The 72,089-nt window shown below is 38.0% G+C and overlaps 1 pseudogene; it reads left to right on the plus strand.

The window, feature by feature from the left end:
* Positions 1–4,336: 4,336 nt before the first annotated feature.
* Positions 4,337–58,887, plus strand: LOC129640171 (40S ribosomal protein SA-like; annotated as a pseudogene).
* Positions 58,888–72,089: the final 13,202 nt, after the last annotated feature.

Raw genomic sequence — 72,089 nt, forward strand, 5'->3', positions numbered from 1 at the left:
GGAATCAAAATAAATTCTGACATAAGAACATATCACTTTTAAGTTCTTTTTTGGCTGTGCCTACTCATAAACAACTGTTGGAAAATCAAGCATGAACTAAATTGCTCAATCAATGGTTAGTTGTAAAACAATATGTGAGTAATCGATTGACTGTATTCTACTATTGATTCAAAGTGACTTGTATACATTGGCCTAGACTTTAATAATAATACATAGAAAACGGAGAGGATTACTGAGCATTTAGCATAGGTAGTTGTTAAACGAATTTTTAAAAACCATGAAATTTCCCATAATAACTTTCATCCAGATATTTCTTCACAAGTGAATCTCTTAATCTCTTTCTTTCCCTCTGTCTCTCTTTTGAAGGGTTTGTACAGCTATGCTTTTGTTCCTGACAATTTTTATGTTTAAATTCAGGTAGCTATCTCCAAAGAATTTAAAATTAAAGTTTTTCTTTATTGCCTCATCTAAGCATGTAGCCCTAACAAATTACATCAGGTAAAGTGTTACTATAGAGAGTACATATGCAGTGTTTTCAAATGGAAAATGTCAGTATATTATAAGACATTCAGGCTGTTGGATGTTTTGGTGATATGCAACATAACCTATTTTCCCTTAAAGTAACTTCTTTTTTACCCCCACTCCATTCTCTCAGCCCATACACAATCATGATGGGAGACAGAAAAATCTACTTCACATTCCAGTTATAGCAATGCATATTTTCATTTTGACACATCTCTAGAGTAGATGGTGTAGGGATCGTTTTCACTTTTATTTTGAATAAACTGTAGGTCTCAAATAAATATTTGTACTTAGAAAATTAAAGTCATGTTTCATTTGGATTTGTGTACAAAGACTTACTTGAATTTTTCTAGAGATATTTAACTAATTATATTTTCATAAATTTATTTCACATATTTAGGTTAGAGTTTAATGTGAAACCATGACCAATATCAAGCTTGGAAATGGTGCACATTTACACTGAAAACTTTATTTTTAAATTCATTGGTAAGATGAAGTGAGGGAAAGCAAGAGATGATCAGGATAAATACATGTCATATTAAAATCAGTTTAAAAATACTGGCACACACTATAGATAGTGATCACTTTTCCTTTTATAAAGTCATAATGCAGGACTTTTTCCAACTATTCACAAAAATGTTTGTGTTCAAAATTTTACTATTTTATTACCAATGTTGAGAAAAGTAACTATTGAGATTGAATTTTTATTTTTAATATTTTAGTAACACCTCACTTTATAACTTGTCTTTCTTTTTCCTTCTTTTTGAATGGTACATTCATCCTTTGACTAGCAGAACTCTACAATTTTCTATTATTGCAAGCTTTAATATTTGAAATGTTAGTAAACATTTGTAATTCTAAAATTTTCTATTACTATAAGCTGTTTTATATATGCAATCTATTAATAACTGATTCTTATTTAGGTCATACTCAGTTGTAAGCAACAAATGTTCATTTTAAAATAGGGGCAAAACAATGACATTGGTTAATATTACCTACTAAGTTACCTACATCGGGAAAGGAGTACGTCAAGGCTGTATATTGTCACCCTGCTTATTTAACTTATATGCAGAGTACATCATGCAAAATGCCAGGCTGGATGAAGCACAAGCTGGAATCAAGATGATTGGGAGAAATATCAATATGCAGATGACACCACCCTTATGACAGAAAGCAAAGAAGAACTTAAGAGCCCCTTGTTGAAAGTGAAAGAGGAGAGTGAAAAAGTTGGCTTAAAACTCAACATTCAGAAAACTAAGATCATGGGATCTGGTCCCATCACTTCATGGCAAATAGATGGGGAAACAGTGGAAACAGTGACAGACTTTATTTTGGGGAGCTCCAAAATCACTGCAGATGGTGATTGCAGCCATGAAATTAAGACACTTGCTCCTTGGAAGAAAAGCTATGACCAACCTAGACAGCATATTAAAAAGCAGAAACATTACTTTGCCAACAAAGGTCCGTCTAGTCAAAGTATGGTTTTTCCAGTAATCATATATGGATGTGAGAGTTGGACTATAAAGAAAGCTGAGTGCCAAAGAATTGATGCTTTTGAACTGTGGTGTTGGAGAAGACTCTTGAGAATCCCTTGGACAGCAAGGAGATCCAACCAGTCCATCCTAAAGGAAATCAGTCCTGAATATTCATTGGAAGGACTGATGCTGAAGCTGAAACTCCAATACTTTGGCCACCTGATGTGAAGAACTGACTCATTAGAAAAGACCCTCATGCTGGGAAAGATTGAAGGCGGGAGAAGGGGACGACAGAGGATGAGATGGTTGGATGGCTTCACCACTGTGATGGACATGAGTTTGAGTAGGCTTCGGGAGTTGGTGATGGACAGGGAGGTCTGGCATGTTGCAGTCCATGGGGTCGCAAAGAGTTGGACACGACTGAGTGACTTAACTGAACTGAAGTTACCTACTAAGAGATAATAGCACTCACTAAACAAGCACTGTTCTAAAAACTTTGACCTAATTCAGATATTGGAAAATAAGGACAAATACTTTGTCAACTATAGTGAGAGTTCACTATATATTACCAAGGATGTGGGGTACAGGCAAACAGGTAAACTGATACTTTAATAAAGTGCTGCATAGCAAGATTCGACTGTTCTGAAAAAAAAAAAAAATGCTTAGAAGCAAGTCCTGACAATGCACATCTACTGCTTCAGAAAAGCAAAGAACATGCAGATGTGTTATATTCTCAGAAATGCTTTGCTTATCTATTATTTAGCACGTTTCAGCTAACATGTCAATACTTGCTAATTCAGTAAGCTATAGATAGGTAAAGACTTATAAATTCTTTCCTCTTCTGATTTTAGGTGTGCCTGTGCTCTTTTACTATCTGTTATATCATGAGAAATATTATTAAGTTGTTTATTTATTTGCAAGGTGGAAAAAGGGAGGAAATTTATACCAAATGTTCTTTAGGGTTTTATTTATTTTTTTGGTTTGGTTTTAGGTTGCTAATTTCTTTCTCCTCCTTTCTTCCTGTCCTCTTCCTCCTCCTCCTCTATCTCTTCTTAAGAGTATATGTATAACAAGCTGTGGATTTTAGTGGTTTTTCTTTCTTTTGAATTAACAGTGTATGAAGTTTTATCTAATACAAAACCAATAGAATTTTAGCACAAACTTTGGCACCTTTTCCATATCAAGCATGCTGCAGTCCATGGGGTCACGAGGAGTTGGACTTTGTGACTTAATAACAACAACAGTGATCTTGAAAAGCCAAAAGTTGAGTCTTTGGAATAACTAATACAACCAAAAAAATTCAGTGAAACTAATAAGGAGAAGGAGCAAGGTCTAGTCCTTCAAAGGGGAAGAAGGCAATTCACATGGAGACAGAAAGGCAAATATTTGGTAAACAAAGTTCTGCCATGCCTTTAGGGGAATCTTTCTTATATAAGGCAAAGTTACCTTTGGTGATAGCTCTCTTTTTGGTGCAGAATCCATATCCAAATTCTTTTAAACAATTAAGGGGGAGGTAAAAAGAAAATGACACGAATTTGAGCAAGTTCTGGGAGTTGGTGATGGACAGGGAGACCTGGCATACTGCAGCCCATGGGGCCGCAAAGAGTAGGACATGATTGAACTGAACTGAAAAAGAAAAACTTCCTGAATCTTATGTTTCTTTAAAATAATCAAACTAAAATGAACTGCAAGCCAAAGAGACACATTTTGGGGTGGCAAGTAATGCCAAAAAACCTGAAAAAAATATAGCAAAACTTTGATTTAAATATAAGACTTGCATTTGTATAAGAACAAATCTAAAGAAAAGATATCTCATAAGTCTACATGTAAAACTATACAATTTAAAAACTCTTTAAGGGAATATACAGAAATGGAGGCATATACTGTTTATGAATTGGAATATTCAGTAATGTAGAGATGCCAATTATCTTTCAATTTAATTATAGATTCAACGTAATTCCAGATGGTACGGGGAGGGAAGAGGGAGGAGGGTTCAGGATGGGGAACACGTGTATACCTGTGGCGGATTCATTTTGATATATGGCAAAACCAATACAATATTGTAAAGTTAAAAAATAAAATAAAATAAAAAAAAGAAAAAAATCACTATAGAATTTTTATGAAATTTGATAAGCTGTTTCTCCATTGGTCTTGGAACAAAAAGGAACACATATAGATAAGTAATTTTTGAAATATAGTTAAGTATTGTTACTATATGGTTATTAAGCTTTTTGGACATAATGATAGAATAACAGACAAAAAGAATAGAATAGAAAACCCCAAAATAACTCATGTGCATGGCCACTTGATTCATGACAGACATAGTGAAACAGGAGGGAATGGGGGGAGAGCACAACCTTCAAAAGAATGATACCGTCATTGAGGATATGACACAAACTGATCAGAACCAATTAGGTCCAACATGTGGAAGATTTGACTTCCAGTGGACCTTGAGTCCAGGACTGTGGGTTCAAGTCCAATCACATACTTGGGTCCAAGAACTTAATGAAGCTCAGCTTCTTTATGTTTCAGCACAGAAAGAATTCAGTGAGAGGCAAAGTAATAGATAAGCAGATTAATTTAGAGAGATATACCTTCCATAGACAAAATGTGGTCTTTCTCAAAAGGCGAGAACTGCCCCAGAATATGGAGTCATTTCAGAAAGTGAGAGAGGCCCCAGAAGAAACATACTCCACAGAGTGTGGGCCATTTCAGTAGGCAAAAGGCCTTCATGGCAAATAGATGGGGAAACAATGGAAACAGTAACAGACTTTATAGTCTTGGGTTCCAAAACCACTGCAGATGGTGACTGCAGCCATGAAATTAAAAGATGCTTGTTCCCTGGAAGGAAAGCTAAGACCAACCTAGATGCATATTAAAAAGCAGAGACATTACTTTGCTGACAAACATCTGTCTAGTCAAAGCTATGGTCTTTCCAGTAGTCATGTATGGATGTGAGAGTTGGACCATAAAGAAAAGCTGAGTGCAGAAGAATTGATGCTTTTGAACTGTGGTGTTGGATAAGACTCTTGAGAGTCCCTTGGATGGCAAGGAGATCAACCCAGTCAATCCTTTTTTTTTTTTTAACTTAAAAAAATTATTTATTTAAATTGGAGGCAAATTACTTTACAATATTGTGGTGATTTTGCCATACATTGACATGGCATATGGAATCAGCCATGGGTGTACATGTGTCTCCCCATTCCAAACCCCCCTTCAACCTCCCTCCCCATCCCATCCCTCTGGGTTGTCCCAGTATACCAGCTTTGAATGTCTGTTTCATACATTGAACTTGGACTGGTCGTCTATTTCACATATGGTAATATGCAAGTTTAAATGCTATTCTCTCAAATCACCCCACCCTCACCTTCTCCCACAGAGCCCAAAGACTTCTCCCACAGTCTCCCACAGTCTTTATATCTCTGTCTCTTTTTCTGTCTCACAGGTTGGGTCATTGTTACTGTCTTTCTAAATTCCATTCATATGCATTAATATACTGTATTGGTGTTTTCCTTTCTGGCTTACTTCACTCTGTATAATAGGCTCCAGTTTCATCCACCTCATTAGAACTGACTCAAATGTGTTCTTTTTAATAGATGAGTAAACATCCGCTGGATCATGGAAAAAGGAAGAGAGTTCCAGAAAAAAAATCTATTTCTGCTTTATTGACTATGCCAAAGCCTTTGACTCTGGATCACAATAAACTGGGAAATTCTGAAAGAGATGGGAATACCAGACCACCTGACCTGCCTCTTGAGAAACCTATATGCAGATCAGGAAGCAACAATTAGAACTGAACATGGAACAACAGACTGGTTCCATATAGGAAAAGGAGTACGTCAAGGCTGTATATTGTCACCCTGCTTATTTAACATATGCAGAGTACATCATGAGAAACGCTAGGCTGGAAGAAGCACAAGCTGGAATCAAGATTGTCGGGAGAAATATCAATAACCTCAGATATGCAGATGACACCACCCTTATGGCAGAAAGTGAAGAGGAACTAAAAAGCCTCTTGATGAAAGTGAAAGAGGAGACTGAAAAAGTTGGCTTAAAGCTCAACACTCAGAAAACTAGGATCGTGGCATCTGGTCTCATCACTTCATGGGAAATAGATGGGGAAACAGTGGAAACAGTGTCAGACTTTATTTTTTTGGGCTCCAAAATCACTGCTGATGGTGACTGCAGCCATGAAATTAAAAGACGCTCACTCCTTGGAAGGAAAGTTATGACCAACCTAGATAGCATATTCAAAAGCAGAGACATCACTTTGCCAAGAAAGGTCCGTCTAGTCAAAGCTATGGTTTTTGCAGTGGTCACATATGGATGTGAAAGTTAGACTGTGAAGAAAGCTGAGCGCTGAAGAATTGATGCTTTTGAACTGTGGTGTTGGAGAAGACTCTTGAGAGTCCCTTGGACTTCAAGGAGATCCAACCAGTCCATTCTAAAGGAGATCAGTCCTGGGTGTTCTTTGGAAGGACTGATGCTAAAGCTGAAACTCCAGTACTTTGGCCACCTCATGAGAAGAGTTGACTAATTGGAAAAGACTCTGATGCTGGGAGAGATTGGGGGCAGGAGGAGAAGGGGACGACAGAGGATGAAATGGCTGGATGGCATCACCGATGCAATGGACATGAGTTTGGCTGAACTCTGGGAGTTGGTGATGGACAGGAAGGCCTGGCATGCTGCAATTCATGGGGTCACAAACAGTCAGACATGACTGAGCAACTGAACTGGACTGAATCTTCCATTGTGTATTCCATTGTGTATCCAATATGCTAGTGGAGATCAGTGGAGAAATAACTCCAGAAAAAATGAAGGGATGGAGCCAAAGCAAAAACAATACCCAGCTATGGATGTGACTGGTGATAGAAGCAAGGTCCGATGCTGTAAAGAGCAATATTGCATAGGAACCTGGAATGTCAGGTCCATGAATCAAGGCAAATTGGAAGTGGTCAAACAAGAGATGGCAAGAGTGAATGTCGACATTCTAGGAATCAGCGAACTCAAATGGACTGGAATGGGTGAATTTAACTCAGATGACCATTATATCTACTACTGCAGGCAGGAATCCCTCAGAAGAAATGGAGTAGCCATCATGGTCAACAAAAGAGTTCAAAATGCAGTACTTGGATGCAATCTCAAAAATGACAGAATGATCTCTGTTCATTTCCAAGGCAAACCATTCAATATCACAGTAATCCAAGTCTATGCCCCAACCAGTAACACTGAAGAAGCTGAAGTTGAACGGTTCTATGAAGACCTACAAGACCGTTCAGAGCTAACACCCAAAAAAGATGCCCATTGTGTATGTACCACAACTTTCTTATCCATTTGTCTGCTGATGGACATCTAGGTTGCTTCCATGTCCTGGCTATTGCAAACAGTGCTGCAATGAACATTGGAGTACACGTGTCTCTTTCAATTCTGGTTTCTTCGGTGTGTATGCCCACTAGTGGAATTGCTAGGTCTAATGGCAGTTCTATTTCCAGTTTTTTAAAGGAATCTCCACACTCCACAGTCCTCCATAGTGGCTGTACTAGTTTGCATTCCCACCAACATTGTAAGAGGGTTCCCTTTTCTCCACACCCTCTCCAGCATTTATTGCTTGTAAACTTTTTGATAGCAGCCATTCTGACCAGTGTGCGATGGTACCTCATTGTGCAAACCAGTCAAGGAAATCAACCCTGAATATTCATTGGAAGGACTGATGCTGAAGCCGAAGCTTCAAACCTTTAGCCACCTGATGCGAAGAGCCGACTCATTGGAAAAAAAACCCTTGATGCTGGGAAAGATCAAAGGCAAAAGGAGAAGAGTGTGACAGAGGATGAGATGATTAGATAGCATCACCAACTCAATGGACCTGAATCTGAGCAAACTCTGGGAGATACTGAAGGATGGGGAATTCTGACCTGTTGCAGTCCATAGGGTCACAAAGAGTCAGACAGGACTTAGCCACTGAACAACAACAACTCTGTGCCTCAGTTTTTCCATCTATCAAGCTATTCATCTAACAATATAATCTGCTTCCTAGGATTTTTGTGAGATTAAATCAGTTAACATACATAAACTTCTTAGAACAGTATCTGGATAGGGAATTTTATACAAACACTTGACATCATTAATACTAAGGAGAATATATTAGAAGAGCAGATGGCTGAGATACAAAATTCAGGTTACAGAGAAAAATTTTTGAAAGAACAGAGAGCAGTTAACTTGGACCAAAGACTAAGAAACTACATTATAAGTGTCTTTATAATGTGTTGCTCCTGAAAATAATGTTAGGAACAAAGAGAAGTCACAGAAGGTAATCTTTGCTTCAACATGAGTATATGTCATTTGTTAAAGTATATATCAGAAATTAAAACATTGAAAGAGATTAAACTCAATGATAATATGTTTTAGATATAGCATGATTAATGATTGCTGCTTCCAACCTCTCTCTTTTGTTAATAGCCTGTCCTTAAATCTTCTTGTATTGGGAATTGGGGGAGTGAGAGGATTAACACGTGATAGTTACCTGATTCTTTGGGAATTTCTGAGTTCAGTGTACAGTCAGTTATGTATGACTTTCTTCTCTTTACTTTAGCTCTTTTGACAATTTAGGCTGTTTGAAAAACATATATATATATATATATATATATATATATTTAATTTTGGATACTGTGATACCACATTTTATGTGATTAAATTCTTGGATATTGCATAGCATGCTCTAGTGGAGTTTTAAGGGTATCCTACTAGGTTAGCAAAGAGTCTCTGTTTTAAGCTCCCTGAATGGACCTCTGCTGCCCAGACTCTTCAACTTCATGTCTGGGCCCCTCAAACCATTCCATGATCAAGAAACTGCCCAGCAGGTCATATCAGAGATGCTGCTTTAAAACCAAATCTGTCATCCATTTGTCTAATCTGATTTTTCAGTTAGTTGAAGATATTGAATGACACCCAGATTCCCATGGAGAAGGCAATGGCAACCCACTCCAGTACTCTTGCCTGGAAAATCCCATGGGAGGAGCCTGGTGGGCTGCAGTCCATGGGGTCGCTAGGAGTTGGACACGACTGAGTGACTTCACATTTACTTTTCACTTTCATGCATTGGAGAAGAAAATGGCAACCCACTCCAGTGTTCTTGCCTGGAGAATCCCAGGGAGGGGGGGAGCCTCATGGGCTGCCGTCTATGGGGTAGCACAGAGTAGGACATGACTGAAGTGACTTAGCAGAGCTGAGCAGATTCCCATGCATTTCTTGTGTTTTCTTTATGGCACTTAACCAAAAGATAAGTATTTGTTTATTTATTTGTTCATTGTCAAAAGGGCATGATCTTATTCTGTTTGATTAATCACCACAAATCCAATACCAAGAAGAGATCCTAGCACAAAGAAGTATACTAAGTAGGTGACCAATTAATGGATGAGTGAATACATGAATATACATATCTCCTAAGTACAGATGATCATTTTGTGAATAATGTGTTACATGTAAAGTCCATCTGGGAATTATCAACAAAATTGAATATATACAAAAAATTGAGTGTTGGAAACACTTAATAAATACCATAAACTTAAGATATTAATATCTATATTTCATTGATATTAAAATTCATGTTGTATTGCTCATAATAGCTGAAAAAGCTCACTCCTCACTTTATTGATGCTAATTACAATATAAAACACATTTTAATAGCACCATAATGGATATAATTAATCTCTGCAATGTGGTGAATCCATTATTTAAATTACTAATTGGATTTCAATAAGCATTTAGTAGATTTTAAGTCTGTGTAATGAGTGATTGGAAGTCTTATAGAATATGACACATTAATACCAAAGAATGTAAATAGCAAAAAAAATGTCAGAAGTATAATATCTTAGGAATCTCTTAAAAAGATATTCAAAATTTAAGGACATGGAACTCATGTAAAACAAATGGAGTCTACTAATCTAACATGTACTTAAGCATTTGATTATAATAATAATTTTGTAGGAAGTATAGACTTCCAGAAACCTAAGGAAAATTGTAACTCAAGGGAGAGGGTGCAAGAGAAGGAATAATTTGCTGTGGAAATTATACTGGTGATAGAAATTCTAGACGCAGGATGGTTTATTAACTTTGGCATCAGACCTGAATTCAGATTTTGACTCTACCACTGACAATTTGGGAGACTTAGGGAAATTATAAAAACTTTCTAAACTTTTCTAAGTTAATTTTTAACTTTAAAAATTTAAATATTTAAAAAATATTTCTCTTTTTTTCCCTATATTTTTTCTTCCTCTTTTCCTTCTTTCCTGGCTTCTCTCTCTCTTACTCTATCTCTCTCTATGGGTACACACAGATGTATTTGAGAACCTTGGATTTCTTTCTTTATAAATGTAGTACATTTTTAGCAATATTATTACCATAGGCGTTTATAGCTTAATCCATATATAAGACATATTTTCCTCTCTGGGGGACATATTCTCTATGCAAAAGGCTGGTAAACATTAGAACAGATATAGTGAAAACTAAGTTTATTGTACAGAGAAATATTTTACTCATCTGCTTCCACTGATGTCTTCTGTGCCTGTTTTTGAAATAATCTAGTTCAGAAATTTTATTCATCAGATTCAATATTTCTTGATGTGTTCAACTCATAGCAACATCATTCTGACTTGATGGACATATTTCATTTTTCTCTGCCAGTCTCTTTTGTTTCCTAGATTTGAAGAGCAGATTAAGTCTATAAGTTTAGAATAAATAGTTGATCAGGATCTGTAAGGAAAATATATATGAAGATAGTTTCTCATTCTAGTTTACCATTTATTTCAATAATTGTAATCTTTTGGCTGAAAATATTATCATGAAACAAAAGGGCATTCAAATATTTGTATTTTAGATATTATATGAAAGCATATGAAATATTTGTATTTAGAGTAAATGTGAGCATGCTTATGTGATCTGCAGTGATGACAAAAAATCTAAAATTGGCCTTTTATAAGGTAGCACGACTGCATTTCTTGGAGGAGAGCATGGCAACCCACTCTAGTATTCTTGCCTGGGAAACCCCATGGACAGAGGAGCCTGGCTGGCTAGGGTCCATAGGGTTGCAAAGAGTCAGACACAACTGCAGCAACTTAGCACGCATGCACATGCTACTGTATTTGAAGGAAAAACTGAAATAATGGATGTAAATATTTTAATTTTTAAATAATGGAATGAAGTATATTGGAGTTCAGCAACAAAGACTTCCATATCCTTGACTGACAAGGCTATCATACTATCTGTTTGATATTAAGTCTTCTTTAATAATAGTCATGGTAATTCTCTTTGTATATGAGGAGAGTTTGGGTTCATCAAGTATATATTGTTTACTTTGTTATCCTAAATTTGTGGTTAATCTACTTTCATCTCTGCTCAAGTATCATCATAATTTTCAGTTTTTTAAATTTTCCATTGCTTTTTCATCATTTTCAAGGTTCAGGCTACTACCAATGATCCTCTGGGTTTGCCCACAAGCAGGAGAGTGCCAGGAAGAAAAGCAGGATGAGCACAAGCATCCAGGACTGAAGCCAAGGTAAAAAAGGTAATGGACATACCTACATATAAAGATTTTCAGTGAAGATTAAATTAGGTGGTATTTGGAAATTTCCTACAGAAAATGAACATTACAGAAGTCTTCTACACTAGTATGGTAGTAAGACATATGTCAATAAATGAAAGCTTTTTGGTAATCAACTTCCTCTAATTTGAATTTTAGACACTTAGACATCACCACATTATTTTTTAATATCTACTCAAGAAATCATTTCCCACTTTTAGACATGAATAAAGAACACTGAATTTGGAGTTAAAATAACTCTGTTTCAGAAATGGCTGCATCTCAAAACAGGCCTGTGATGTAAATTTAAGACAATTAACTTCTCTTGTGGTGATCCATACAGTCAAAGGCTTTGACACAGTCAATAAAGCAGAAATAGATGTTTTTCTGGAACTCTCTTGCTTCTTCCATAATCCAGAAGATGTTGGCAATTTGATCTCTGGTTCCCCTGCCTTTTCTAAATCCAGTTTGAACATTTGGAAGTTCACGGTTCACTTACTGTTAAAGCCTGGCTTGGAGAATTTTGAGGATTACTTTACTAGCGTGTGAGATGAGTGCAATTGTTCAGTAGTTTGAGCATTCTTGGGCATTGCCTTTCTTTGTGATTGGAATGAAAAATGACCTTTTCCAGTCCTGTGGCCACTGCTGAGTTTTCCAAATTTGCTGGCATATTGAGTGCACCATTTTTTAGAATTTGAAATAGCTCAACTGAAATTCTATCACCTCCTTAGCTTTGTTCATAGTGATGCTTCCTAAGGCCCACTTGACTTCACATTCCAGGATGTCTGGCTCTAGGTCAGTGATCACACCATCGTGATCATCTGGATCATGAAGATCTTTTTTTGTGTAGTTCTTCTGTGTATTCTTGCCACCTCTTCTTAATATCTTCTGCTTCTGTTAGGTCCATACCATTTCTGTCCTTTATTGAACCCATCTTTGCATGAAATGTTCCCTTAGTATCTCTGATTTTCTTGAAGAGATCTCTAGTCTTTCCCATTCTATTGTTTCCTTCTATTTCTTTGCACTGATCACTGAGGAAGGCTTTCTTATCTCTTCTTGGTATTCTTTGGAACTCTGCATCCAAATGGGTATATCTTTCCTTTTCTCCTTTGCTTTTCACTTCTCTTCTTTTCACAGCTATTTGTAAGGCCTCCTCAGACAGCCATTTTGCTTTTTTGCATTTCTTATTCTTGGGGATGGCCTTGATCCCTGTCTCCTGTACAATGTCATGAACCTCCATCCATAGTTCATCAGGCACTCTGTCTATCAGATGTAATCCCTTGAATCTATTTCTCACTTCCACTGTATAATCATAAGGGATTTGACTTAGGTCATGCCTGAATGGTCTAGTAGTTTTCCCTACTTTTTTCAATTTAAGTCTGAATTTGGCAATAAGGAGTTCATGATCTGAGCCACAGACCACTATTGTTTTTTTTTTTTTTTTTGTTTGTTTGTTTGTTTGTTTTTGCTGACTTTATAGAGCTTCTCCATCTTTGGCTGCAAAGAATATAATCAAACTGATATTGGTATTGACCATCTGGTGATGTCCATGTGTAGAGTCTTCTCCTGTGTTGCTGGAAGAGGGAGTTTGCTATGACCAGCATGTTCTATTGGCAAAACTCTGTTAGGCTTTGACCTGCTTCATTGTGTACTCCAAGGCCAAATTTGCCTGTTCCTCCTGGTGTTTCTTGACTTCCTACTTTTGCATTCCAGTCCCCTGTAATGAAAAGGACATCTTTTTGGGGTGTTAGTTCTAGAAAGTCTTGGAGGTCTTCATTGAACTGTTCAACTTCAGCTTCTTCAGCATTATTCTTTGGGGCATAGACTTGGATTATTGTGATATTAAATGATATTAAATGGTTTGCCTTGGAAACGAACAGAGATCATTCTGTCGTTTTTGAGATTGCATCAAAGTACTGAATTTTGGACTCTTTTGTTGACTATGATGGCTACTCCATTTCTTCTAAGGGATTCTTGCCCACAGTAGTAGATATAATGGTGATCTGAGTTAAATTCACCCATTCCAGTCCATTTTAGTTTGCTGATTCCTAAAATGTCAATGTTCACTCTTGCCATCTCCTGTTTGACCACTTCCAATTTGCCTTGATTCATGGACCTAACATTCCAGGTTCTTATGCAGTATTGCTCTTTACAGTATTGGACTTTGCTTCTATCACCAGTCACATCCACAACTGGGTGTTGTTTTTGCTTTGGCTCCATCCCTTCATTCTTTCTGGAGTTAATTCCCCACTGATCTCCAGTAGCATACTGGGCACCTACTGACCTGGGGAGTTCATCTTTCAGTGTCCTATCTTTTTGCCTTTTCATATACCAGACCACCTGACCTGCCTCTTGAGAAATCTGTATGAAGGTCAGGAAGCAAGAGTTAGAACTGTCATGGAACAACAGACTGGTTCCAAAGGAAAAGGAGTACGTTAAGGCTGTATATTGTCACCCTGCTTATTTAACTTATACAGAGTACATCATGAAAAATGCTGGGTTGGATGAAGCCCAAGCTGGAATCAAGATTGCTGGGAGAAATAGCAATAACCTCAGATATGCAGATGACACCACCCTTATGACAGAAAGTGAAAAAGAACTAAAGAGCCTCTTGATGAAAGTGGAAGAGGAGAGTTAAAAAGTTGGCTTAAAGCTCAACATTCAGAAAATGAAGATTATGGCATCTGGTCCCATCACTTCATGGGAAATAGATGGGGAAACAGTGGAAACAGTGACAGACTTTAATTTTGCGGGGCTCCAGAATCATTGCAGATGGTGACAGCAGCCATGAAATTAAAAAGACACTTACTCCTTGGAAGGAAAGTTATGACCAACCTAGATAGCATATTGAAAAGCAGAAACATTACTTTGCCAACAAAAGTCCATCTAGTCAAGGCTATGGTTTTTCCAGTGGTCGTGTATGGATGTGAGAGTTGGACTGTGAAGAAAGCTGAGCACTGAAGAATTGACACTTTAACTGTGGTGTTGGAGAAGACTCTTGACAGTCCTTTGGACTGCAAGAAGATCCAACCAGTCCATCATAAAGGAAATCAGTCCTGAATATCCATTGGAAGGACTGATCCTGAAGCTGAAACTCCAGTATTTTGGCCACCTGATACAAAGAACTGACTCACTGGAATAGACCCTGATGCTGGAAAGGATTGAAGGTAGGAGGAGAAGGGGATGACAGAGGATGAGATGGTTGGATGGCATCACCGACTCAATGGACATGAATTTGAGTAAACTCCGGGAGTTGGTGATGGACAGGGAGGCCTGGCTGCAGGGGTCGCAAAGAGTCAGGCGTGACTGAGAGACTGAACTGACCTGAGTTAACTTCTCTAAATCATTCTCATTTATAGTATCAGAATAATAGTTTACAATTGTAATGAAATGAACTGAGATCATGAGTAATGAATATAAATACAATTTACAAGATGTAAGACATCTCAAGTTATAATTTAATTACACAAATATTGAACTCATCCAGGATATTTACATAGCCTTCTTCAGAGAATGTTATGGGAGTTTCCAAAGAAGATTTATTCAAGTAACCTCCCTTCCTACTCCATCTCCTATCCCATATGTTTTGTTGTTGTTTAGTCTGCTAAGTTCTGCCCAACTCTTTGCAACCCCATAGACTGCAATAATCCAGGCTCACTGTCCTCCACTATTCTTCCAGAGTTTGCTTAGTTCATGTCAATTGAGTTGGAGATGGTACCCAACCATCTCATCCTCGGCTGCCCTCTTCTCCTTTCAATTCAGTTCAATTCAGTTCAGTCGCTCAGCCATGTCCAACTCTTTGTGACCCCATGAATTGCAGCATGCAAGGCCTTCCTGTCCATCACCAACTCCTGGAGTTCACCCATGCTCATGTCCATCAAGTTGGTGATACCATCCAGCCATCTCATCCTCTGTTGTCCCCTTCTCCTCCTGCCCCCAATCCCTCCCAGCATCAGAGTCTTTTCCAATGACTCAACTGTTCTCATGAGGTGGCCAAAGTACTGGAGTTTCAGCTTTAGCATCAGTCCTTCCAATGAACACCCAGGACTGATTTCCTTTAGAATGGACTGGTTGGATCTCCTTGCAGTCCAAAAGACTTTCAAGAGTCTTCTCCAACACTACAGTTCAAAAGCATCAATTCTTCAGTGCTCAGCTTTCTTCACAGTCCAACTCTCCCATCCATACATGACCACTGGAAAAACCTTGACTACATGGACCTTTGTTGGCAAAAGAATGTCTCTGCTTTTGAATATGCTACCTAGGTTGGTCATAACTTTCCTTCCAAGGAGTAAGCGTCTTTTAATTTCATGGCTGCAATCACCATCTGCAGTGATTTTGGAGCCCCAAAAAACAAAGTCTGACACTGTTTCCCCATCTATTTCCTATGAAGTGATGGGACCGGATACCATGATCTTCATTTTCTGAATGTTGAGCTTTAAACCAACTTTTTCACTCTCCTCTTTCACTTTCTTCAAGAGGCTTTTTAGTTCCTCTTCACTTTCTGCCATAAAGGTGGTGTCATCTGCATATCTGAGGTTATTGATATTTCTCCTGGCAATCTTGATTCCAGCTTGTGCTTCTTCCAGCCCAGCTTTTCTCATGATGTACTCTGCATATAAGTTAAATAAGCAGGGTGACAATATACAGCCTTGACGAACTCCTTTTCCTATTTGGAACCAGTCTGTTGTTCCATGTCCAGTTCTAACTGTTGCTTCCTGACCTGCATATAGGTTTCTCAAGAGGCAGGTCAGGTGGTCTGGCATTCCCCTCTCTTTCAGAATTTTCCACAGTTTATTGTGATCCACACAGTCAAAGGCTTTGGCATAGTCAATAAAGCGGAATCAGATGTTTTTCTGGAACTCTCTTGCTTTTTCCATGATCCAGAGGATGTTGGCAATTTGATCTCTGGTTCCTCTGCCTTTTCTAAAACCAGCTTGAACATCAGGAAGTTCATGGTTCCCATATTGCTGAAGCCTGGCTTGGAGAATTTTGAGCATTACTTAACTAGCGTGTGAGATGAGTGCAATTGGACGGTAGTTTGAGCATTCTTTGGCATTGCCTTTCTTTGGGATTTGAAGGAAAACTGACCTTTTCCAGTCCTGTGGCCACTGCTGGGTTTTCCAAATTTTCTGGCATACTGAGTGCAGCACTTTCACAGCATCATCTTTCAGGATTTGAAATAGCTCAACTGGAGTTTCATCACCTCCACTAGCTTTGTTGGTAGTGATGCTTCCTAAGGCCCACTTGACTTCACATTCCAGGATGTTTGGCCCTAGGTGCATGGTCACACCATATTCTCCTTTAGCCAGATATTTTTCTTTTCTTTTTTTTGGCAAGGAGAGGGACAAAAACAGCCTCAAGGAGCTTCAGTGCTTTAAAACAAGCATTAATTTCTTTAGAATACTATCACACCAGTTAGAGTCACACTTAGTTGTATTTTAAAGCAGCTATTTAGTTCACTTATTCTGTGTAGGATAAGCCACAGGAAGAATTTCAAAACTAAACTTGAGGTCTGGTTATCCTTTCTAGTGTTGGGGCAAATTATCATCAGTATAGGTGAGAAGGTTATCTTTTTTTTTTTTTTTAATCACTCTGATCATATTAGCTGTGTTTTGAAGTATTCCTGTGAGGCTAGACTATTTCTGGAACCATAGTGAAAATTCATGGACTCAGGCTTCAAATGTAAACTTACCCTAGGGAGATTTGACTAGTTGGTTGAAACTTAATAGTAATGAGATTAAATTATCTGTTATGGAACAATGGAATATGTTCTGTTCTATGGTCTCAGGCTACATTGGAAATTTAGCTAATCATCTCAGCATGGTAAGCCAGACTGAACTGGATGAATCAGCAGAAATAAATCTCCATGACTACAAAAATTATATGCCCTACTTGTCTAAATTAGTATCATTATGTTTTGATTTTGAGAAAAGCAAATGGTTTTTGTTTGATAAACTGATAAACTTCAAGCTGACCAAATTTCCCAAACTTCCTCTGATATCTGGTCAGTTATTTCTAAGTTCTAAATATACCTCTAAGTCAGAGTCATGTCTGTAATAATAATAATAAAAAAGCAGAATAACACTTGATTAATAAGATCCCCATGTTTGGAAATGATTGATTCTAGGATGTACCTCATATGAGATTGAGAGATATTTATGATCAAGATTTTCAAATCCCACTAGCATCCCTAGCATATGCCAGGCACAAAACAAACATTTCTTCAGTGACTGGTAACATGTCAGAAGATTTTGGTTGAGCATTCCATCAAGGATCAACTCAAAAAACCACCACAAATACCTGTTGTTCAAGCAAGTCTAAATGTATTACATTTACTGCAGCGAAGGAGAACATCTTGTCAGAGGGTTAGTGATGTCTCAAAATGGGGGAAATTAGGAAAATATAACTTACAGGGTTTTATGGCTTGGGATGGATGACTTTAAGGTAGGCTTTGTAATGTGGAGAACTGGCTCAGAGTGGGCAGAATTTATAATATAATAGCTTTCAATTGATAGGTACAGTGAAGCAAGGGCTTGAAATACTCTTGATAAGTAAGCTTAGTCTTGATTTTAAAAAAAGGTTTTTAGTTGAGTCATAGTTTTACCTTTGAGGAGTGGGTATTTCTTGGTGCAAGAGCTAAGGTACTTTTCCTTGGTGTCAGTGCAATTTTACATAGGGCAAGAAAGTATGCCTCGTTTCAGTATTGTTTAACACAGGGGCAAGAACTAATATTGGTTTTAGTTAATTAAAAATGAAACGAAGAGTAAGTAAATCTTTACAGAACCATCTAATGACAAGAATTATCTTAATGAGATTGTTGCATCTACCTCATATCAAAGAAATTACTCTCCTCAGTTGTATTATTCTTAGCTAATTCTTTCTATGTCTACTCTATGCCTTTTTGAATGTAACTGAATGGACTGAGAGAGCAATTACTCCTTTTCTGAGGTAGTCAATACTCTATATCAATTTCAATTCACTACTTTTGGTACTCAAGAGCTTTTGTATGTGTATATCTGCCTAACTTATTTTTCCATACTCCATATCAGAGGCTGAAAGCAGTAAAAGAAGACTGAATGTTTTCATCTTTCTGTTAATTGATATTTTTGGCATTTCAAATGTTGATACTGTATCATGTATAGGTTAAAAAAAACTTTCACTTTTTGAAGTTTATTATTTAAAGTTTTGATTGGGAGATCAAATTTCTTTTTGGCTACACCATCTTCCATGCAATATTATAGACTTTTGCTCCCTCTACCTTGCTTCATTAGCCCAAGATAGAAGGCATTCTATCTTGAAGTAAACTCATAGAAGTCCCTTTTATTCCATTTGCTCTGTTGCTTTGGTTTTTAAAATAGTTTTTCATTCCTTTGCTGTCATTTTATTGCGTTTTAGGAAGAAAAGGAGAAAAGGTCTATCATCTTGACTGAAAGATGTTTTGTTAATTTTACACATCAATTGGGATATTCTGTTTATTTTTAACTGATTATTAAGTAATGAAACCTCTACTATCCTAAAATATATTGTACATCTTAATGGAAAGTAATACAGAATGGTGGAAAAAAAAACCCTCTAGATTTAGAGTTAATTCAGTTCTAGTTCTAGTTTTGATGTTTCTAGCTATATGAAGTTGAACAAGTTACTTAACCATTTCAATTTCAGTACCTCATCTGTGAAACAGTCATGTTACTTTATACATGGAAAATCCCATGGATGGAGGAGCCTGGGAGGCTGCAGTCCATCGGGTCGCTAAGAGTCGGACACAACTGAGTGACTTCACTTTCCCTTTTCACTTTCATGCATTGGAGAAGAAAATGGCAACCCACTCCAGTGTTCTTGCCTGGAGAATCCCAGGGTTGGTGGAGCCTGGTGGGCTGCCATCTCTGGGCTCGCACAGAGTCGGACACGACTGAAGCGACTTAGCAGCAGCAGCAGCAGGAACCTTCCAGTGCTAATGTTCTGATTCTGTTTCATCCCAAGACAAGGCATCTTGATTAGCTACATTTGAGTACAGAACAATTTGATGATTTTAGTATAAATTTTAGGAACCTGTCTGTGAAATTTGCTCAGTCGTGTCTGACTCTTTGCAACGCCATAAACTATATAGTCCATGGAATTCTCTAGGCCAGAATACTGGAGTGGGTAGTCTTTCCCTTTTCCAGGGGATCTTCTCAACCCAGGGATCAAACCCAGGTCTCCCATATTGCAGGTGGATTCTTTACCAGCTGAGCCACAAGGGAAGCCCAATTTTAGGAACATTAAATCTCAAATCCAAACTTTTGAGTTGTAAGTTATAGGTCTACATGCTTTAAAATCTTTTAATGCTTTTATGGATATAGGTAGATATAGATATAGAACAACCAGATGATGAGAATTCAATTCTGACACTGACTAACTGGTGTTAGTATCAAACTCCATAGGTAAGGGCTCAGTCCCACAAGACTGCCCTCACTTAAGATTCCAGTCACAAGTATCCAAGTTATCCACTCTTGTCCAACTTGGCTCCTAAAGCTGGGGTTTTTTCACAACTCCCCTCAAGTTTGAAAATTTGGTAGAATGTTTCACATAACTCAAGAAAAATTATACTTACCATTATAGTTTGTTATAAAGGATACAAATAACAGTCAGATGAGAGGTACATTGGGCAAGGCTAGGAAGAGTCCTGAGTACAGGAACCTCTGTTCCACGGAGTTGGAGTGTGCCATTTCCTAGCATGTGGATGTGTTCTTCGTTTCCTAAGTTTTCAGAACTGTTATTTAGGGGGTTCATGGAGGATTCACTACATAAGAATCAGTGATTAGCTCAATATCTAGCCCTTCTCCACTCTCTGGAAGGTGGGGAGTGAGAGTGAAAATTCCAAGTTTTTAATCAGGGTTCAATCTTTCTGGGACCATTTCCACCCTAAAACTATTTAGGGGCCTGCCAGGAATCACCTGACTAGAACAAAATATATTCCTATCACTCTTATCAGTTAGAAAACTCTAAGGGTTGTGGGAGCTCTGCCAGGAAATGGAGACAAAGACAAAATATTTTTCTTCTTTATAATATATTATATACTTTCATATATATGTATATTGCTTTCCCATTTTAAAAATCGGTAGAAATGTCTCATTTTACTTTAATGTCATGAATTTTAATTCACTTCTTTATTAAAGAAAGTTTTACAAGAAACTGATTAGACTACATAAGCAAACAGTATCTAGAATTTTATACACTTACTCAAATTGATTTCATCAGGGTAATAAAATACTCCCTTGTGGTATATTAGATACTTTGGGAAGCTATGTTGACTCGTCAAGTCACCAGGGTACCATTTAGTAAATTGCAACTTCAATGGATTATTAACTTTTTACATAATATATTTCAATTAAAACAAAATTGGATCTCAATAAAATCAAATGGCTGATGCTGAGTTTAGTCTATGAGCAGGAAAGTAAGCACTGGAAATGTTGCTTAAAGGCATATTACCTACAAGAAATTAAATCACTTCAGAAGTGAGCTAATCATACATAGAAGGAATGGATACATATCCTAACACTTCATCTTCCTTAGAAATTCTCCCAGATCTTACCTTTAAAAAATACAGCTTAACAAAGTAATCCTCACCTGAATACTATAAACAAAATAGCTTTAAAAAATTTAGCATGGAAGGTATTAGTATTAGTTTCCCCTCACATAACTATTTCAGTAAGTTAGAATTCTTCAAACCTGCTATACTCACAAAGCTAGATTGTCTCACTGCATGTGAACTACACTCCGCTAACTATTGACTCATTTTCAAAATAGAATTAACTATTTCTTACCCACTAAGGGCCCATTTGAATGCATTGAACAGCAGTTATTGCAACCCACATCACCTCATACTGGCTTAGTTTTGAACTGTAATTCAAAGCCTCACTAGATTCACTGAATCCTATAGATAGAAGAGACATTTTGTTAAATTTATTTATGATATTTTTGACTGATTGATTTTTGTTATACTACTCTGATTAGTATTCTGAGCATGTTGAAGTTAGGCTAGGCTAAGCTATGATGTTTGGTAGGCTAGGAATATTAAACGCATTTTTGAATTATGATATTGGACTTCCCAGTTGGCTCAGTGTTAAAGAATCTGCCTGCCAGTGCAGGAGCTGCAGGAGATGTGGATGAAATCCCTGGGTCAGGAAGACTCCTAGTGGAGGAAATGGCAACCCACTCCAATGAGGTTATGGCTCTATAGTAATTGTACAATTTCATTCTTTCAGGGTGTTCATAATATAATTGGGGATATAATATATATGAAACATTAGTTGGTCTTCCTTATATTTCTCAGGAAAGATATTTTTTCCTCTATAAATTTTTAAAATGTAATGTATGAGATATACTGTGACCCACATTTTGGATATTTATGCCCTTGAATAGTTTCCTCACATATTTAATAGGTACCTGATGGTATGTAACTTCCAAAGCTAGGTCATAAAATGCATTGCAGTTTCTACCTTGTTTTCGTTTGGATCACTTCTGGGAGAAGCCAGCTAATACATGATGAGAAAACTCAGGCAGTCCATGAATAGGTACACTGTAGAAGAACTGAATTCTCTTGGCAATAGCCAGCACTAACCATGAAAGTGAAAACAGATTCTCTAGCATCATTCAGTATTTTTTTTTTTTTTTTTTTTTTTTTGGTGCCTGTTCAGCTTACTTGCAGGATCTTAGTTCCCAGACCAGGGATTGAACCCAGGTCATGGCAGTGAAAGTGCCAAGTTCTAATCACTGGATAACCAGGGAATTCTCCATTCAGTATATTCTGAAGATGAAGGCAGCCTTGGCTGGCATCTGACTGAACCTCATGAGAGACCCTAAGCCAGATCCATACTACTAAGCTGTTCCTAAATTTCTACCCAACCAGGTTTAGGATAATGTACAGCAATAGATAAATAATACACCATAGAAAAGATTATATGTAACATCATATATATCGGAGAAGGCAATGCCCCCCACTCCAGTACTCTTGCCTGGAAAATCCCATGTTTGGAGGAGGCTGGTAGGCGGCAGTCCATGGGGTTGCTAAGAGTCGGACACAACTGAGCGACTTCACTTTCACTTTTCACTTTCCTGCATTGGAGAAGGAAATGGCAACTCACTCCAGTGTTCTTGCCTGGAGAATCCCAAGGACGGGGGAGCCTGGTGGGCAGCCGTCTATGGGGTCGCACAGAGTCAGACCTGACTGAAGTGACTTAGCAGCAGCAACATCATATATATTACTATAAAACATGGTAATAAACACTTGTGATACTAGCCTTCCCAAAATTTGTAAAATAAGACAATATCATATATGTTAGTACAGCACTTTTAAATTAGTATTGATTTAGTACTGCATGTTTTATGGCAGAATATGTGGTAAGAATACACAGAACAACTGTACAAAAAAGATCTTCACAACCCAGATAATCACGATGGTGTGATCTCTGACCTAGAGCCAGACATCCTGGAATGTGAAGTCAAGTGGGCCTTAGAAAGCATCACTACCAACAAAGCTAGTGGAGGTGATGGAATTCCAGTTGAGCTATTTCAAATCCTGAAAGATCATGCTGTGAAAGTGCTGCACTCAGTATGCCAGAAAATTTGGAAAACTCAGCAGTGGCCACAGGACTGGAAAAGGTGAGTTTTCATTCCAATCCCAAAGAAAGGCAATGCCAAAGAATGCTCAAGCTACCGCACAACTGCACTCAACTCACATGCTAGTGAAGTAATGCTCAAAATTCTCCAAGCCAGGCTTCGGCAATATGGGAACCGTGAACTTCCAGATGTTCAAGCTGGTTTTAGAAAAGGCAGAGGAACCAGAGATCAAATGGCCAACATCCGCTGGATCATGGAAAAAGCAAGAGAGTTCCAGAAAAACATCTATTTCTGCTTTATTGACTATGCCAAAGCCTTTGACTGTGTGGATCACAATAAACTGTGGAAAATTCTGAAAGAGATGGGAATACCAAACCACCTGACCTGCCTCTTGAGAAACCTATATGCAGGTCAGGAAGCAACAGTTAGAACTGGACATGGAACAACAGACTGATTCCAAATAGGAAAAGGAGTACATCAAGGCTGTATATTGTCACCCTGCTTATTTAACATATGCAGAGTACATCATGAGAAACACTGGGCTGGAAGAAGCACAAGCTGGAATCAAGATTTCCAGGAGAAATATCAATAACCTCAGATATGCAGATGACACCACCCTTATGGCAGAAAGTGAAGAGGAACTAAAAAGCCTCTTGATGAAAGTGAAAGTGGAGAGTGAAAAAGTTGGCTTAAAACTCAACATTCAGAAAACGAAGATCATGGCATCCGGTCCCATCATTTCATGGCAAATAGATGGGGAAACAGTGGAAACAGTGTCAGACTTTATTTTTCTGGGCTCCAAAATCACTGCAGATGGTGACTGCAGCCATGAAATTAAAAGACACTTACTCCTTGGAAGAAAAGTTATGTCCAACCTAGACAGCATATTCAAAAGCAGAGACATTACTTTGCCAACAAAGGTCCGTCTAGTCAAGGCTATAGTTTTTCCTGTGGTCATGTATGGATGTGAGAGTTGGACTGTGAAGAAAGCTGAGCACCGAAGAATTGATGCTTTTGAACTGTGGTGTTGGAGAAGACTCTTGAGAGTCCCTTGGACTGCAAGGAGATCCAAACAGTCCATTCTGAAGATCAGCCCTGGGATTTCTTTGGAAGGAATGATGCTAAAGCTGAAACTCCAGTACTTTGGCCACCTCATGCGAAGAGTTGACTCATTGGAAAAGACTCTGATGCTGGGAGGGATTGGGGGCAGGAGGAGAAGGGGACGACAGAGGATGAGATGGCTGGATGGCATCACTGACTCGATGGACGTGAGTCTGAGTGAACTCCGGGAGTTGGTGATGGACAGGGAGGCCTGGCGTGCTGCAGTTCATGGGGTTGCAAAGAGTCAGACACAACTGAGCGACTGAACTGAACTGAACTGATGTGCCCTCATCCAACTTTTTTGTTTCTTTTACAGGACTGGGTAGGCTATTCCTTTTGCCATTTCCTATACATTTTATTTTTAATTACCCCAGGGTCAAGATCTTGGGATCTATGAAAGACACTTTTGGGATACTCATCTGAATTGCATTTTGGACAATTGAATGTTTGGCTTGAATCTTCTTGACCATTAACTTCATTTGCCTTGGTCTTTCAGTAAATGTTTATAACATTCCTCAGACATGTTTCACACATCTTTTGTTGGATTTATAATTAGGCACTTTACATAGCCATAGAAGTTGCTCTTCATTAGCTTATTAATTAAATTTTAATTCCAGATTTTCATTGCCTTATTTATCCCAGAGGTAGGAACAAAATGATAATTTTAATTTTTTTAGAAAAACAAAAGAACTTATTATTTTTCTTCTTACTAGTGTTCAGCTTATTCAGACCTTACATAAAGAAATCATTTGTAATACTAGAACTCAAACTGACTTTTGTAACCAGATCCTAATGATGAGCAAAAAATATTACTTTTTCAATGCTAAATATTTCTGGCTCATACTTCTTTTTTTAGGTGACCTTAAAATAATGTAATATATGACATTCCCCATGTGTTGCCAAATATGATGGTAAAAGTTCTGTAATAAAATTATGTAGGCTAAATTAGAGGAAATCAACAAAAGTATTATGTAAGGCAAAATATGAGAAAACATTTCAGTGAGTACGTTTAATATGCTTTATCATTTCTTTCATTATTATCCTGTTAGTTATTTACTACTGAAAAGAGATAAATTGTACACCATCCAGTCAACTTATTGACTATTACCTATAGAATATGTATGTACCTATATTCTGCATAAGGAAAAAAAAAAAGTTCATTTATGTAACAGCTGCTCTGTGTAGAGTAAATAGTAGTTAACCTTAAGTTCTATTTCCAGACCAACCATGAATCTTTACTTCAGAGTACACGAAAAATATTGTGTCATAATTCTTAAATTTGTAATCAAAGATTTTTTATCAGTAAATATTATGAAATTGATGAGAAGGTAAATAATTTCCTAAGACAAAGTAGCTATGAAATCTAAACAAAAGATTTCTTAGTTTCTTGCCTTTTAGTAACAGCGTTACAAATGACTTGGAAAATCAGTCTAGAGATAAGTTTAATAAACTGCCTTTTCCCCTGTTCTTGAAACCAATCATTCTTGAGAAATAATCTGGCATCACCTGTCTTTGAATATCACAAGAAAGGCAGCATTTGATTAAACGTCTTGATTCTGGATTAGTCTTGGATTGATCAAGAGTCATTTCCTTTTCACAATCCTCATTAGCACGTATAAGCAAGTATGTGTGAGCACTATCTTCTCTTTTAGGTCTGCAGTCTTTTCTGGTAGAGAAGTCCATTGCACTTCTCCATTTCAGCTATACTTACTATGGCTTTTGTTTTTAATGGGCTTCCCTGGTGGCTCAGAGGGTAAAGCGCCTGCCTACAATGCAGGAGACCTGGGTTCGATCCCTGGGTCGGGAAGATCCCCTGGAGAAGGAGAGGGCAAACCACTCCAGTACTCTTGCCTGAAAAATCTCATGGACAGAGAAGCCAAGTAAGGCAGAAGTAACCTCTCAGAGAAGCTAAGGAAGGATCAGTGGAATGAAAATGGAAACCAATGGGAGTTCCACAGTAATTACAGAATAAAAGATTATATATAGGTGCTGCTTCTCAGTCAGCCTTCAATGCCCAATGTAAGGGTGTTTCTCAAAGGATGTTCTCTGATTCTTTTTGAGCAGCATGCAGCCAGTATTTTGGCTCTTCAGCCCCCAGTCCTGCAAGACCCAGGAATGGGGGCCTCTTTACATCTGCTTGTTCTACTTCAAGGAATTTATAAAAGAAGTTTCAATAATTGCTTTCTGAGTCTTGTTATCACAAAAGCCACCATGCAGCAACTTAGCATAGCACAAAAAAGTCTTCTACTATCTAAAGAGGTACTTTTTAATGTTTCTATGTTTATTTTTGACTTATTGCTGAGGTAAATGAAACTGTAAGCTCTCACAGTGTTGGAGTGTATAATTGAGAAAAGCTTTTTGTGATTTGACATATTTTCCTATCTCTGGAGTGTATTAATGATTCAATTATATAGTCTTAAAAATTATTGGAGCTTTATTTTAATGAATTCATAGAGATTTATAAATGCTTCTCTATATCTAGCAGTTCTAAACATCTACAAAGGAAAAAAAAAAGAAAATAAAACTTAGCATGTGCTAGCCTTTTACGAGAAAAAGAACTTTTCTTACAGAAATTTTGAGCATATTTATATAGAAACCCAAGTTCATATATTCAAGGTGAATCTTTTTACAACTTAGACTAGTTTCAGAACACTTATATGACTTTTTTCTAATTTTTATGTGTTAAATATAACACAATCAATGAATTTTATTTTTTATTATATTTAGGTTTGTTTTTTCATGAATAGACTAGTGATTCTGAGTTTCATAAACTTTTTATATTGGCTTGTTGATCAGATAAATAAATTTAGTTCTATACCCTGAATAGGATTGTGAAAAATCAAAAACTATGTGTTCATAATTTGGGATTCCTAGGTGGCTCAGAGGTAAAGAATCCACCTGCCAATGCAGGAGGCATTGGGTTTGATCCCTGGGTCGGGAAGATCCCTTAGAGGAGGACATGGCAACCCACTCCAGTATTCTTGCCTGGAAAATTCCATGGACTGAGGAGCCTGGTGGGCTGCAGTCCACGGGGTTATAGAGAGTCAAACATGACTTAGTGTCTGAGCATGCACACAAGGTCGTTATATACACAGTAGTATACATGTCTGACATGATTTCCAAGATTCTTACATAGACTCATGAGCTTTGTTCATCTGCTACTTGTTTGATAGATGTTTTCTTTGTGAAAAAGAAGTTAGTCATGTTAGTTAAGGATATAGTTACTGTGGGTAACTGAGACTGTACTAAATTAACAGTAGCAGAAAAGTACAACTGTGTGTATAAGGTAATGAATGGGAGGTGTTTTATTTAAAAAATGAGAGTAGTTTGTAAAATAAAGTGTCTGTTTCAAAAAGTGACTGATTAGTAAAAAACATAACCTGGATAGACATAAAAAGTTGCAGATTTTTGCAGGGAAAAAAAATCTCATCTTCACTTATAATAACTGCAGATAATAGAGTGAAAAGAAGCATTGAAATGTATTAACATTTTGACAAATTTTGCTAAATGTTGATGGGCTTACTAGCAAGATGATTTGTTAAGAAAGGAGCTCCTGAATCTTATTTGGTTTTCTCTTTGTTAAAATAAAAATTGATCTTGAAGTTTTTAGTCTTAACAAGGAGTAGTAAAAAGGTTACTCTTTATGTAATCTACTCAGAAAGCAATAGATTCAGTATCTCAACCAGAAAAAATTTCACTGCTCTGTGTTGAACTTATTGATCTCTATAACAGGAATAAGCAATTTTTTTTTCTGTAAAGGGCCAGATGATAAATATTTTAGGCTTGGCAGATTAGAAGGACTGTAAGATTTGTCACAACTACTCTATCATTGCAGTGGGAAAGCAGCCATAAATAAGCATATAAATGATTAAGTGTGGCCATGTTCAAGAAAACTTCATTCATGAACATTGGAATGTCATATAACTTTAACATGTCACAACATGTTATTCCTATTTTAATTTTTTAAACATTAAAAAATATAAAAACTATTATTAGCTTATAAACTATACCCATGAATTCATGGCTAGATCGATCAGTCATGGTTTGCTAATGTCTATAATAGGTTAAAAAAAAATAACAGGACATTTTTGAAAGAGCTAAAATTTCTTACAACCACATAAACTTTTCCTATACTTATTTTAAAATATAATATTGTCACTTTGATTAAATAGGCAAATATTGTTTCACAGGTGCCCATCATTCCATCTTAATCAAGTACTCAGATCTCCTTTGATAACTATTTTGATTTTGTCTTCTCAGGATCAGATTCTTAATTTAAAAAAATTAAAATATCTTTGCACCTGGAAGTGTCTTTGATATTTCCCAGTGCATCCAAGCAAATCACAAAGATTTCTTCTTATTAAGAGAAAATGAATATTTGGGGTTATTTGATCCTTTCCATATTTATTAATTAGCTCAATATTATTATAAGAGATAAATGAGAATAATAATGATAAAATAGGAGGAGCTCATTCTTACGTAGGTTAATTTTGCAGATGTAAAATGCTTTTAATATTAAAATGTAGGTGTATTTGTCAATATGCTTATTATTCATAATATCTTATTCTTACCCCCAAGGGAAGAGAGTTGAAAATTTTATGAAATAGTTATGTGCTGTACACTCCAATGGCTCTTTTCCATTTTGATATTAATGATTACTGTAATAAATTACCAACAGCCATTTACTCTCATAGATAGGTGAACTTTGCTTTCCTGTAGTTCTTACTTAAATACTCAATGGTTGGAACTCATGTTTTCAACAAAGTCAGTTTTCATGTCTCTACCAGCTATCTTAACTGGTACCTCAAAGAAGACAGAAAAGATATCTGAAGATTATTAAGCGTGTGTCACTTAGAATCCTTTTCAACTATACCAGAGGACTGACTCAAGCTTTCCAGGACATTTTTATTTCATAATGAGATGCCTTCTTGAAAACAAACTGCTGATTTGAGATCCAGGGGAACCAAAATTAATTATATTGGACTAAATAAACTGATGGGAAAATCTTAATAGTAGTTATTTGTTTGGAATATTGCTTATGTTGTTTTAATGCTCTATTGACTGGTGAATATTTAAGAACTCACTTTTTCTTTCAGATCTCTGACCCTCAATTTAGAATATCATGCTTTTATAAATGGAAATGAAACATTTAAAAATGGAATCTAATTTCCAATGAAGTCTCATAGTTCAGAACCAAATACTTTAAATGAGTTTTATTATTTATTTATTTATTTTTAGTAATAGTTATGTAAAAAAATTAATAAAGAGAAACCTCAGTTGAATAGAGTAGGGTGACCAGAGAGGGAGCTTTCACATGCTGCATGGATAGCAGAGACCAATAAGAAAAAGAGAGTCCTCTTTTTCCTGGCAAGGACTCAACCAAGGAAAAGCTCTGGACCCTTCATTTACTACAGCCCTCTCTCAACTTCCTTTTCCTCTCTGTAAAAGTGTTCTTCTTTACCCTGCAGGGTGACTTTACTATGGCTCATCATTGTTGTAGACACCAAATTGCAGTTCTCTGCTGATCCTGATCTCTGCTGATCCATCTTCACTGGAGAAATAGCTGGCAACTTATTGATTTCAGGTCAACATTTTAATGGCCTGTATGGGGACCAGAGAAGACAGCTAGTGGTTCTTGGCCTGGTGAGCACAAGGTGAAATACCCAAAACTGAGTCCAATGTCACTCATTGATTTTCTCACTGACCCTGGAGTTTGAATGTATGTCTTTCTCCTGGATCGTAGCTCATGTTCTCTTTGTGTTTCATGTTTCTAGGCTTTATTTGTGATCTATTTAAACATTTCTGGTTAAGGGTTTGTTCTGTATGTAAGTACTTGTTTGATAATTCGCTCTTGAGATCAGACCATTGCAATCAAAGCTGGCTGAAAATGCCTTTGCCCCAATTCCTTTGGGAAGGGTCTGCTTTGAATAAAACTGTGCCAGTTTTTCAGCCCTTTGGCCTGTTTCTTTGGAAGGGCTGTCCTCTGGAGAGTGGCTAAAAAAACACCATGTCCTCCAGAACAGGACTGTTTCCTTAAGACTGGCTGGGATCAGCTTGAAAGCTGTGTAAATTGAGCTGTTTGAAGACTGACCTTTACTCTAGAGGAAAAATATCTGAGAAGGGAACCCTAGTTGTCTAAATATCTTGAAACCTTCTCCCCAATTCTAGCTTTTATGTTTAAAAACCATGGCCCTTTTTCATGTGCATTTCTAATTAAATGGACTGGCCCAACCAAAGGGAACTTAGAGTGTCAGGGTCCATAACAGGGTGTAGGTTCAATCTGGGCTCCCAAGCAATAAATACTATTATCACTTGACATTCTATTGTTTCTAATCCTGTTGCTATTAACTTTGTTTTTTTTCTACCATCCATTTCCACCAGAAATAAATTCTTTACTATAATCTATTTATGCAGTACATTCTTTAGTATCCCAGTAGATGAAACTAGTCAATATCTTTTTGCCTTCATGTGAGAAGAAAAACAATTCACCTGACAGTAATGCCTCAGGGTTTTACTGAGAGTCCTTATTTCTAGCAAATACTGAAGGCTGATCTGGATAACATAAATTTCCCTAGAATCTCTACTTTGTTGCAATGTATGGATGATTTGCTTTCTTGCTCACCTTCTTAAGCCTCTCCACAGTAAGACAGGATCCAGTTGCTAAGGATATTAGCCTTAAAGGGACATAAGGTCATCAAAGAAAAAATGCAGTTTGCACAAAGTCTGCTTCGTTATTTAGGGCATCTAATATTGCCAAATTCAGACTTAAATTGAAGAAAGTAGGGAAAACCACTAGACCATTCAGGTATGACCTAAATCAAATCCCTTATGATTATACAGTGGAAGTGAGAAATAGATTTAAGGGACTAGATCTGATAGACAGAATGCCTGGTGAACTATGGACGGAGGTTCGTAACATTGTACAGGAGACAGGGATCAAGACCAAACCCATGGAAAAGAAATGCAAAAAAGCAATATGGCTGTCTGAGGAGGTCTTACAAATAGCTGTGAAAAGAAGAGAAGTAAAAAGCAAAGGAAAAAAGGAAAGATATTCCCATTTGAATGCAGAGTTCCAAAGAATAACAAGGAGAGATAAGAAAGCCTTCCTCAGCAATCAATGCAAAGAAATAGAGGAAAACACAGAATGGGAAAGACCAGAGATCTCTTCAAGAAAATTAGAGATACCAAGGGAACATTTCATACAAAGATGGGCTTGATAAAGGACAGAAATGGTATGGACCTAACAGAAGCAGAAGATATTAAGAAGAGGTGGCAAGAACACACAGAAGAACTGTACAAAAAAGATCTTCACAATCCAGATAATCACGATGGTGTGATCACTCACCTAGAGCCAGACATCCTGGAATGTGAAGTCAAGTGGGCCTTAGAAAGCATCACTATGAACAAAGCTAGTGGAGGTGATGGAATTCCAGATAAGCTATTTCAAATTCTAAAAGATGATGCTGTGAAAGTGGTGTACTCAATATGCCAGCAAATTTGGAAAACTCAGCAGTGGCCACAGGACTGGAAAAGATCAGTTTTCATTCCAATCCCAAAGAAAGGCAATGCCAAAGAATGCTCAAACTACTGCACAATTGCACTCATCTCACACTCTAGTAAAGTAATGCTCAAAATTCTCCAAGCCAGGCTTCAGCAATACATGAACCGTGAACTTCCAGATGTTCAAGCTGGTTTTAGAAAAGGCAGAAGAACCAGAGATCAAATTGCCAACATCCACTGGATCATCGAAAAAGCAAGAGAGTTCCAGAAAAACATCTATTTCTGCTTTATTGACTATATCAAAGCCTTTGACTGTATGGATCACAATAAGCTGTGGAAAATTCTGAAAGAGATGGGAATACCAGACCACCTGACCTGCCTCTTGAGAAACCTATATGCAGGTCAGGAAGCAACAGTTAGAACTGGACATTGAACAACAGACTGGTTCCAAATAGGAAAAGGAGTACGTCAAAGCTGTATCTTGTTTATTTAACCTGCTTATTTAACTTCTATGCAGAGTACATCATGAGAAACGCTGGGCTGGAAGAAGCACAAGCTGGAATCAAGATCGTCGGGAGAAATATCAATAACCTCAGATATGCAGATGACACCACCCTTATGGCAGAAAGTGAAGAGGAACTAAAAAGCCTCTTGATGAAAGTGAAAGAGGAGGCTGAAAAAGTTGGCTTAAAGCTCAACGTTCAGAAAACAAAGATCATGGCCTCTGGTCCCATCATTCATGGGAAATAGATGGGGAAACAGTGGAAACAGTGTCAGACTTTATTTTTCTGGGCTCCAAAATCACTGCAGATGGTGATTGCAGCCATGAAATTAAAAGACGGTTACTCCTTGGAAGGAAAGTTATGATCAATCTAGATAGCATATTCAAAAGCAGAGACATTACTTTGCCAACAAAGGTCCATCTAGTCAAGGCTCTGGTTTTTCCTGTGGTCATGTATGGATGTGAGAGTTGGACTGTGAAGAAAGCTGAGCGCCAAAGAATTGATGCTTTTGAACTGTGGTGTTGGAGAAGACTCTTGAGAGTCCCTTGGACTGCAAGGAGATCCAACCAGTCCATCCTAAAGGAGATCTGTCTTGGGTGTTCATTGGAAGGACTGATGCTGAAGCTGAAACTCAAATATTTTGGCCACCTCATGTGAAGAGTTGACTCATTGGAAAAGACCCTGATGCTGGGAGGGATTGGGGGCAGGAGGAGAAGGGGACGACAGAGGATGAGATGGCTGGATGGCATCATTGACTCGATGGACATGAGTTTGAGTGAACTCCGGGAGTTGGTGATGAACAGGGAGGCCTGGCGTGCTGCAGTTCATGGGGTTGCAAAGAGTCGGACACGACTGAGTGACTGAACTGAACCAAACTGAACTGAATATCAGAACAAGGACTACACCAAGATCCAAATAGACTTCATGATGTCCTAAGTCTCCCAAAACATGAAAGTAAATGCCAAGTGTGAGGTTTTCTCAGACTAGTTGGTTATTGCCAAAACTGGATTCTAAATTTTTCTTTTATGGCCAAACCCCTGTATTGTTTTCTCTAAAAGCAAGGCGAACCCAATTTTTTCGATAGACTGGATAACTTAGCCTTTAAGGCCTTAAAGGAGAGTTTGATGAACTCCTTTTTCCTTGGGCATCTCAATGATCAGATTCCCTTTTCTTTGGGGTTCTCTCCAAAGACCACAGGGACTCATAGGGTAATATAGTCAGTCATTGGACCCTGTGGCACATGGATATGCCCCTTGCCTTAGAGTCATTACTGCCACTTTTCTTTGGTTAAGGCCACTGAGAAAATTGTTGTGGGCTCTCCTTTAATCATTTTTGTACCTCATACATTTGAAATTCTTTTGAATTCTCATCACTTTCAGCATTTCTCAGGCAGCCACTTCACCTCCTATGAAGTCCTTTTAACTACCCCTCCATAACTCTTTATATTGCAAAAACATTACATCACCAATGAAATCCCTCACAATTGCTTAATGCTGACAGACCACCTCCTGACTCCTCGTAATGATCTACAGAAAATTCCACTGGGTAACATTTACTTCTCATGGGTCAGTGATGGTTCTTATTTAAAAGGTAACAATGGCAAATATTGTGCTGGGTATGCTATTGCAACTTCTTTTGAGATTGTTAAGGCAGCATCTTTACCTATGCTGCTTTGGCCCAAGGGGCTAAATTATATGCTCTTATAGGCTCTTGTACTTTAGCCGAGGATGAAACTGCCAATATTTATACTCATAGTAAGATATGCTTTTGGAGCAGTTCATGATTTTGGAATATTGTGGAAGTAATGTGGCTTCCTTACTTCCAGTGGAAATAAAATAAAAAATGATCCCTATGCTCAGGACTAGACTGAAGCTTCCCCTTGAAGATAGGCTACTGCCTTTCTACTGCTGAAATCCTTTTGGGAAGGATTAACCCTATTGGAAGAACTCTTCTTGAAATTTAAGGAACCCATTTTACTGGCCAAGTGCTTCAACAAGTTTGTTTTGGTCAGTTTTATAAAACTTTCACTGTGCTTACTACTCTCAATCCTCTTGTCAATGGAATGCATTAACAGCATTATTAAGACTCAGTTGGCAAAATTTGCAGAAGGCCCCCAGATACCTTGGCCAAAAGCACTGATATTAGTCTTTCTAAATCTCAGATCCACCACTTTTGGAACTCAAACTTTTACCCTTCAAGAGAGCCACAGGAAACCCAGTGCACTTGGTTCCTGCTTTTGACCTACAACTGATAGAAGGAGAGATACTCCAATATTGCAATGGCTTAACTGCTTCTATCAAAAATAACCATGTTTTGGTAGAGTAATTGTTTCACAGTACACCCTCAGGAGATGGACACATTAAGCACCATACTGGCCAAAACAAACTTGTTGAAGTACATGGTCAGTAAAATGGGTTCCTTAAATTTCAAGAAGAGTTCTTCCAATAGGGTTAATCCTTCCCAAAAGGACTTCAGCAGTAGAAAGGCAGTAGCCTATCTTCAAGGGGAAGCTTCAGTCTAGTCCTGAGCATAGGGATCATTTTTTATTTTATTTCCACTGGAAGTAAGGAAGCCACATTACTTCCACAATATTCCAAAATCATGAACTGCTCCAAAAGCATATCTTACTATGAGTATAAATATTGGCAGTTTCATCCTCGGCTAAAGTACAAGAGCCTATAAGAGCATATAATTTAGCCCCTTGGGCCAAAGCAGCATAGGTAAAGATGCTGCCTTAACAATCTCAAAAGAAGTTGCAATAGCATACCCAGCACAATATTTGCCATTGTTACCTTTTAAATAAGAACCATCACTGACCCATGAGAAGTAAATGTTACCCAGTGGAATTTTCTGTAGATCATTACGAGGAGTCAGGAGGTGGTCTGTCAGCATTAAGCAATTGTGAGGGATTTCATTGGTGATGTAATGTTTTTGCAATATAAAGAGTTATGGAGGGGTAGTTAAAAGGACTTCATAGGAGGTGAAGTGGCTGCCTGAGAAATGTTCCAAAAGAACTCCCTTTAACCTCAATGGAAAGGCTTCTACTAGGTACTGCTTCCGTTCAGTTCAGTTCAGTCGCTCAGTCGTATCCAACTCTTTGCAACTCCATGAATTGCAGCACGCCAGGCCTCCCTGTCCATCACCAACTCCCGGAGTTCACTCAGACTCACGTCCATCGAGTCGGTGATGCCATTTAGCCATCTCATCCTCTGTTGTCCCCTTCTCCTCCTGCCCCCAATCCCTCCCAGCATCAGAGTCTTTTCCAATGAGTCAACTCTTCGCATGAGGTGGTCAAAGTACTGGAGTTTCAGCTTTAGCATCAGTCCTTCCAAAGAACACCCAGGACTGATCTCCTTTAGAATGGACTAGTTGGATCTCCTTGCAGTCCAAGGGACTCTCAAGAGTCTTCTCCAACACCACAGTTCAAAAGCATCAATTCTTCGGCGCTCACCTTTCTTCACAGTCCAACTCTCACATCCATATATGATCACTGGAAAAACCATAGCCTTGACTAGATGGACCCTTGTTGGCAAAGTAATGTCTCTGCTTTTGAATATGCTATCTAGGTTGGTCATATCTTTCCTTCCAAGGAGTAAGTGTCTTTTAATTTCATGCTTGCAGTCACCATCTGCAGTGATTTTGGAGCCCCCCAAAATAAAGTCTGACACTGTTTCCACTGTTTCCCCATCTATTTCCCATGAAGTGATGGGACCAGATGCCATGATCTTCGTTTTCTGAATGTTGAGCTTTAAGCCAACTTTTTCATTCTCCTCTTTCACTTTCATCAAGAGGCTTTTTAGTTCTTCTTCACGTTCTGCCATAAGAGTGGTGTCATCTGCATATCTGAGGTTATTGACATTTCTCCCTGCAATCTTGATTCCAGCTTGTGCTTCTTCCAGCTTGTGTTTCTCATGATGTACTCTGCATATAAGTTAAATAAGCAGGGTGACAATATACAGCCTTGTCATACTCCTTTTCCTATTTGGAACCAGTCTGTTGTTCCATGTCCAGTTCTAATTGTTGCTTCTTGACCTGCATATAGGTTTCTCAAGAGGCAGGTCAGGTGGCCTGGTATTCCCATCTCTTTCAGAATTTTCCACAGTTTATTTTGATCCACACAGTTTCAGGCAAAGGTACTGCTTAACAAACCCTTATGTCACATAATTCCAAAGAAGAGACTCTTGTATTCATGTGGCATATCTAAAATTCTGGACCCTGACTGACTGGACCAGCATGTCATCTGGTGAACTGAAAGTAACAGTCTCCCAGAATTGAAGTAGATGACATCTGATGAAACAGTTTTCTCAAGGTATCTGGACCAGGCCTATTGGAAGTTTGTCACCAAACCTTTGATGCTGACAAAACACTTCAGATGATCTCCAATGCTTATGATCTTGGTAACATATGGACTTTACATAAAAAGTGCCCGAGAGTTCTCCGTCTCACTTTGTGTAACTCAAATGTGACCTTAATAGGTTTCCAATCTGTGTACTTTTCCTCCAATGTGAGATACTACAGCCAGAAAAGATTTTTCCTGGAATTGAGGGACAAAAAGCCACTGAAACTAGAAAACCTGACTCTTGATCAGCAGTGTTTTCAGAGAAAGATCTTGTTCAACACAGGGAAATATAAAAAAATTTAAAACAGAAGCCTTAATGAATAGAGTTGGGAGATCAGAAGGAGAATCTCTCACACCCTCTAAGAACAGCAGAGCCCAACAATAAGAAGAAAGAGTCCTCTTCTTCCCTAGCAAGGACTCAGCCAATGAAAAGCCCTGGACTCTTTGTTTACTGAGTAACATCTTCCAACTTTCTTTTCATCTCTGTAAAAGCATTCTCCTTCCCTTACCATGTGGGAGGATTTGGTTGTAGACCCCTCAAATGCAATTCTTTGCTGGTCCTAAATAAACCTGTCAGGTGAGTGTATACTCCTCAGTTCTGTCTCATCACAACAAAGATTTGGAGTGACGGACATTAGAGCCCTCAGCCTGTCACAGCTCTTGGGTCTTGGACGGACCGTGCTATAGCTCTCAGGTCTCGAATGGACCATGTTATAGCTCTTAGACAAATCAGTGTTACAGCTCCGTGCTACAGCTCTATTTTATTTAGATAATAACAGGAAAATCCATCCTCGAGGAGTGAGGGCATGTTGACCCAAAGACGCGAAGAGAAAAGCGCCCCAGCACGCAAGAGAGGGAGAGAGAGATAGAGAGCGCGAGAGCTTTGGCTCCTCTTTTTATATGTTTTTCTCTCCCTGGCCCTGTCCTATGTAAATTGAGCCAGCCAGGAGTGCTGTTTGTTTTACCTGAGGTCCTCACTCCGGTCCTTGGACCTTCGTTTGTTCTATTTTCGCAGGCTTTTCCCTTCCTTGTCTTTTAGCAACTACCATTTTGGACTCCTTTTCTCTATTCTAACTATCTAACAAACCCATCTTTACTGGAGAAATATGTGGCAATCTATTGATTTCAGGCCAATAGTTAGTTTCATTATTTTAATAAGAATCAGTCTCCATTTTACCTCAAGTTAGAAATGATCATTCAACCAAAGACATACTGCAGTGTTATATTTGAGAATAAATCACTTCTAGTTGAATACAGCAAGCCCACTGTACAAAGGTACAAATGTCTACAAAACCATCATAGGAAACTGGTGGGGTACTTGGTTTATAGGGCTCCAGCCTCACAAGTGACAAAATCACTTGCTGGAAGGTCAGAAACCTTAGCATATTTGGGGGACCTTGAAAAGAGAAGAATTTACTAATTCTCTGGATACTACAGTAAAATCCAGGGGAGAGATTTTCTTAACCTTGACTTCCTAGCCTAGACTTTATAGAGTCTTTTAAATGGTTCAATCTTGGATTTTTAAATAAAATTCACAAACAAAAGCTAATTGTTTTAAGCAGATTCACAGATATAGAGAACAAGCTAGTGGTTACCAGTGGGGAGAGGGGAGGAGGAAGGGCAATATAGGGGTTGGAGATTAAGAGGTACAAATTACTAGGTATAGAATAAGCTACAAGGGTATATTGTGTAGCACAGGGGATATAACCAATATTTTATAATAACTATAAATTAAGTATAACCTTTAAAAATTATGAATCACTCTTTTGTACACTTGTAACATGACCAACCGGCAATGGCACCCCACTCCAGTACTCTTGCCTGGAAAATCCCATGGATGGAGGAGCCTGGTAGGCTGCAGTCCATGGGGTCGCGAGGAGTCAGACACGACTGAGCAACTTCACTTTCATTTTTCACTTTCATGCATTGGAGAAGGAAATGGCAACCCACTCCAGTGTTCTTGCCTGGAGAATCCCAGGGACGGGGGAGCCTGGTGGGCTGCCGTCTATGGGCTCGCACAGAGTCGGACACGACTGAAGCAGCTTAGCAGCAGCAACATGACCAACCTAGATAGCATATTGAAAAGTAGAGACATTACTTTGCCAACAAAGGTCCATCTAGTCAAGGCTATGGTTTTTCCAGTGGTCATGTATGGATGTGAGAGTTGGACTGTGAAGAAAGCTGAGCACTGAAGAATTGATGCTTTTGAACTGTGGTGTTGGAGAAGACTCTTGAGAGTCCCTTGGACTGCAAGGAGATCCAACCAGTCCATTCTGAAGGAGATCAGCCCTGGGATTTCTTTGGAGGGAATGATGCTAAAGTTGAAACTCCAGTACTTTGGCCACCTCATGCGAAGAGTTGACTCATTGGAAAAGACTCTGATGCTGGGAGGGATTGGGGGCAGGAGGAGAAGGGGACCACAGAGGATGAGATGGCTGGATGGCATCATTGACTCAATGGACGTGAGTCTGAGTGAACTCCGGGAGTTGGTGATGGACAGGGAGGCCTGGCGTGCTGCAATTCATGGGGTTGCAAAGAGTCGGACATGATTGAGCGACTGAACTGAACTGAACTTGTATAGTATTATACAGCAACTATACTTCAATTTTAGAAAAGCTGATAGTTTTGCCTCAGTATCTGTTAAATGTTATATGATCAAGAAGCTTATATGGTTACTTAATACCACTTACTGCATTTGTAAAAATATTCTGTCTAGGCTACAATGAAGCCAGCCTATTTTTCTGATCAGTATTTGAAACTTATTTATGACCAAAACATAGAATGCTATGAACTAAAAGTTTGGGTTTTCCCCAAATTCAAAAGTTGAACTCCCAATTCCCAATGTGATGCTATTTGGAGACGGGGCCTTTGGAATATAATTAGGTCATGAAGGTAGAACCTTAATGAATGGGATTACTGCCTTTATAAGAAGAGACATGAGAGAGATGATCTTTTTCTCTCTGCCATATGAGGACACAGCAAGAAGATGGCCATCTGCAAACCATGAAGGGGTCCTCAACCAGAATCTGACCATGCTTGGCACCCTGATCTTGGACTCCACAACCTCAAAAACTGTGAGAAATAAGTGTTTGTTGTTTAAGCCACTCAGTCACCAGCTTGAACTAAGACAGGGAAATTGTTAAGAAAATTATTAAAACTGGAAAAATGTAGGAACAGGTGGTTAATATGTCTTTTCAATGCTATGTTGAGACATTGTTTAATAACTTCCCCCAGGATTATCTAATTCTCTAGGGGAATGTACCTATGTTTGACTTTGCTATTTACTATTTTATCAGAACTCAGACAATATAAAGTTGCTTACTAATATGTAAATTCTATCTGATAGAAAAGATAACCCTGATGATTTTGGCTTAATTGATTCATAGGACAACAATGAGTTTTATATCTGATCTAACAATCCTACTCTAAACTTTTTTAGATGGTTTCCTTGATAGACTTCATAAAACTCTGTTTCATCAAATGCTTTTATAGCCATTTTACCATCTTATTAGTTTCCATTTCAATTAATGAATAAAATCTTTGAGATATGTTTATTTTATGTTTCTGTAAGTCATTTCAGTTCAGTTCAGTTCAGTCACTCAGTCGTGTCTGACTCTTTTCGACCCCATGAACCGCAGCATGCCAGGCCTCCCTGTACATCACCAACTCCCGGAGTCCACCTAAACCCATGTCCATTGTGTCAGTGATTCCATCTAACCATCTCATCCTCTGTCATCCCCTTCTCCTCCTGCCCTCAATCTTTCCCAACATCAGGGTCTTTTCCAATGAGTCAGTTCTTCACATCAGGTGGCCAAAGTATTGGAGTTTCAGCTTCAACATTAGGCCCTCCAATGAACACCCAGGACTGATCTCCACAGAATGGACTGGTTGGACCTCCTTGCAGTCCAAGGGACTCTCAAGAGTCTTTTCCAACACCACAGTTCAAAAGCATCAATTCTTCATCACTCAGCTTTCTTTATAGTCCAACTCTCACATCCATACACAACCACTGGAAAAACCATAGCCTTGACTAGATGGACGTTTTTAGCAAAGTAATATCTCTGTTTTTTAATATGTTGTCTAGGTTGGTCATAACTTTCCTTCCAAGGAGTAAGCGTCTTTTAATTTCATGTCTGCAGTCACCATCTGCAGTGATTTTGGAGCCCAGAAAAATAAAGTCTGTCACTGTTTCCCCATCTATTTGCCATGAAGTGATGGGACCGGATGCCATGATCTTCGTTTTCTGCCGGGAGCCGGCATATTGCATATTGAGTGCATATTGCATATTGCATATTGAGTGCAGCACTTTCCACAGCATCATCTTTCAGGATCTGGAATAGCTCAACTGGAATTCTATCACTGCCAGGAGCCAGCGTGAGGAGCTCCACCCATGACAAAGGTCATGAGGAAGGAGGCTCGACATACGCAAAGGCAGGATCGAGCCTCAGGAGTCCCCCTGGAAATTCTCGAGCATCTACCCCCCAATACCAGAGTCTGCCTACTTTCTGCTTTGTGCTTTCACCTACACCTCTGACTTTACGGCGGGCTGTCCCCCACTACCTCTCTCTGAAAAAAGAGTTAACTTACAGCTCCAGTTAATAAAATTCCTGGGTGTGATAGTGTTTCAACCTACAAATTCCTTTGGAAGTCCTCTAGCCTGCCTGAATAGGTTTTTCCGGCCACATGTGATTGCTCAGAGCCTCCCAACTGTGAGAGGCATGAGATGTTCTAAACTGTCTAAATATAGATTCCTTTGAGCAGTTAAAAGATTGATTAGAAATTGTATTGGTGAAGGGATTTTCACTTGTTGGGCCAATGTTTGCTGCTAAGTTTCCCTATCCCTTACCTGCTGTGTCCCTGGCAGTGTATTGATTAATATAATTGGTGTAAGTAGTAGCTTTAATGTTTGTAACCTGGGACCCTTGAGTTAATTCTTTTTCTTGTTATAGCCCACCACACCTTTGCTCTGTAGGAATGCAACTTTATCTAATGCTTTTGGAGGGTGGCTCCTGACCAATCGCCTTTAGAGAAAAATAAGTTTTCTGAAGAAAGGGTCTTAAAATGTTAACAGACCTCCGGGCCAGAAGATGATGCAAATCACCTAAGCTTTTGCATATGATAAGTTTGCAGGAAGAAAGCCTGGCTTGCTGCATGACTCTACCCCTTCCCCCATTATCCTCTATGCATAACTTAAGGTATAAAAACTACTTTGGAAAATAAAGTGCGGGCCTTGTTCACCAAAACTTGGTCTCTCCATGTCATTCTTTCTCTCACCTTCTGGCTGAATTATTCAGCCTCTTTTCTCCACTGAATTTCCTCACTGAGCTATCCTTATTTCAGCCTCTTTTCTCCACTAAATTTCCTCACTGAGCTATCCTTATTCTATTACTCTTTATATCCTTAATTAAAGTTTAATTAAGCAGTTGTTTCCTGATCCTCGCCGACGCCGTCCCCGCTTTGAATTCCCTGGATCCACCGGGGCTGGACCCCGACAGTTTTCTGAATGTTGAGTTTTAAGCCAACTTTTTCACTCTCCTCTTTCACCTTCATCAAGAGGCTTTTTAGTTCCTCTTTATTTTCTGCCATAAGGGTGGTGTCATCTGCATATCTAAGGTTATTGATATTTCTCCTGGAAATCTTGATTCCAGCTTGTGCTTCTTCCAGCCCAGTGTTTCTCATGATGTACTCTGCATATAAGTTAAATAATCAGGGTGACAATATACAGCCTTGACGTACTTCTTTTCCTATTTGGAACTAGTCTGTTGTTCCATGTCCAGTTCTAATTGTTGCTTCTTGACCTGCATACAGGTTTCTCAAGATGCAGATCAGGTGGTCTGGTATTCCCATCTCTTTTAGAATTTTCCACAGCTTATTGTGATCCACACAGTCAAAGGCTTTGGCATAGTCAATAAAGCAGAAATAGATGTTTTTCTGGAACTCTCTTGCTTTTTCGATGATCCAGTGGATGTTGGCCATTTGATCTCTGGTTCCTCTGCCTTTTCTAAAACCAGCTTGAACATCTGCAAGTTCATGGTTCACGTATTGCTGAAGCCTGGCTTGGAGAATTTTGAACATTACTTTACTAGCGTGTGAGATGCGTGCAATTGTGCGGTAGTTTGAGCATTCTTTGGCATTGCCTTTCTTTGGGATTGGAATGAAAACTGACCTTTTCCAGTCTTGTGGCCACCTGTTGAGTTCTCCAAATTTGCTGGCATACTGAGTGCAGCACTTTCACAGCATGATCTTTCAGGATTTGAAATAGCTCAACTGGAATTCCATCACCTCCACTAGCTTTGTTTGTAGTGATGCTTCCTAAGGCCCACCTGACTTCACATTCCAGGAGTCTGGCTCTAAGTGAGTGTGAGTGATCACACCTTTGTGATTATCTGGGTTGTGAATATCTTTATTGTACAGTTCTTCTGTGTATTCTTGCCACCTCTTCTTAATATCTTCTGCTTCTGTTAGGTCCATACCATTTCTGTCCTTTATCAAGCCCATCTTTGCATGAAATATTCCCTTGGTATCTCTAATTTTCTTGAAGACACCTCTAGTCTTTCCCATTCTATTGTTTTCCTCCATTTCTTTGCATTGATCCCTGAGGAAGGCTTTCTTATCTCTCATTGCTATTCTTTGGAACTCTACATTCAAATGGGTATATCTTTTCTTTTCTTCTTTGCTTTTCACTTCTCTTCTTTTTACAGCTATTTGTAAGGCCTCCTCACACAGCCATATTGCTTTTTTGCATTTCTTTTTCTTGGGGATGGTCTTGCTCCCTGTCTCCTGTACAATGTCACGAACCTCCATCCATAGTTCATCAGGCACTCTGTCTATCAGATCTAGCCCCTTAAATCTATTTCTCACTTCCCTGTATAGTCATAAGGGATTTAATTTAGGTCATACCTGAATGGTATAAGTCAATTAAAACTTTTGAAATTCAATAATTTGACCCATATAAGGTATTCATGTTTACAAAAGCCTGCATTTTAATATAAAGATAAGAATTCATACAGGTAATCATATAAAGTTGCATTATAGAATAGAAAATAAGGCTAGATTTTAGCCTCTTTTTAGTTTGACATATTTAAGCTTTCTGGTGCAGACTTTAGATTAATTAGGTATGTATTCTTCTGTGATGGGAAACAGGATGCAAGTAATCTCAACACAGATTAAATGGTTTTAATGTCGTGAACCAGCAATTGTCTCTAGAAATAACTGACCCTATTTTCCAATTGCTTTCAGAAATGGCAGAATAATAGTAAGTCTGCCAAAACCAAACTTGTTGTTGGTAGATAATTTTAAAAGTTCATATGGTAAATACTAATCATGCCAGTGTGGCATTTAGCAGCTGACTCAAACCTGGAAGGCCGCTGGGAAATGGTGCTGCACAAAATCAGAATTTTTTTTTCCCCTACAACAGCAATACTGAAATTATCCTCTGGCCAGGGTATATCACTAAATACACTTGTACTTATAAATTTCCTGTATAAAGTATATATACCATATTCTATAATATGGGACTCTGAGGTCCTCATCAATTTTTTGCTAAGGCTGTTGAACTAATTCAAAGTTATTTGTAAGAAACATGCTGACCTTGTCTGCAGGCAAAATTAAATGGATGTGAGAAGGTATTTTGTCATTTTATGTGGGTGAGAATAAGGTCATTTGCTATCTTAATTTGAATAATCACACTCCTCCCATCCCAACCTACAGTCCTTTTACTTTCCTTCTTAGCAATTATCAACATATAACATATTATATATCTCACCTTTTTACTTGTTAATTTTCTCTTTCTCTTACTGAAGTATAAGTTTCATGAAGTCAGAGATTTTTGTCTGTAATTTTTCCTGCTGTAACCTGCCAGTTATTATATGTGCCTAGTGCACAGTCAGTGCTCAATAAATATATGTTAAATGAATGAAATGAAGGGAATAAGTGAATGGACCTTCTCTAAGTTCATGTAACACTATGATAATATAAGAATATTTTAAAACAGGTCAAAGCAACTTTCACTTGAATTTTTCTTCTATTGGCTAATAAAATTCATATAATTTTCTCCTTTTATTTTGCTTTAGCAAAATTTAATGTCTAGTAAATGACAGAAACTGTTACCCCAGGTCACTATTCCATTACTTCTTATAAATTCAATAATTTATAAAGATTTTTCTTTCCATTTTAGTACTTTTCTTATATATTTTACAGGTCCTCTTAAATTCTGTTATTAATCATAGAAAGCATACATTAAAATAAATATAATCTATATTTAACTAATAATTCAATTTTAAAAACTCTGAAAAGGTTGTTAAAATATTATTCATGTACCTATTCTACGAAAACCCTTCAGAAAACAAAATATGTTGGAAATAGAAATACTTTTTCTACTTTAAATCAGTGAACAAGTATGAATTGTGACATTAAATAATTCCCACAGACTTGTTACATACACTTATGTTAATTATTCTAGCAATAGGAGTTTTATTTTAGGACATGTACTGTGACTACATTGGTAGGAGAATGACTACATTTTCTCCTATTGAGAAAGATACAATCAAAGGCTGTTAGTGCTGAAGAATAAATACCTGCAAAAACTAAATTCTAACTTCTGGGAGGCTTTGCCTTTTATGTAGTGAATTCAAATAAGAAATCACCAGTGTGAAAATAAGTTATTAGGTAGTATTACTTCACTACCAACTATTCAGATTGATCAAACATATTTATTTTCCCATAAATGCTAACTAAACTATTCAGTGTACAGTTGAATAAAGGAAACAAAAATATCTGACATTGCCTATGAATATATATTTTTCATCTGTAATATATGTTAACATTCTAGTGGATATTTTGGACTATAAATATAAACATAATATATTATTGGAGCTTAAAATTTAATTGGAAGTATAAAAAAAATAGAATACTGATAGATGATCTAAACATTCCATTTATTTGTGTACAAGAAGAGTCTTGGTCAGTTAGTCTTTGGGACCTGTAATAATTTTACCCTTAAGAACATTGTAGATATTATGTAGGGATTTTCAGGCTATGATGGCACGTAATATTATAACTACTATTTGGTTTTGACCATTGGAATACACATCAAAATCCTCCCAAAAGTTTCAAACTTTTAACAGCATTGGAAACTAGGAATCTTCAGTCTGCAAAGCTTAAAGAAGTATTTCTATTTACTGAAGTGTAAGTGAGGTCATGAGGCAGGATGTTGGTGTGGACAACAGAGATATGGCTGGAAGAAGGGACCACAAAATTTTCACTCATGTGTTTATTAAATACCTTCACTTTCCCACTGGAAAAAAAAGGAAGGATTGCATCATCTGTCCTCCCAATCCACCTTATCCATGTTTCTCGTTCCATAATCAGCCTGTCTGAGCTGAGAGAGCTGTGAGAATATTGTCCTTTGGAGAATACACAATAGTTCTTTATTTACCATCTCTGCTAGTGAAAGAAAAGAGTTTCTGATGACATTCAGAAAATCTCTTTCTAGTAGGCATATAACCAGGTAGTGAAACCAAGATATCCTTTAGACCAGAAAACTTACATAAAACAGATACAATTACAAAATAGTAACAATAATAATAAATATTATGTACCAGCTATAGAATGGGCTAATTAGCTATCTCTTTGTTTTGCAAATTAAGAAAATAATTCCAATAGCAAGGTTATTATGAGAAAGGAGAATTCACTGATTTAGACTTGATACTGACATAACACCAAAGTTTTATATCTTCTATTTCATGCATATCACAAGTTGCAACAACCACAAAAATGAAATAAAGAAAACTCTTTTTTTTTTTGGACAAAAATGTACCACGTGAAGTGAAATTAATTTTAAGACACTGATACGCTCTTGTCTATGATGAAAATACAAGAACCCATAATCAAAATTTGAGTTGATTTTAAAGTCAGAAAGAAATGAATAGAGTGCAGTGAAACAAGAAAACATGGCAAAGGGTTTAATATTGCAGATTGAAATTCAGCCTTAGAAACAGTGAAGTATAGTGATGGTGCGGGGAAGCTGAATCCATCATATGGAAGGCAAACCAAGGATACTTTCTCTGAATGCAGAAAAACAGAAAAGAGAGTATGACAATTAAAACTATAAGATAAGACATGGGGAAGATAGAATGAAAAAGTTTATCTTCCTAAGGAGGAGATCAAAACCAAAAGATAATGAAAGAAAAGCAATATAAGATTTAATTTAGTAAAATATCACACAACTGAAGAAAGGTTTGACTTATAAGATGAAGTGTTTACCAAGAAAAATATCTCATCCTAGTGAATTTGTGAGACATTTCATGAAAAATCAATAATTCTACAATCAAAAAGCAGAAAATGAAAATTTTACTCCAGGGAATTAAAAAAAAAGACTTTGGAACATTTGCAATAACAAATGAAGAAGAGAATAGAGTAAAATCTACAATATTTTGAGAAAAAAAAGAAGTAAAAAAAAAAATTTATATTCCAGATAGTCTGTCAACATACATAGGTGGCATGTAGGGCAGAGAAAGTGAATCACCATGTTCTTTCACAAGAAACACTGGAAGATATATTCTAGTGAGTAAAAATATGAATTATTATATTTATTAATTTATTCATCAAATATTTAGTGATAGCTCTCTGTAGTACCATTATTATAAAAAGACAGTATGCTAGGCATTGAGGATAAAAAGGTGGGCCAAACTTTGTATGGTGCTTGAACTTAATGCATTTCTAGAATACATAACTGGGAGATAGGATCCAAAGAGGAAATAAAAAAGGATTCATTCTCAAAATTATCATCATCCTTAGCAAGTGATTTTGGTTATCAAGTTCTCTGGTTCCAAGATTGCTGCTATATCCCTAACATCAAGTCTTGTTAAGGATAGAGGATATCCAGAAGACTTACCTAATTTATGCTTCACCTTGTTGTTCACTTCTGGGTACAGGGACACTAGGAAATTTAGTTTCGGTCTTGGCATATTGAAATCTAGAATGAAATGTGCTGTTAGTAAAGAATGAGAGAATAGACATTGGGGAGACAACCAGTTGTCTTGGATATACACATACATGGGAAAATTACTCTCATACACAACTTTTTATGGTGTATATCATTACAGACTTTCTGAATGAAATTTTGCAAATTATATTAAAATATTTAAAATCTTTATATATCTTTGACGGCGCTTTTTTACTTTAAGGAAGTTGTTCTAATGAAACAGAGTAATTCTGTCTCACCAAGCAGACTTCAGAAGTTCACAGCTATGGTCATCTTGGTACGTAGATTGGAAACAATCCAAATATCAAGAAAACCAATCAAAGTTGTAGGTTCTGGATATCAACTAATTACTTTTTGAATGGGGTATGGGATACAGTTGTGCTCTTTAAGGTACTTCAAATTGTAGCTCCTAATCCCTTTATTTTAATTATAAGGTTTAAGTAATGTCAAAACTTGAGACTTTTTTCTTAAATTTTGGTATCCTATATGCTGCTGAGCTTTCCCAAAGTAACCAGTTTTTTTCGTTCTCACTTGTCCAACACTCTATAGTTTGCTGCCTATTAAATATTGTATACTGATCTGATTTGTAATCAAAATTGTAGATAAGTAAGACATTATCATCTAGTTATATTTAGTTTCATCATTCAGAGTGTTCAGGATTTGGTCAATGAAGAATATGATATTTAGCTGATTCATCTTGCAAAAACCATTTGAAATTTCTTTCTTCCTACATAGGGTGGGAGATTACCAATTATAATCAATTTGTTTCTGTAGGGTCTTAATTTTCCTAAACATAACAAATATTTAGAAAGGTACAACTTTATTCTTCATAAAAAGATAATTTCTTAACAGAAAATGGATTTTATACACATTACATTCCCTTATCATTTAAATTAACCAATTAAATAAAATTTATTGATATCAGCAATCAATTCCTAAAAGATGATGCTGGCAAAGTGGTGCACTCAATATACCAGCAAATCTGGAAAACTCAGCAGTGGCCACAGGACTGGAAAAGGTCAGTTTTCATTCCAATTCAAAGAAAGGCAATGCCAAAGAATGTTCAAACTACTGCACAATTGTACTCATCTCAAACACTACCAAAGTAATGCTCAAAATTCTCCAAGCCAGGCTTCAACAGTACATGAACCATGAACTTCCAGATGTTCAAATTGGTTTTAGAAAAGGTAAAGGAACCAGAGATCAAATGGCCAACATCCACTGGATCATCGAAAAAGCAAGAGAGTTCCAGAAAAACATCTACTTTTGCTTTATTGACTATGCCAAATTCTTTGACTGTGTGGATCACAATAAACTGAGGAAAATTCTTCAAGAGATGGGAATACCAGACCATCTGACCTGCCTCCTGAGAAATCTGTATGCAGGTCAAGAAGCAACAGTTAGAACTGGACATGGAACAACAGACTTGTTCCAAATAGGAAAGGAGTACATCAAGGCTGTATATTGTCACCGTGCTTATTTAACTTATATGCAGAGTACATCATGAGAAATGCCAGGCTGGATGAAGCACAAGCTGGAATCAAGACATCTGGGAGAAATATCAATAACCTCAGATACGCAGATGACACCACACTCATGGCAGAAAGTGAAGAACTAAAGAGCCTCTTGATGAAAGTGAAAGAGGAGAGTGAAAAAGTTCGCTTAAAATTCAACATTCAGAAAACTAAAATCATGGCATCTAGTCCCATCACTTCATGGCAAATAGATGGGGAAACAATGGAAACAGTTATAGAATTAATTTTCTTGGGCTCCAAAATCACTGCAGATGGTGACTAGGGCTGTGAAATTAGAAGACACTTGCTTCTTGGAAGAAAAGCTATGATCAACCTAGACAGCATATAAAAAGCAGAGACATTACTTTGCCAACAAAAGTCCGTCTAGTCAAGCCTATGGTTTTTCCAGTAGTCATGTATGGATGTGGACTATAAAGTTGAGACTTTAGACTATAAATTTGAGAGTTGGACTATAAAGAAAGCTGAGTGCTAAAGAATTGATGTTTTTGAACTGCGGTGTTGGAGAAGACTCTTGAGAGTCTCTTGGCCTGTAAGGAGATCTAACCAGTCAATCCTAAAGGAGATCAGTCCTGGATATTCATTGGAAGGACTGATGCTAAAGCTGAAACTCCAATACTTTGGCCACCTGATGTGAAGAACTGACTCATTAGAAAAGACCCTGATCGTGTAAAAGATTGAAGGCAAGAGGCGAAGGGGATGACAGAAGATGAGATGGTTGGATGGCATCTCTGACTCGATGGACATGAGTTTGAGTAGGCTCCAGGAGTTGGTGATGGACAAGGAAGCCTGGCGTGCTGCAGTCCATGGTGTCACAAAGAGTTGGACATGACTGAGCGACTAGACTGAACTGAACCGAACTGATTGATATCAGCTTTCACTTACATTATAATGTTCTTGTTTTTAAACTTCATACTAAACTTTCCTTTTATGATTATAACTAAAGAGTTATGCATTCACAGACTAGACTTGTTTCAAATAATTACAGTAGTATTTCCTCTGTTATGTATATATTGTCAAAACTTAGATCATGAGAATCCTTTTTAAAATGAGCTCATTTGTCCTTGTGCTAGCCAAGCCATCTCTGAAATCCTCCTCACTTTTGGGCAGCCATACTATGTTCCAGGCCACAGGATCAGCTTTTATTCAAGAAGTCTAGTTCATTTTTACAAAGGAAAAGAAAAGGCATTTTTCTGGGCACTGGGGACTGTGTACTAGGTTTTCCACATGAGTATGTCTGGTAGATAGTATGCAATTAATGCTGGGTCAAATTCTAGCTAAAACCAGAAAAGAAACTACTTTTAAAAAGGCCACGAATACACAATATTTCTAGTTTGTTATTAGTTCTTTATTTTGTGAAGTTTATTTTATCAATGACATACTTAGATTATTAATCCTTTCCTAAAGTTTCAAATATGCTCTCTCCTTTTAAAAATAATTCTTAGATCTCATTGACTTCCATTTTAGAGTCATTCATTATTTTCACTATTGCTTACAGAATGAGAAAGAAATGTTCTCTAATGTGTCTATTCTTTTCAGTTATCATATTGATAAGTAGTGGAATAAAATATGTAGAAAGAAACATTCGCTTCATTTTCACATTGTACAAATGAAGTTCTAGTTACTCCAGGATTGAAGTAATTATTTTTAAAGTAAAATGTCAATATGTGCACTGTTTTAATTAAGTTTATATTTATGTATGCATATGCGATGGACCTTGCAAAAGCGTGGCCGAGAGGAGCTACCCCACATCCGAGGTTGGGGTGGTAGCCAAGAGGAGCTACCCCACGCCCAAGGTCAGGGGCAGCGGCCGAGAGGAGCAACCCCATGTCCAAGGAGCGGTGGCTACACGGGCGCAGGAGGGCCAAGAGGAGCTACTCCACGTTCAAGGTCAGGAAGGGCAGCCGTACAAAATACCTTTCATCCAAGGTAAGGAGCAGTGGCCGTGCTTTGCTGGAGCAGCCGTGAAGAGATACCCAACATCCAAGGTAAGAGAAACCCAAGTAAGACGGTAGGTGTTGCGAGAGGGCATCAGAGGGCAGACACACTGATACCATAATCACAGAAAACTAGTCAGTCTAATCACACAGACCACAGCCTTATCTAACTCAATGAAACTAAGCCATGCCTTGTGGGGCCACCCAAGACAGGCGGGTCATGGTGGAGAGGTCTGACAGAATGTGGTCCACTGGAGAAGAAATGGCAAACCACTTCAGTATTATTGCCTTGAGAACCCCATGAACAGTATGAAAAGGCAAAATGATAGGATACTGAAAGCAGAACTCCCCAAGTCAGTAGGTGCCCAATATGCTACTGGAGATCAGTAGAGAAATAACTCCAGAAAGAATGAAGGGATGGAGCCAAAGCAAAAACAATACCCAGTTGTGGATGTGACTGGTGATAGAAGCAAGGTCCAATGCTGTAAAGAGCAATATTGCATAGGAACCTGGAATGTTAGGTCCATGAATCAAGGCAAATTGCAAGTGGTCAAACAAGAGATGGCAAGAGCGAACGTCAACATTCTAGGAATCAGGAAACTAAAATGGACTGGAATGGGTGAATTTAACTCAGGTGACCATTATATCTACTACTGTGGGCAGGAATCCCTCAGAAGAAATGGAGTAGCCATCATGGTCAAAGAGTCCAAAATGCAGTACTTGGATGCAATCTCAAAAACGACAGAATGATCTCTGTTCATTTCCAAGGAAAACCATTCAATATCACAGTAATCCAAGTCTATGTCCCAACCAGTAACACTGAAGAAGCTGAGGTTGAACAGTTTTATTAAGACCTACAAGACCTTTTAGAACTAGCACCCAAAAAAGATGTCCTTTTCATTATAGCAAACTGGAATGCAAAAGTAGGAAGTCAAGAAACACCTGGGCTAACAGGCAAATTTGGCCTTGGAATACAGAATGAAGCAGGGCAAAGGCTAATAGAGTTTTGCCAAGAGAATGCACTAGTCATAGCAAACACCCTCTTCCAACAACACAAGAGAAGACTGTACACATGGACATCACCAGATGGTCAACACTGAAATCAGATTGATTATATTCTTTGCAGCCAAAGATGGACAAGCTCTATACAGTCAGCAAAAACAAGACCAGGAGCTGACTGTGGCTCAGATCATTAACTCCTTATTGCTAAATTTAGACTTAAATTGAAAAAAGTGGGGAAAACCACCAGACCATTCAGGTATGACCTAAATCAAATCCCTTATGATTATACAGTGGAAGTGAGAAGTAGATTTAAGGGACTAGATCTGATAGATAGAGTGCCTGATGAACTATGGACGGAGGTTCGTGACATTCTACTGGAGACAGGGATCAAGACCATCCCCATGGAAAACAAATACAAAAAAGCAAAATGGCTGTCTGGGGAGGCCTTACAAATAGCTGTGAAAAGAAGAGAAGTGAAAAGCAAATGAGAAAAGGAAAGATATAAGCATCTGAATGCAGAGTTCCAAAGAATAGCAAGGAGAGATAAGAAAGCCTTCCTCAGCAATCAATGCAAAGAAATAGAGGAAAATAACAGAGTGGGAAAGACTAGAGATCTCTTCAAGAAAATTAGAGATACGAAGGGAACATTTCATGCAAAGATGGGCTTAATAAGGACAGAAATGGTATGGACCTAACAGAAGCAGAAGATATTAAGAAGAGGCGGCAAGAATACACAGAAGAACTGTACAAAAAAGATCTTCATGACCCAGATAATCATGATGGTGTGATCACTGACCTAGAGCCAGACATCCTGGAATGTGAAGTCAAATGGGCCTTAGAAATCACTACGAACAAAGCTAGTGGAGGTGATGGAATTCCAGTGGAGCTATTTCAAGTCCTGAAAGATGATGCTGTGAAAGGGCTGCACTCAATATGCCAGCAAATTTGGAAAACTCAGCAGTGTCCAGAGGACTGGAAAAGGTCAGTTTTTATTCCAATCCCAAAGAAAGGCAATGCCAAAGAATGCTCAAACTACCGCACAATTGCACTCATCTCACACACTAGTAAAGTAATGCTCAAAATTCTCCAAGCCAGGCTTCAGCAATAAGTGAATGGTGAACTTCCAGATGTTCAAGCTGGTTTTAGAAAAGGCAGAGGAACCAGAGATCAAATGGCCAACATCCTCTGGATCATGGAAAAAGGAAGAGAGTTCCAGGAAAACATCTATTTCTGCTTTATTGACTATGCCAAAGCCTTTGACTGTGTGGATCACAATAAACTGTGGAAAATTCTGAAAGAGATGGGCATACCAGACCACCTGACCAGCCTCTTGAGAAACCTATATGCAGGTCAGGAAGCAACAGTTAGAACTGGACATGGAACAACAGACTGATACCAGATAGGAAAAGGAATACGTCAAGGCTGTATATTGTCACCCTGCTTATTTAACTTCTATGCAGAGTACATCATGAGAAATGCTGGGCTGGAAGAAGCACAAGCTGGAATCAAGATTGCTGGGAGAAGTATCAGATATGCAGATGACACCAACCTTATGGCAGAAAGTGAAGAGGAATTAAAAAGCCTCTTGATAAAAGTGAAAGTGGAGAGTGAAAAAGTTGGTTTAAAGCTCAACATTCAGAAAATGAAGATCATGGCATATGGTCCCATCACTTCATGGGAAATACATGGTGAAACAGTGGAAACTGTCAGACTTTACTTTTTTGGGCTCCAAAATCACTGCAGATGTTGATTGCAGCCATGAAATTAAAAGACGCTTACTCCTTGGAAGGAAAGTTATGACCAACCTAGATAGCATATTCAAAAGCAGAGACATTACTTTGCCAACAAAGGTCTGTCTAATGAAGGCTATGGTTTTTCCAGTAGTCATGTATGGATATGAGAGTTGGACTGTGAAGAAAGGTGAGCGCCGAAGAATTGATGCTTTTGAACTGTGGTGTTGGAGAAGACTCTTGAGAGTCCCTTGGACTGCAAGAAGACCCAACCCGTCAATTCTAAAAGAGATCAGTCCTGGGTGTTCTTTGGAAGGAATGATGCTCAAGCTGAAACTCCAGTACTTTGGCCACCTCATGCGAAGAGTTGACTCATTGGAAAAGACTCTGATGCTGGGAGGGATTGGGGGCAGGAGGAGAAGGGGACCACAGAGGATGAGATGGCTGGATGGCGTCACTGACTTGACGGACATGAGTTTGAGTGAACTCCGGGAGCTGATGATGGACACGGAGGCCTGGCGTACTGCAATTCACGGGGTCGCAAAGAGTTGGACACGACTGAGCGACTGAACTGAACTGATGTGTATATATATATATAATATATATATGTGTGTGTATATATATATGTGTGTGTGTATATATATATATATATAAATATACATATATTTGGGCTTTCCTGGTGGCTCAGTGGTAAAGAATCTGCCTGCCAATGCTGGAGACATGGGTCTTGCCTGGGAAATCCCATGGACAGAGGAACTTGGTGGACTACAATCTATGGGGTCATAAAGAATCAAACACAACTTAACAACAGCAAGACATATATGTATATGTATATATATATATATATTTATGCTTTAAGTAAAAGAAAAACTCATTCTATGAAGTTATTTTTAGCAAATATAATAATGAACACCATTTGGTGTGCTGTTATGAAGCATACCATTTGTTTTCTTGGAGATCTCAATAATCCTTGTGCAAATATGAAATGCAAATACTTAATTAGCTAATTTATTAACAATTCATCTGAAATATTTATTTACTATGTATTCTGTGTCAAACATTCTTCAAGTTCTAAGGATATGATAAAAAGTAAAATACTTATAATTCCCTCCTCTCCAAATTACAAAACAGTTGATAAAACATCCAGTTAAATAAATATTATAATGTAGCTTGATGAATGGTAGCATTCATCCTGAAGGTAGGAGAAACCAGAATTCTATGGGAACCAATGGTAATGGAACAAAACCTTTCTGTGTGATGGTCTTCTTGAGAATGCCGCATTTAGGTTAAGAACTGGAGAATGAATGAATAGGACTCAGTCAGACAGAAGGTGGAGATTGCATAGTGGAAGTGATAGCCTTTTGGAGTGATAGTTATTGATTTCTAGGAGTCAGACATCCAAAAGGCAAAAGTTAGTCATTGAAGGGACTTAGTGAATAATCATATTTCTATTTTTCAAAATACTATTTAAATTGGAAATTGGAACTGTAGAAAGACAGGACTGGGGCAACAGAGCAATTAGGAGGCTGTTTCAGAACTGCAGTAAAGGACGATAATGGCCTAGCACGGTGCTGGGCAAGTGATGATAGAAAGATGGAAAATAATCCATATCCAGTCTATCAAAGCCTATTGAATTTGACATTAAAATTTTTCCAGAATCTGATCACTGCACACCATCTGCCTTGCCACCATCCTGGTACAAGCCAACAACATATCTCATTTCAATTACTTCAATAACCTCTTAGCTAGAGTTGCCAGATTTAGCCAATCAAAATTTTATCTGGCAACACTGCTCCTAACTATTTCCCACCTTCTGCCTCTTCTCACATGTCAGTCTTTTCTCAACATGACAGTTAAGTGTACTGTTAGGCAAACACAACTCGATCTTGAAAAGTTCTAAACAGCCCACTGGTCACGATGTATTATGCTTATTTAGTTCAGTTTAGTCGCTCAGTTGTTTCTGACTGTTTGTGACCCCATGGACTGTAGCACACCAGGCCTCGCTGTCCAACACCACCTCCCAGAGTTTACTCAAACTCATGTTCTTTGAGTCAGTGATGCCATCCAACAATCTCATCCTCTGTCATATGCTTCTCCTCCCTCCTTCAATCTTTCTCAGCATCAGGGTCTTTTCAAATGAGTCCATCAACAGAAAATTGGATTAAAGATTTACTGAGCATGGCCCTGCCCATCAGAACAAGACCAATTTCCCCTTCAGTCAGTCTCTCCCATCAGGAAGCCTCTTATTCTCCTCCATCAGAGGGAAGACAGAATGAAAACCATAATCACAGAAAACTAACCAATCTGATCACCTGGACCACAGCCTTATCTAATTCAATGAAACTATGAGCCATGCCGTGTAGGGCCACCCAAGACAGACAGGTCATGGAGGAGAGTTCTGACAAAACGTGGTCCACTGGAGAAGGGAATGGCAAACCACTTCAGTATTCTTGCCTTGAGAATCCCATGAGCAGTATGAAAAGGCAAAAAGATAGGACACTAAAAGATGAACTCTCCAGGTCAGTAGGTACCCAATATGCTACTGGAGATCAGTGCAGAAATAATACCAGAAAGAATGAAGAGATGGAGCCAAAGCAAAAATAACATCCAATTCTGGATGTGACAGGTGATAGAAATAAAGTCCGATGCTGTAAAGAGCAATATTGCATAGGAACCTGGAATGTTAGGTCCATGAATCAAGGCAAATTGGAAGTGGTCTAACAGGAGATGGCAAGAGTGAACATAGACATTTTAGGAATCAGCGAACTAAAATGGACTGGAATGGGTGAATTTAACTCAGATGACCGTTATATCTACTACTGTGGGCAAGAATCCCTTAGAAGAAATGGAGCAAATAGTCAACAAAAGAGTCCAAGATTATGCTTCTTACATACTGCTGGGATAAATTTGTTAACATTTTATCTAAGATCTTTATGTTAGTAAGTGCTTTTGTGTCTAATTTCTTTTTGTTAGCCTGCTATGGTTGGATTTTGATGTTGAGGTTATATTTGCATCATTAAGTGAATTGTGGAGTAATTTTTTTTTCCTCTCTCTTCTCTGGAAATGTGTTTTTAAGATTATATTTATCTTCTCTTTGTAATTGACAGAATTTTCCTGAAAACCTTAGGCCTGGTATTTGTTATTTTACATTTTAAAATACTGGTTCAATGTATTTGTTAAAAGACAATGTTTTTGAGTCAATTATTAAAACTCAGTTTCTAGTAAATTGAATATTTTGTCTAAATATTCAAGGTTCTTATCATAAAGTTTTTCTTGTTCTCTCTAGGTAATCTGAGTATTATCTCTACTTATGTCTTTTCTCCTTTTTCTTCCCTCATATTGTTTATATGTACTGCTATTCTTCTTAAATTTGCCAACATTTGTGTGTTATCTTTTTAAAATAATCAACTTTTGTCTTGCTGATTCTCTTTATTTTTCATTTGTCTTGAATTGCAAAAATTTCCAGATCTTACATTTATTATCTCCTAACTTCTATATTTGGTTTATCCTATTGTTCATATACTATTCTGTTTATATTGATTTTGAAATTCTCATTTATCCCCCCGTTTTCAAAATTTCACATAACAGTTAAATCTAGATGTCCAATTGCTTCAGTGTGAATATTTTATAAGTACTGCTATGCAATTCCTATTGATTATTTTACCTTATGTATGAATTTCCTTGAATAATGAGCTGGTTGCCTAAGTAGGATCTCAACAGATGAAAAATGAGGGATTAAGAATAAGTAGGATATTAAGTATAATTATCAATTTTAACGCTGGGTTGGCGAAAAAGTTCATTTGGGTTTTCTCATACCATCATTTGGAAAAGCCTGAACACATTTTTTAGCCAACTCATTAGATTTGCTGTATTTCAATATTCATTCTATTTGAAGCTCAAATGGTCCTATGTTTGGCTAATGAGAATCCCTTCAAGTTGTCTCTTGTGTCTTTTCATGGTCTATGAGGAAGTCTAGGTACAGGATTTCAGAAGTGACAAGATGATCAGGCTCACCTTGAATATTTCTGATAACATATATTTTAAAAAACCCTGGTAATTTTTATAAGTGGAAAATAATATTTGGAAACTATATCTTGGTGGTAGATTTGCATTTTCTACTGGATTGTCACAGCTTTTAGGGCATTTCAGTGGAGATTTAAAAACACATGTATTTTGTTTATCTTACAAGGAGAAAAATAAATTCTACCTTTCCACACTATGCAAAGAGGAGTCCAAACGGTATCATCTTCAGTTTCTGTCAGAAAGGCGAGCATTCACAATGTTTGAAGCCCTTGCCTGGCGGTAGTGCACAAGAAGGAGGAGGCTGTACCTAAATTCCTTGCCACAGGAACCTACTCAGGTGGCACTAACCTTGACTTTCAAATGGAACATTATATCTACAAAAAGGAAAGTGGTAGCATCTACATCTTAAGTGTGAAAGACCCTGGGAGAAGTTTCTGCCAGCAGCTCATGCCATGGTTGCCACTGAAAATCCATCTGATATTGGCATCTTCTCCTTCAGGAATACTGGCCAGTGGGACGCACTGAAATCTGTAGCTGATACTCAGGCCACCTCTATTGCTGGCCACTTCAGTTCTGGAAACTTCACTAACCAGATCCAGGCAGCTTTCCAGGAGCCTCGACTTCTCGTGGTTACAGATCCCAGGACTGACCATCTGCCTCTCCCAGAGGCGTCTTAAGTTAACTTGTCTACTATTGTTCTGTGTAACACAGATTCTCCTCTAGGCTATGTAGACATTGCCGCCCCATTCAGCGACAAGGGAACATCTTCAGTTGGGGCTGACGCAGTGGCTGCTGGACCCGGAGATTCTGCGCATGCACAGCACGTTTCCCTGTGTGAACTCACAGGAGGTTGCGCCTAACCTCTACTTCCACAGAGATCCTGAGAAGATTGAAAACAAAGAGTGGGCCGCTGCTGGAAAGGCTGTGACTGAGGAGGAACTTGAAGGTGAATGGACCTATTGAGTTCCAGAGTTTACTGCTACTAAAGTCAAGGTTGCAGATTAGCCTGAGGGCAGGCAGCGCCTTCTGTGCCTATTCAGCATTTCCGTGCTGAATATGATAACTGACTGGTCTCAAGCTGTTCCCTACCAAGCTCTTAAACAAAAAATGGAAATATAAAGTTGACAGAAAAGAACATTTCTACAAAAGTAAGTAAATCTATACATTCTAACTTCATATTACTAATTTCCCACATTTAAATGGACATTATAGTAGAGGACCGCCCCCCTTGCCAGTCAGAATGGCTGCTATCCAAAAGTCTACAAGCAATAAATGCTGGAGAAGGTGTGGAGAAAAGGGAACCCTCTTACACTGTTGGTGGGAATGCAAACTAGTACAGCCACTATGGAGAACAGTGTGGAGATTCCTTAAAATACTGGAAATAAAACTGTCATATGACCCAGCAATCCCACTGCTGGGCATACACACTGAGGAAACCAGAATTGAAAGAGACACATGTACCCCAATGTTCATCGCATCACTGTTTATAATAGCCAGGACATGGAAGCAACCTAGATGTCCATCAGCAGACGAATGGATAAGAAAGCTGTGGTACATATACACAATGGAGTATTACTCAGCCATTAAAATGAATACATTTGAATCAGTTCTAATGAGGTGGATGAAACTGGAGCCTATTATACAGAGTGAAGTAAGCCAGAAAGAAAAACACCAATACAGTATACTAACGCATATATATGGAATTTAGAATGATGGTAATGATAACCCTGTATGCGAGACAGCAAAAGAGACACAGATGTATAGAGTAGTCTTTTGGACTCTGTGGGAGAGCGAGAGGGTGGGATGATTTGGGAGAATGGCATTGAAACACGTATACTATCATATGTGAAACGATCCAGGTTTGATGCATGATACAGGATGCTCGGGGCTGGTGCACTGGGATGACCCAGAGGGATGGTATGGGGAGGAAGGTGGGAGGGGGGTTCAGGATGGGGAACACGTGTACACCTGTGGTGGATTCATGTTGGTGTATGGCAAAATCAATACCATATTGTAAAGTAATTAGCCTCCAATTAAAATAAATTTATATTTAAAAAATGGACATTATAGGATTCTGTTTCATGTTTGATTTGTATCTTGATGTTGTCTTTTATGCTGAAGATCTTGGTTCTTAGTGATATAAGTGTAATTGCATATATGGTTTACTCTACTCTGTATATGGTGAAGTATGTATATATCTTTACAAGAGTTTTAGAATGATCCCAATAGCACAACCTAAGATTCTGTGATTTTCATTTTTATATGCTTAGGTATATAAAGTCAACATTCTATTTTTAAATGTTTGAGGTAAATATCTTTGCCATTAGGCCACAAATTTGATATAAAGTAATAATCAGTCAGTCAGTTCAGTCACTCAGTTGAGTCCAACTCTTTGCGACCCCATGGTCTGCGGCATGCCAGGCTTCCCTGTCCATCACCAACTCCCAGAGCTTGCTCAAACTCATGTTCATCCAGTCAGTGATGCCATCCAGCCATTTCCTCCTCTGTCATCCCCTTCTCCTCGCACCTTCAATCTTTCCCAGCACCAAGGTCTTTTCTAGAGAGTCAGTTCTTTGCATCAGGTGGCCAAAGTATTGGGGTTTCAGCTTTAGCATTCAGTCCTTCCAATAAATATTCAAGATTGATTTCCTTTAGGATGGACTGGTTGGATGTCCTTGCTGTCCAAGGGACTCTCAAGAGTCTTCTCCAACACCACAGTTCAAAAGTATCAATTTTTCAGCACTCAGTTTTCTTTATAGTCTAACTCTCACAGCCATACATGACTACTGGAAAAACCATAGCTTTGACTAGACGGACTTTGGTGGCAAATTAATAATAGTGAGTTTCAATTTATTTGTTATGTTAGGGATTGCTTCACTTTTTTCTGTTTTATTTAATGTTATTTTTCACATGTATAGAAAAATGAAGATGGTGCTAAGGTCAAAACTATAACACAAGTCACATTGAAAAATACCTAGTTTTTATCTTTGTTCTTCCCACTACCTCTCTTTTGTCTTCTTTCCCAAATTTACTATTTTGGTTTATCCTTCTATTGTCTTTTGGAAAATATTAGCAACCATGTATGTTCATGTGTTTGAGTGTGCATATAAATTCCCACACTTGTTACCCAAAAGGTTCCCCAAAAACTGTAAGGTATTTCTTTCATTATTTTTCTTTTTTGCAACTGTTTTGCTTTTGCAATTAGTGGAGAAGCAGCTTTATGCATGTTTCTGAGTGTACCTTGGAAATAGATTCCTAGAAGTGGGATTTCTGGGTCTCAGAGAAAATGCATGTGTAATTTTGCTAATTCAAATTCTTAGAGCCAGTACAGTTTTGCTTTTCCATTAGCAATGTATGAGGGCTTCCCTGATAGCTCAGTTGGTAAAGAATCTACCTGCAGTGTGGGAGACCTGGGTTCGATCCCTGGGTTGGGAAGATCCTCTGGAGAAGGGGAAGGCTACCCACTCCAGTATTCTGGCCTGGAGAATTCCATATACAGTATGGTTCATGGGGTTGCAAAGAGTCGGACAGAACTGAGCGACTAGCTCAGTAGCTTCACTAGCTTCACTAGCAACGTACAAAAGTGATTGTTTCTCACAACCTTAACAACGGAGTATGTTGTCAAAGTTTTCTGTTTTTGTCAAGGTTAGAAATCATACCTCAGTGCAGTTACAATTTGTATTTCTATTATACATCTGATCACCTCAGATAATTAAGGGCCATTGTTGGTTCTTTTCCTGTGGACTGCTTCCCATAGCACTTGTCTATTTTTTTCTTCTTTAAAGTGTTGGGACTTTTTCTTTTTTAGAGGTTCTTTATATAATAACAATGTTTCCCCTCTATATGTGATACAAGATGAAATATTTCATCCAGCTTTGTCATTTGTTCTTATCCCTCCCTCTGTCACTTCCTTCTATCCTTTCTTCCTTCTTTGTATTTTATTTTTTTGTCATGCACACAACTTTCAGGATCTTAGTTCCTCCACCAGGGATTGACACCATGCCCTTTGCAATGGAAGCATGGAGTCCTAAGCATTGAACCACTAGGGAATTCCCCTTCTTCTTTATTTATACCATACACATTTTTAATGAGCTTCCCTGGAGGCTCAGTGGAAAAGAATCTGCCTGCAATGCAGGAGACGTGGGTTCGATCCCTGGGTAAGGAAGATCCTCGGAAGAGAAGGAAATGACAACCCACTGCAGTGTTCTTGCCTGGAGAATCCCATGATCAGAAGAGCCTGCCGGACTATAGTTCATGGGGTCACAGAGAGTCAGATATGACTTAACACCTCAACAGCAACATTTTTAATGTCATAACATTTATCAACAATTTTCCTTATTGTTTCTAAATTTTGGATCACCGTAAGGCATTTAAAAAAACCATTTTATAGATAATAAAGGAATTCGCCCATATTTTAATGCTTGTACAATTTTATTTAAGCCTTAGATATCTGATATTTTTAAAAATTTTCATGGTCTACAGTGTGTTTAATATACAGCACTTTATTATTGGTTAGTTCCAATTAAAAAAAAACTCTATTATTTCTCCTTTGATCAATGAGTTTCTTAAGGTAGTTTGTATCATACTGCTTCTTTGGCATTTTCTGGGCCTTGCTTTATGGATTATGCATCCAATTTTCTAAATGTATAATATATGCCTAAATTATTCTCCATTTGTTCCCGTAGAGTTCTGCTTATGACCATTGTGTAAAGTATGTTCACATTTTGTAGTTCAGATTTTCTGTATCTTATTATTTTGTCTGCTTGACTTGACGGAAACAGAGTTATGTTGAAACCTTCTATGTTGTTGAGTTTGTCTACTTCAACCTGTAGTTATGGACACTTTTAGTTTACACATTGTAAGAATGTATTACCATGTACAGGAATTAGCATTTAAATATCTTCTTAGAGGGGGCTTCCCTGGTAGCACAGCTGGTAAAGAATCCACCTGCAATGTGGGAGACCTGAGTTCGATCCCTGGGTTAGGATGATCCCCGGAGGAGGGCATGGCAACCCACTCCAGTATTCTTGCCTGGAGAATCCCATGGACAGAAGAGCCTGGCGGGCTACAGTCCATGGAGTCACACAGAGTTGGACACAACTGAGTGACAAGGCACAGCACAGCACAGCATCTTCTTAGAGAACTGACGCTTTTCTTCATATAAATATGTATTTCAGTTCAGTTCAATTCAATTCAGTTGCTCTGTCACGTCCGATTCTTTGCGACCCCATGAACTGTAACATGCCAGGCCTCCCTGTCCATCACCAACTCCCAGAGTCCACCCAAACCCATGTCCATTGAGTCGGTGATGCTATGCAGCCATCTCATTCTCTGTCGTCCCCTTCTCCTCCTGCCCTCAATCTTTCCCAGCATCAGGGTCTTTTCAAGTGAGTAGGCTCTTCTCATCAGGCGGTCAAAGTATTGGAGTTTCAGCTTCAATATCAGTCCTTCCAATGAACACCCAGGACTGATCTCCTTTAGGATGAACTGGTTGGAACTCCTTGCTGTCCAAAGGACTCTCAAGAGTCTTCTCCAACACCACAGTTCAAAAGCATCAGTTCTTCAGTGCTCACCTTTCTTTATAGTCCAACTCTCACATTCATACATGACTACTGGAAAAACCATAGCCTTGACTAGAAAGACCTTTGTGGACAAAGAAATGTCTCTGCTTTTTAATATGCTGTCTAAGTTGGTCATAACTTTCTTTTCAAGGAGTAAGCGTCTTTTAATTTCATGGCTGCAGTCAACATCTGCAGTGATTTTGGAGCCCCAAAAATAAAGTCAGCCATTATTACCACTGTTTCCCCATCTATTTGCCATGAAGTGATGGGACTGGATGCCATGATCTTAGTTTTCTGAACGTTGAGCTTCAAGACAAATTTTTCAGTCTCCTCTTTCACTTTCATCAAGAGGCTTTTTAGTTCTTCTTCAATTTCTGCCAAAAGGGTGGTGCCATCTGCATATCTGAGGTTATTGATATTTCTCCTGGCAATCTTGATTCTAGAATGTGCTTCATCCAGCCCAGAGTTTCTCATGATGTACCCTGCATATAAGTTAAATAAGCAGGGTGACAATATACAGCCTTGACGTATTCCTTTTCCAATTGGAACCAGTCTGTTGTTCCATGTCCAGTTCTAACTGTTGCTTCCTGATCCTGCATACAGATTTCTCAAGAGGCAGGTTAGATGGTCTGGTATTCCCATCTCTTTCAGAATTTTCCACAGTTTATTGTGATCCACACAGTCAAAGGCTTTGGCATAGTCAATAAAGCAGAAATAGATGTTTTTCTGGAACTCTCTCAGTTCATTTCAGTTGCTCAGTGGTTTCCGACTCTTTGCAACCCCATGAATTGCAGCAGGCCAGGCCTCTCTGTCTGTCACCAACTCCAGGGTTCACACAAACTAATGTCAATCGTGCCGGTGATGCCATCCAGCCATCTCATCCTCTGTCTTCCCCTTTTCCTCCTGCTCCCAATCCCTCCCAGCATCAGAGACTTTTCCAATGAGTCAACTCTTTGCATGATGTGGCCAAAGTACTGGAGTTTCAGCTTTAGCATAAGTCCTTCCAATGAACACCCAGGACTGATCTCCTTTAGAATGGACTGGATGGATCTCCTTGCAGTCCAAGGGACTCTCAAGAGTCTTCTCCAACACCACAGTTCAAAAGCATCAGTTCTTTGGTGCTCAACTTTCTTCACAGTCCAACTCTCACATCTATACATGACCACAGGAAAAACCATAGCCTTGACCAGATGGACCTTTGTTGGCAAAGTAATGTCTCTGCTTTTGAATATGCTATCTAGATTGATCATAACTTTCCTTCCAAGGAGTAAGTGTCTTTTAATTTCATGGCTGCAATCACCATCTGCAGTGATTTTGGAGCCCAGAAAAATAAAGTCTGACACTGTTTCCACTGTTTCACCATGTATTTCCCATGAAGTGATGGGACCAGATGCCACAATCTTAGTTTTCTGAATGTTGAGCTTTAAGCCAACTTTTTCACTCTCCACTTTCACTTTCATCAAGAGGCTTTTGAGTTCCTCTTCACTTTTTGCCATAAGAGTGGTGTCATCTGCATATCTGAGGTTATTGATATTTCTCCCAGCAATCTTGATTCCAGCTTGTGCTTCTTCCAGCCCAGCATTTCTCATGATGTACTCTGCATAGAAGTTAAATAAGCAGGGTGACAATATACAGCCTTGACGTATTCCTTTTCCTATTTGGTATCAGTCTGTTGTTCCATGTCCAGTTCTAACTGTTGCTTCCCGACCTGCATATAGGTTTCTAAAGAGGCAGGTCAGGTGGTCTGGTATTCCCATCTCTTTCAGAATTTTCCACAGCTTATTGTGATCCACACAGTCAAAGGCTTTGGCATAGTCAATAAAGCAAGAATAGATGTTTTTCTGGAACTCTCTTGGCTTTTCCCATGATCCAGCGGATGTTGGCAATTTGATCTCTGGTTCCTCTGCCTTTTCTAAAACCAGCTTGAACATCTGGAAGTTCACGTTTCACGTATTGCTGAAGCCTGACTTGGAGAATTTTGAGCATTACTTTACTAGCATGTGAGATGAGTGCAATTGTGTGGTAGTTTGAGCATTCTTTGGCATTGCCTTTCTTTGGGACTGGAATGAATATTGACCTTTTCCAGTCCTGTGGCCACTGCTGAGTTTTCCAAATTTGCTGACATATTGAGTGTAGCACTTTCACAGCATGATCTTTCAGGATTTGAAATAGCTCAACTGGAATTCCCGGGGAAGGCAATGGCACCCCACTCCAGTGCTCTTGCCTAGAAAATCCATGGATGGAGGAGCCTGGTAAGCAGTAGTCCATGGGGTCATTAAGAGTCGAGCACGACTGAGCAACTTCACTTTCACTTTTTACTTGCATGCATTGGAGAAGGAAATGGCAACCCACTCCAGTGTTCTTGCCTGGAGAACCCCAGTGATGGGGAACCCTGGTGGGCTGCCGTCTATGGGGTCACAGAGTCGGACACGACTGAAGTGACTTAGCAGCAGCAGCAGCAACTGGAATTCCATCACCTCCACTAGCTTTGTTCAAAGTGATGCTTTCTAAGGCCCACTTAACTTCAGATTCCAGGATGTCTGGCTCCAGGAGAGTGATCACACCATCATGATTATCTTGGTCGTGAAGATCTTTTTTATACAGTTCTTCTGTGTATTCTTGCCACCTCTTCTTAATATCTTCTGCTTCTGTTAGGTCCATACCATTTCTGTCCTTATTGAGCCCATCTTTGCATGAAATGTTCCCTTGGTATCTCTAATTTTCTTGAAGAGATCTCTAGTCTTTCCCACTCTGTTGTTTTCCTCTATTTCTTTGTATTGACTGCTGAGGAAGGCTTTCTTATCTCTTCTTGCTATTCTTTGGAACTCTGCATTCAGATGCTTATATCTTTCCTTTTCTCATTTGCTTTTCACTTCTCTTCTTTTCACAGCTATTTGTAAGGCCTCCCCAGACAGCCATTTTGCTTTTTTGCATTTCTTTTTCTTGGGGATGGTCTTGATCCCCGTCTCCTGTATAATGTCACGAACCTCCCTCCATAGTTCATTAGGCACTCTATCAGATCTAGTCCCTGAAGTCTATTTCTCTCTTCCACTCTATAATCGTTAAGGATTTGATTTAGGCCATACCTGAATGGTCTAGTGGTTTTCCCCACTTTCTTCAATTTAAGTCTGAATTTGGCAGTAAGGAATTCATGATCTGAACCACAGTCAGCTCCTGGTCCTATTTTTGCTGACTGTATAGAGCTTGTCCATCTTTGGCTGCAAAGAATATAATCAATCTGATTTCGGTGTTGACCATCTGGTGATGTCCATGTGTACAGTCTTCTCTTGTGTTGTTGGAAGAGGGTGTTTGCTATGACCAGTGCATTCTCTTGCCAAAACTCTATTAGCCTTTGCCCTGCTTCATTCTGTATTCCAAGGCCAAATTTGCCTGTTAGCCCAGGTGTTTCTTGACTTCCTACTTTTGCATTCCAGTTTACTATAATGAAAAGGACATCTTTTTTGGGTGCTAGTTCTAAAAGGTCTTGTAGGTCTTCATAGAACCTTTCAACTTCAGCTTCTTCAGCATTACTGGTTGGGGCATAGACTTGGATTACTGTGATATTGAATGGTTTTCCTTGGAAATGAACAGAGATCATTCTGTCGTTTTTGAGATTGCATCCAAGTACTGCATTTCAGACTCTTTTGTTGACCATGATGGCTACTCCATTTCTTCTGAGGGATTCCTGCCTGCAGTAGCAGATTAAAGTTAAAATCTGAGTTAAATTCACCCATTCCAGTCCATTTTAGTTCACTGATTCCTAGAATGTCGATGTTCACTCTTGCCATCTCTTGTTTGACCAGTTCCAATTTGCCTTGATTCATGGACCTAACATTCCAGGTTCCTATGCAATATGCTCTTTACAGAATCAGAACTTGCTTCTATTACCAGTCACATCCACAACTGGGTATTGTTTTTGCTTTGGCTCCATCCCTTCATTCTTTCTGGAGTTATTTCTCCACTGATCTCCAGTAGCATATTGGGCACCTACTGACCTGGGGAGTTCTTCTTTCAGTATCCTATCATTTTGCCTTTTCATACTGTTCATGGGGTTCTCAAGGCAAGAATACTGAAGTGGTTTGCCGTTGCCTTTTCCAGTGGACCACTAAATCCATCCTGCTTAGGTTTATTTTTTCTTATATTAGTATAACTGGCTCAACTTTCATTAGTAATTTCAATAGTGGTTGCCTGATATATATTTATTAACTACTTTAATTTTAATCTTTACTTAGCTTTGGGTTCTGGGTGCATGTATTATAAAAAGAATATAGCTGAAATCTGATATTTTTGTCTAACCCAAATATATACATTTTAATTAATAAGTTTAGTTCATATGTTCTTGAAAGGTAAAGGTTAGCTTTCCCCAGAATGGTCTCCTACAGGTTGTTCCCCTGAAACGAAAGCTGAGTTCACATATTCCTTTAAAGCTCTGTGGAGAAGAGTTATGGCCTGCTGGCTAAGAAAATCATTTCTGGTACATAATCAGGTTTGGGCCTCAGCTCCTGATCACATGAAGAGAACACTGCAAATCTTGCTGCTGTATTGATATATTGCATGGCTGTACTCACATGGCTTGAAGTAGAAGGGACAAATAATGCTACCCACCTACCATGAATGCTGAGGTTGCAAGGCAGGGCTGGAGTCAAGATTCTACCTTGTCAAATTGCTATTGTAGCCTGGTTGCTGATCTAACCATGGGAGGGACTAATCCTTCCCATGGATTAATGATGCTTTAAAAATGAACAGCTCACATGTTGAGGATCTTCTTCCAGAGTCTGAGGGCTAACATGAAATATTCTTCATTGCCTAAGAATTCAGTGGGCAGCAGAGTACTTGCACATGTGTTATTGCTTCTATTTCCATGGGGTTTCCTCAATAAATACTACAAGCATGTGCAGTGCGTGGGCTTCTAGCCGTATAGATTTTATTTATACCTGACAACAGGGATAATAAATACAGGTACTGCCTGGATTTGTTTCTATAAATTTACTTTTCCTTTTATATTTGTTTCATTTTCTCTGAGGTGCTTCTTTTCTCCTTTCTTGTTTTTTTGGTTTGTTTATGTGGGGATTGATTGAGCTATGTTTGGTTTCTTTCACCTATTTTTCCTTCTGTTAGTTTAAAGAAAATTACAGCAGTTTTCTTTTACTGATTATAGTGGATATTTTATCCGGAATATTTAACACAGTCTAAAGTTAATGATTCAAACACCTGCTTACCAATGCAAAAACCTTAACTCTTTGACTTTTATCATCCCAGTTTTGACAATGTCTTATTGTGTTAAGTATCTGCCCTTTTTTGAGCTACATATATTAGACTTTTTGTTACTATTTTGTTATTATTCTTATTTTATATGGAAAGTACTTGTTAGACATGCCTACATTTTAATCTTTTATTTTCCTCAGTGTTAAGCATTTTCATCAGATCCTTTAGAAGTTCCTTCAATGCAGGCTTATTTATGGTAAAATCTCTTTTCATGTATGTTAAAATGTTTTTGTTTTCCTTGTTGAAAGACAACTTTGCAAGGCACACACTATAAGGTTGATAGCTTTTTTCTTCACCAATGTGAAAATAATATTCCTCTATCTGGTTTTCATTATTGCTATTGAGTTTTTAATTTGATTTGTTTTTGTTAGTTTAATTCTCATTTTTCTCTAGTAATCTGTCTTTTATAAGTGCTTTAAAAATTTTTTTATTCATCTTTGTGGTTCTTCAATGTTATTCTAAATGTATCTAGTAATCAATTTGTATTTCTTCTTTACTATGCTATATTTAGTGTCTATGCTTTTAACCACCTATTCAATTTTCATTTCCTTATAATTTCATCACTCTTCTGATAATCTATTCAACCTCATCACTCTGCCAGATTAGCTTACTCAAAAGTGAACATGATCCACCAGATTAACAATACAGTGTCTTTTTCTTAGTACTTGACCTTCTTTAACCTGCCACAGCTACTTATACTTTGTTTATTCATTTGTTATTTTTTCTGTTTTAAAATTGAAGTATAATGTATAATACAAGTTACTGGTGTATAATATAGTGATTCATAATTTTTAAATGTTATATTCATCTAGTTTTTATGAATATTGGCTATATTCCCCATGTTGTACAATATATCCTTGTAGCTTATTTTATAGCTAGTAGTTTGTTTCTCTTAATCCCCTACCCCTATCTGTGCTTAAAATCTTTTTTCTTTATTTACTGATGTGGTAGGCAAAATTCTAAAGATGTCTCCACCCCTAGATTCCTTTCCTTTGACTATTCAATCAAACAACAATCTAGGAATTGTTGTGAAGGGATCTTACATATGTAATTAAAGTCTCAAGTCAGTTGACCTTAAAATATGTAAATTATTCAGGTGGGCCCTTTGAAATAGAGTTTTCTCCATCTGGTTGAAGAAAAGGAAGTCAGAGAGATTCAAAGTGTGAGAAGGAATCAACTCACCAAAGCTTAAGATGTGGACATTTGGGGAGCATGTGTGAAAGAATGTGGTCACCCTTAAGTTGGTCTCTGGATGATGGTGAGCAAGAAGATGAGAACCTCAGGCCTACAGTTATAGAGAACTGAATTCTGCCAACAACTTGAATAGGCTTGTACACAGATTCTTCCCCAGAGTCTCCAGATAATAGATCAAGCTGGCTGATACTTTGATTTTTGGCTGTGAGATCTTGTCCCTGACTGGACTTCTGATCAATATAACTGTGATGGATGTTGTTTTAAGCTGCCGAATTTGTTGTAGTTTGTTACACAGCATTTGAATGCTTAAAGTTTTATCAAAAGAGTAGATCTTCTGTTAAGTGCTCTTACAACAACGACAACAACAAAATTTCCAAAAAAGCAGTAGAAAATTAGTATCTTGGGCCTCTATATTCCCGTCTCTCCTCTGACCATTGCAAACACTCTGCCTCTGGCTTGTCTTCTGGATTCCCTTCCTCTGCCTGAGCCTTAAATTTGGGGTTTTTCCAGAGATCATCAATAAATCACTGCCTTTATAATTTTGTCACCTAGAATAAGACAGTGCATCAATCTAGGCAAAAGCTCCCCCCACCTTTTTTTCTTGTCTTCTTCATTATTTTATGAGGGAATGGACTTTGTTTTTTGGATTTAAATAACATTTGCAAATCTTGAGTATTATCTCATAGTTCTTTAGTTTAAAGAAAAAATTAAGAATAAATATAAAGATAACAATTCTATATAAACAATGTTTTAAATTTGACACTAACACTTCAGTTACAATTTAATTGAATCCATAATTTTTAAGCTATTTGTGTTTTCTCTAATTTCTTTTCCAGCCTCATTCTACCCCTGTTGTCTCTTTGATAACATGTAGAATTTAATATTTTATTCGGACTGTTTGCTGGTTGTTTTAAGTACATATGTCTCCTGTCCCTAAAGGTGAAGAATTCCTGGATTTTTGAAGAGGAATTCTACTTTATTTTGAACCTCACTCCCCAAAAGCACAATTCTGGAAATATTACATATGTTTAATGCACGTTTTCTGACTTGCAGAGAAAATGAAATCTAAAAAGGGGGCTTCTGTATAAAAGGTTAAATGGGGATGTTTTTGCAATAGTTTCTACCACCATATTATCATGAATTTCTCTCTACTGTCAACATTTTAACTCAGTGACACCAGTGCCATAGTGTTACATCAGAGAAAGAGCATCATGTTCTATTTGTTTACTTTCCTTATAGTAATATATATATATATATATATATATATATATATATATAAATATATATATATCTCCAGTGTCTCCTGTATATATCTACTCTGGCTATTTTCTTTTTGATCTTATTAAGACACAAGGTTTTTCAAAGCAGAACCCTTGGTTTGTTTTGACAGAGACAGCAAAGGAGACTTTTGATAAATGCTACATAATCAACACCTAAAGATGCCTGTCAGAGCTAGCAGATCATGCCCATTTAACTTGCTCTCTCTAATGTTCACCCTAGCCTGTACACAGCTGGGATATAATAAGCTCTTTCTCTTGACACATAAGAATACCCTGAGGGCCATGAGCTGCAGAGACCTAAGGTCAAAACTGGCCACTGAGCTTCTCCTTTGTCCCAAATCTGAATTTATTCATGATTAGTTCTGCTTGCTGCTACAATCAGAAAAGCTAAAGAGGTCATATGGAAAGCAGAGGAAAAAGATGTGATGGATGTAGAAACAGTAGGAAATGATGGATGATCCTGAAGTCTCTCTGGACAAGCAGTTTCAAAAGAATGCTTATGAAAGAATAGATTTTCCTGTGCTTTGAATGTATTGTCAAGAAACAAACTACTTAAAATGCACCTTTTCAATGTTCTCATTTGTCTTTTCTACATATCTCAACACACCCTTTTAAAAAAGCAAAATACCACAACCTGATGAAATATTAAAAATTCCCACACATATAGTCTGTGATAAAAGTGTTATAAGTGAATGTCATCAAAGGCATTTCAGAATAAGTTAAATGAAAATAAAGAGCTATAGGAATATAGTAATTAGTAATAATAAGATGATAGCAATATTAGCTATTATTTATTAAATATATTCTGCATATTAGGCACTGCTAAGCAGTTTATATAAATTAACTCACTTAATATTTTAAAAATAGGGTTATGTAGACAGATGGTGAAATGGAGGAAACACTTGTCAAAGGTCATACAGCAAATATAATGTAGAACCAAATTTTTTTACCCATTTCTGTCTGACTCAC

Source organism: Bubalus kerabau, chromosome X (genome assembly GCF_029407905.1).
Source record: "Bubalus kerabau isolate K-KA32 ecotype Philippines breed swamp buffalo chromosome X, PCC_UOA_SB_1v2, whole genome shotgun sequence".
NCBI lineage: Eukaryota > Metazoa > Chordata > Mammalia > Artiodactyla > Bovidae > Bubalus > Bubalus kerabau.